Source organism: Siphateles boraxobius, unplaced genomic scaffold (genome assembly GCF_051911475.1).
Source record: "Siphateles boraxobius isolate OS27281-9 unplaced genomic scaffold, OSU_SipBor_1 61, whole genome shotgun sequence".
NCBI classification, from domain to species: domain Eukaryota; kingdom Metazoa; phylum Chordata; class Actinopteri; order Cypriniformes; family Leuciscidae; genus Siphateles; species Siphateles boraxobius.
This window is the reverse complement of record NW_027509188.1, coordinates 6,186,381-6,258,469: the sequence shown is the minus strand read 5'-3', so window position 1 is coordinate 6,258,469 and position 72,089 is coordinate 6,186,381. Positions and strand designations below refer to the sequence as shown.

General features: G+C 42.4%; 1 protein-coding gene across 1 annotated transcript; it reads left to right on the top strand.

The window, feature by feature from the left end:
- Window positions 1-38,879: 38,879 nt before the first annotated feature.
- Window positions 38,880-51,994, top strand: LOC143718439 (membrane-spanning 4-domains subfamily A member 4A-like). Its single transcript, XM_077209500.1, has 6 exons — window positions 38,880-38,998; window positions 42,093-42,292; window positions 42,944-43,054; window positions 43,152-43,220; window positions 51,432-51,584; window positions 51,926-51,994. Exons 2-6 carry the CDS (start codon window positions 42,107-42,109, stop codon window positions 51,992-51,994), a joined length of 588 nt encoding a protein of 195 aa, XP_077065615.1. The 5' UTR covers window positions 38,880-38,998; window positions 42,093-42,106.
- Window positions 51,995-72,089: the final 20,095 nt, after the last annotated feature.

The following is a 72,089-nucleotide window of genomic DNA, read 5'->3' as shown; positions in this document are numbered from 1 at the left end:
AGCTAAAAGTAAATCATTTGTAATTTTAACTAGCACAGTTTCTGTGCTATGATGCGGTCTGAATCCTGACTGAAATTTTTCATGGATATCATTTTCTTGCAAGAAAGAGCACAATTGAGCGGACACAACTTTTTCTAGTATTTTAGACATAAATGGAAGATTTGAAATGGGTCTGTAATTTGCTGGTTATTTGGATCTAATTGCGGTTTCTTAATGAGAGGTTGTATTACTGCCAGTTTGAATATTCTTGGAACATGTCCTAAAGATAAAGACGAGTTAATAATATTGAGAAGAGGCTCTTCCACTACAGGTAACACTTCTTTCAGTAGTTTAGTGGGTATTGGATCTAATAAACATGTTGTTGGTTTAGATGCAATGATAAGTTTATTTAGCTCTTCCTGTCCTATAGTTGTAAAGCGGTGTAGTTGTTCTTGAGGGGCGATAATTGAGGCTGAATTATAAGACACCATAAAAGATTGTACATTTACAATTGTGTTTCTGATGCTTTCTATTTTCTCATTGAAGAAATTCATAAAATCATTACTACTATACTGTAACGGAATATTTTGCTCTGGTGATGTCTGTATATTTGTTAGTCTAGCCACGGTGTTGAATAAAAAACCTTGGATTATTTTGGTTAATTTCTATTAGTTTACGGAGATGCTCAGCCCTGGCTGCTTTTAGAGCCTTTTTATAACGTGACATACTGTCTTTCCACGCGATTCTAAAGACCTCTAAATTAGTTTGTTTCCATTTACGCTCTAAGTTACGAGTTTCTCTCTTGATAACATGCGTAGCACTGTTGTACCATGGTGCTTTAGTTTTCTCTCTAACCTTTTTTAATCTAATTGGTGCAACAATTTCTAGTGTACTAAAGAAAATGGTGCTCAAACTGCTAGTCATTTCCTCTAGTTCATCTGTTTGTTTGGGTTCACTGAGCCTCTGAGATAGATCAGGTAAGCTATTTGAGAATCTATCTATAGTGGTTGGAAGGATTGTTCTGCCTGGTCGATAACGTGGCGCAACATGACAAATTTCAGCAGTACGTATTATGCAAGTTATCATGTAATGATCAGTGACATCATCACTTTGCGGAACAATATCTATATCGGTTGGATTGGTTCCATATGATATAATTAAATCTAGTGTATGATTTAGACGATGAGTGGGACCACTGACGTTTTGCTTGACCCCAAAGGAGTTTAATAAATCTGTAAACGCAGCCCCTAACGAATCATTTGTATTATCTACGTGTATGTTAAAATCTCCAACAATTATTGCTTTATCGACATTGACCAATAGATCTGAGAGAAAGTCTGCAAACTCTTTTAGGAAATCAGCATAGGGCCCTGGAGGTCTATATACAGTAGCCAAGGCTAGAGATAATAGGGATTTCTTTCTTACATCTAAGAGTGTAACATTTAGCACAAGTACTTCAAACGAATTAAACCTGTGACCTGTTTTCTGAGTAACATTTAGAATATCTCTATAGATTGTTGCAACACCGCCGCCACGACCGATCAGACGGGGCTCATGCTTATAACAGTATCCTGGTGGAGTAGACTCATTTAGACCAAAATACTCATTTGGTTTAAGTCAGGTTTCAGTAAGGCAGAATACATCGAAACTATTATCTGTGACCATTTCATTTACAATAACCGCCTTAGGTGTGAGCGATCTAATGTTTAGAAGACCTAGCTTTAGAAATTGTTTTTGTTCACTGATATTGAGATTTTCTGGTTTAATTACAATAAGATTTTTCCTAGATCCTACAGTAGATTTATTGTTTGGCCTCACTAAACGAGGAATAGACACAGTTTCTATATAATGTTCTACACTACTTATATCAATTAAGTTGGGACAGCAAAGACTGTGATTTGGACTTTGACTTACTAGTCATATGGTGTGTAACGTCTTGGAGATGTTGTCTGACAGAACAGCCGCTCCGATTCTGCTGGGGTGCAGGCCATCAGCACGGTAGAGCCTAGGTCGCTTCCAGAACAGATTCCAATTATTTACAAAGAGCAGTTTCTGTTCATTACACAATGACATTAACCATTAATTTAGTGCAAATAATCTACTGAACCTTTCCTGTCCTTGTCGGTACGTGGGAAGCGGTCCTGACAGATCTGGACAGACTGATCCCATTTATATTTCCAATTTCCTTCCAAAATATTTGTTTATAGCAGGAAGAAAACGTCTCAGGTTACTATTGTAACCATAGTTCCCTGAGAACAGGGAACGAGACGATGCGTCCATCGACGCCACGGGAACGCCCCCAGCGTGACTGCGTCTGAAGCATCTATGTCAACTAGTCCAATGGAAAGAATGAGCGTCACGGGCGGGTGACGTCATGACCAGGAATTGATAAAAGCACATCCGGTGCAAACCGGCATTAGCTTCGAAAATTGCCGAAGCAAGCCGATCACAGGGATGCAGGAAGTATGGCAGTGTGACGCATCGTCTCGTTCCCTGTTCTCAGGGAACTATGGTTACAATAGTAACCTGAGACGTTCCCTTACGAAGGGAACTCAACGATGCGTCCATCGACGCCATGGGAACGAGAATACCCAAAGCGCCAGAATTCCAAGTACCTGAGTGTCAGTCTGTTGTAACTAAGCACTAAGCACCTGAGAACCTGGGGCAGCATCCAGGTCCAAACTGTAAAACCTGACGAATGTGAGCGGTGAGGACCAGCCTGCCGCATCACAAACGTCTTGGAGGGAAACCCCAAATAACAAGGCTTTAGAGGCCGCCATACCCCTCGTTGAGTGAGCTCTGACCACCAAGGGACACGGATGGTCAGAGTACTCGTATGCAAGTGAAATAGCCTCGACTATCCACTTGCTAACCGTCTGTTTAGAAGCAGGAAGACCCTTCTTAGGTGATCCAAAGCAAATAAATAACTGGTCGGACTTCCTCATAGAAGATGTCCGATGAACATAAGTATCCAGTGCTCGCACTGGACACAAGAGGTTCAGCCTTTCCTGGTCCGCAGATGTAAAAGGAGGAGGACAGAAAGCCTGCAGCACGATAGGCCTCGGAATCAAGGTCGGCACCTTAGGGACGTATCCCTGTTTTGGATATAAGAATGCCTTGACCATCCCCGGTGCAAACTCAAGGCAAGTGGGGGAAACCGAAAGGGCCTGAAGGTCTCCAACTCTCTTAAGGGACGAAATAGCTAGCAGAAAGATAGTCTTAAGGGTAAGAAATTTCTCTGAAACCGAATCTAAGGGCTCGAATGGAGCCCTAGACAGGCCTTCTAGTACTAATGCCAAATCCCAAGCTGGCATCCTAGTGCGAGTTGCAGGCCTCAGCCTCAGTGTGTCACGAAGGAAACGTGTAATCAGGGGGTCTCGACCCAACGATGTACCCCCAACCAGGGCGTGGTAAGCCGCAATGGCCGCCACGTAAACCTTAAGTGTGGAAGGACATAAACCTGACGTAAAGCGCTCCTGCAAGAACTCGAGTACTGTGTTCACAGAACAGTTAACCGGATCCCACTGATGTCGGTGACACCATACAGAAAAAACTTTCCATTTCAGCGCATATAGTTTCCTAGTAGCTGGAGCTCTGGAGCTTAGGATGGTCTCAGCAGCCTCAGCTGAGAGACCACTCTCTATGAGTTGGGCCCCCTCAGAGGCCAAACCCACAGGTTCCAAATCTCTGGCCGAGGGTGAAATATTGTGCCCCCGGCCTGAGACAGAAGGTCTCTCCTGATCGGGATCTCCAAGGGAGGACAGTCTAAGAGATGGATCAGGTCCGCAAACCAGATCCGACTCGGCCAGCGTGGTGCTACAAGCAGTAGGCTTATTCCGTACTGGCGGACTCGTTCCAGAACTCCTGGGAGCAGAGCAACAGGGGGAAATGCGTACAGACGTAGCCTCGGCCACGTCTGCACCATAGCATCCAGCCCCAGGGGGCTGGGTGAGTAAGGGAGAACCAAAGTGGACAGTGCGTCGTGTGCTGAGACGCAAACAGATCCACCTCTGCTTGGCCGTAAAACTCCCAAATTTTCTCCACCGCCTCGGGGTGGAGTCTCCAATCCCCTGGCCTCAGCTCCTGCCTCGACAGGATGTCTGCCCCCACATTCTGGTCCCCAGGAATATACACTGCCCTCAGGGAGAGTACCTTCCCCAGAGACCACAGGAGGATCTGGTGCGCCAGTTTGCAGAGCGGACGCGACCGCAGACCCCCCTGACGGTTCAGATAAGAGACCACTGATGTGTTGTCTGTTCGTACAAGCACATGATGGCCCCTCAGGTCTGGGAGAAACTGTCTCAACGCATTGAAGACAGCCATCATCTCCAGGCAATTGATGTGCCACGAAAGATGATGACTTTTCCACAGACCCTGAACCGAGCGGCCTTCCATTACCGCTCCCCAGCCGGTGAGGGAAGCATCTGTCGAGATCGTAACACGATGGCAAAGAGCTCCCAATACCGGACCCTGGGTTAAGAACCAATGTTTCCTCCATATAATTAAGGCACGAAGGCACCGCCGCGTGACCTTGATCATACGAAGTGGGTTTCCCCTCGGGGAGAACCCTCTGGTCCTTAGCCACCACTGTAAAGGTCTCATGTACAGCAGGCCAAAAGGAATCACGTTGGACGCTGCCGCCAAGAGACCCAACAGTCTCTCGAACTGTTTCACAGTGCGTGACTGGCCTAGCTTTAGCTCTTTGGTGGCTGTCAGGATAGCAGCTACACGAACGGGCGATAGAGTGGCCCGCATCGTCACTGAATCCCATACCACACCAAGGAAAGTGGTTCTCTGTACTGGAGAAAGAACACTCTTCTTGGCGTTGAGCCTCAACCCCAACATCTGCATATGAGCGAGAACGACACCTCGGTGCCGAACCGCCGACTGCTCTGATTCCGCCAGAACCAGCCAGTCGTCGATGTAGTTCAGAATACGTATGCCCTGAAGCCTGAGAGGGGCTAGAGCTGCATCCACGCATTTCGTGAACGTGCGGGGTGATAAAGCTAGACCGAAAGGAAGAACCCGATATTGGTATTCTTTGCCCCCGAAAGAAAACCTTAGGAACTTCCTGTGCTGAGGGAGGATGGAGATATGGAAGTAGGCGTCCTTCAGATCTATCGTGACAAACCAGTCCTCGGATCTGATTTGAGTCGCGATCTGTTTGAGTGTCAGCATCTTGAACTTGAGTTTCTGTACTGAACGATTCAACAGACGAAGATCTAAAATGGGACGCAACCCCCCATCCTTTTTTGGAACAATGAAATAACGGCTGTAAAAACCCGACTCTCTGTCGGGTGAGTACACCTGTTCTATAGCTTCCTTTGCTAACAGGGCCTTTACCTCTTGCTCCATTACCAGAGCCTGCTCGGGATGCACCACTGTGGGCAGCACCCCGTTGTAACGAGGAGGACGAGAAGCAAACTGGATTCTGTATCCTTTCTCTACAATCTGCAGGACCCAATGAGAAATATTCGGCAGAAGCTTCCACGCTGCCAGAAAATTTACTAAGGGAACCAGCCTCTCGAGGCTGGTCTCTGGTGTTATCGAGACAGCCAATTCCGGAGCCTGAAACATAATGGCAGGAACTACCTGAACTGGCCGCTCTAAGGCCCCCCTCAGAGGGCGCGAAACCGATGCTGTGCCGCAGCATAGCATCAGCGACTCGCTGGAGACCGCTGCGCCCTGAAGCACCGAGGGTGGCAGGGTTGGCAGAACGGTCTCGTGAGGACCCCGAAATGGAACGGGCACCGTAAAATGAGGTGTACACCGCTCCACTTCGGTCGGGGCTGTCCTCACAGGCCTGATGCGTGAACATCAGGACCTTTTTTTTTGAACCGAAGTCTTCTTCGCCTGAAGAACGGTCCTCAGATCCGGCTTCGACTTAGAAGACTTCGGTTGAGAGGGTTGCGTCTGTCTCCAGTCTCTACGTGGAGGTGCGCGAGATGCAACACTCTCTTTCTGATGCACACGATATGATGAGCTCGACGGCTGGGGCTGCTCACGCCCAGCAGCCCCAGGGGGCTGGACACGGCGAGGGATAAACTTTTTAAAAGCGTCAGCTTGTTTTTTAGACTCCTGAAATCTCTCGACGACCGCGTGGACTGCGTCGCCGAAGAGACCAGAAGGTTCAAGCGGAGCATCTAATAAAAAAGCTCGATCTTTTTCTTTAATCTCTGACAGATTTAACCATAAATGTCTCTCAGTAGCTACCAAGGCTGCCATAGACCGCCCAATTGCTCTGGCGGTCTCCTTAGTAGCCCTGAGAGAAAGATCGGTAGCCCGACGAAGTTCTCGAATATCGTCATGAGAAATTCCCTCACTACCATCCAGATCCCCCAGCAGGTCAGCTTGATAAGCCTGAAGCACTGCCATTGTGTGCAGACATGCTCCAGCTTGACCTGCTGCCGTATAAGCTTTGCCCACTAAAACCGAGGTGGCTTTAAGCGGTCTAGTGGGCAAAGCTGAGGCTTTCAGGGACGATGCGGCACCAGGCGAAAGATAGCTGGCTAAATTCTGTTCCGCCTGGGGCATCGCCTCATAACCATACTCTTTTAGCCCTCTTATTCTCGAATAAGTGTTAATTTGAGGGCTAAAAAGTCGTGAAGAGTAAGGTTTATTCCACGATTTCGATATTTCATTATGAAGATCGGGAAAAAAGGGAAGCCCTCGTGGTGGAGATAATGTCGTGGAAGATAAAAAGCGCTCATCTAATTTACTTTTAGGACGAGCGTCTTTATTCTCAGATGGCCATTCAATATTTAATTTCTCTACAGCCCGTGACATAACATCCACCAGCTCATCATATGCTGGGGAAATAAATTGTGAATCTCTTTCCCCATGTGTGTGCTTTCACTCTCCATACTCAAAACATCGACCTCCTCGGAGGAAGAGCATTGAAGTAATGGAGGGCTCTCTCCCCGGGCGGAAGAAACCGCAGTGCGTGCTTCCGACACCGGGGGGAGAGCGCTGGATCTTCCGGGTAAGGAAGGAGAAAAGGCCCGCGGACCCGTCTCCAACCCCTCCGAAAGATCCTTTTGCGATCCCCAGGAATGCATTCTCCGCGCCGCCTCGGCAGACGCGGGTCCTGATCCCTGAGGATCGCGAGCCTGCCCACTCTTTACATCAAAGAGTGACAGGCGAGAGCGGAGCATGCGGAGCGGTAGCTTTTCACAGTGTTGACACTCAGCCCCCTCGAAGGCTGAGACCGCATGCTCCACTCCCAAACAAATGACACAAAGCTCGTGTGTGTCCCCACCCGTTAAATAACGCGGGCAGGGAGGAACACACTGCTTGTACACTTGTTTCGCCATAACGTTTCCGAATAAATTGCAACAGACAACAATAAATAGACAGAGACAGTATAACACAGATCGCTTGCTGAGGCAACAGAAGCTAATGCCGGTTTGCACCGGATGTGCTTTTATCAATTCCTGGTCATGACGTCACCCGCCCGTGACGCTCATTCTTTCCATTGGACTAGTTGACATAGATGCTTCAGACGCAGTCACGCTGGGGGCGTTCCCGTGGCGTCGATGGACGCATCGTTGAGTTCCCTTCGTAAGGGAACTGATTTGTCTACAACATGATGCTGATTTTCCTCAAAAAGAATCTAGACTTCAGTTTAAAGTGGGAATAAGAGTATAGATAACTGAATGAAAGTGAGGAAAATCTCCAATTAAAGCACTTTAAGAACTGGACTTCATTGATTAAAAGTGTGTCTTGTGATTTTATTTAGTTTTTTTTGGATTGGGGGCACAAAAAAAACATGATCGAAGCATCCATAATAGACATAAAACAGTTTTAACCCTCTTGGGTCTAAGGTGTTTTTGGGGTCCTTGAGATGTTTTGACATGCCCTGACATTTGTACTTTCAGCTGCTTATAAACATATTAATGGCAAAGGTGTAATTACACTCTATTTAGCACAAACAGGGCTACCATTATATGAGAGCAACATGTACATGTTTGTATTTTTGAGAGAAAATTGTTTATGCATGGTTATTGAAAAAACTAAAAATTAAAGTTTCTGAAATAAGGCCACAAAACACATACTAAATATTTGCCCAAAAGGCTTTTGACTAATGTATGTTGTCGCCTAGAGTTTTTGCTTCAAAATGATGTGAAAATCATTCACCTTAAACAATACAATGATTTAAATTTTGCAAGACACTTTTAGTTTGAAAAGGCAATATGCGTGAGGGCGTGATTCACACCTGAGAAGACAATTACCCGCATAATGACCTGCATAATGAGGCTTTCATTCAGGTGTGTAACTGAGCCACAAGAAAGAATGCAAGGACTATATATATATATATATAAATATATATATATATATATGAATACATACTACAAAATTGGTTCACTGTTTGAAACATCTCAATTTTGTTTTCCACTTGTATTTTTGTTTGCAAATTGTATAATATCCAAGGTAAACATTTCTAGTAATTGTGCAGTTAATTGGATATGTATCCTCTCCCCAAATTTGTCACTAATAAAACACAATAAAAATAATTTAAAGAGAAGGCTTATATTGAACTTTTAAGATTTTGTTTACATCTACCTTGTAAATATATTCTTTGCCATTTTATTAAAAAGGTTACAATTACAACAAATAAAATTGTAACAATATTTCAAGTGTAATCTTTCTTTGTAAAAATTGAAGTATACATTTTATTATACGCATTTCAAATGTGGCAATCAGGCGGTCACAAAATAAACCAACTACGCCACCCTGGGGGCTTACTACCAGGGAATCGCCCTAGACAAACTAGGAGCACACAAGGCTCACAGGCTCGTGTCGGTTGGAGTCAGGCACGAGACATGGGTGAGGTATACAACAATAAAATCACTTTTATTGATTACCATGATTCAATCAATCACAAAAGACAACACCACATTCAACAAGGATATTCAAATTAGACACCCCTGGCGGCGGAAACTGGGGTCAGCAGCCGAAGTCCTCAACCCAGAAGGGCTTCTCTATTCTCCTAAAGAGAAAAAAAAAAAAAGAAACAAAGAAAACCACACACACACACGTGCACTCACACCGCACTCGGTCGAACACCTCTGTGTGGCACAGCAAACACTCCAAAATACCACCACCAAGCTGCCGCCCTTATTTTCTTTGCTGCCCAGGCCTACAATAAAGAGCACATACACAGACTCATACACCACAATAAAAAAACTCAAACAATAATGTATACAGAGGAAACCCTAAAAAAAAAGAAAAAGAAAACTACACTAACACAATTGTTAGGCCCAAATGCAGAGGGTTCATCTCAGAACAGTACGATAACAAACATACTCTCATCACGTGTGAGTTTTTGTTGTGTCTTGTATATCACGTGATCTCTTGTTTGTCATGTGATCCTGCAATGTGTCTTGTCTTTTGTTTGTTGTTGCTCAGTGTCCACAGGTGTTCCTCGTCTATGTTTATTAGTCTCCCCAGGTGTTCTCATTAACCACCCCCCCTTGTTATCTTGTTTAGCTTGTTTGTCTGTGTATTTAAACCCCTGTGTTTCAGTTGTTGGCTGTTGGTTGTTGTTTAATGTTACTTCTGTCCTGTTCTGAGTTCCCTGGATTACCTCTTTATGTTATTAAAAAGCTTGCGATTGGATTCATTCTCCGTTTCGTTCCTGACTGGTTGTAACAGAACAACCGACCAATATGAATCCAGCAGCACGGATCTCGTCTGATCTCCCCAGCATGACCCGGGAGTTCGCTGGACATATTGCGGCCTTGGTCCTGAATAGCCAAGATTTGTTCCAGTACACCTGGGGGTTTGCCTCACTTGCTGCCTCCTGCTCCCTGGGGGACGAGGCGATCAAATTGTGTTACCGGCTGGGGGCTAAGGAGGTCAACCCGAGGGAGCTCCCCGATTTATCCGGTCTGGACTGGAGTGAGGCACTCAATTTACCTGTTTTTTTGATTGGCTAACTTTGTTGTAGACCTTACTGAGTTGCTGGTACACAGGGCCTGTCCTGTGATGTCCTAGATCCCCTAAAACCATTTAAACCTTGTAAAGAACTTGACAAAAATGCTATATTAAATAATTAGTTGTCTTAACTCAAAGACTTAAACCAAACCTACCTAGCAAAATTCCAGACCAAAGGGTGGCATTTGGCAGAAAATATTTGGCCAAACTGGAAATGAAAGTTGGTGCATAATAAACGTTGCATTTACCATTAAGGTCTAGCAATGCACCATTTATTGTTCCCCGGAAATGAGTCATGAGGGGTGTGGTACAGACATCATGCTGAAAAGCAATATTCATATGTCAGAAAAATGTCAAATGTTTATATCAGAATGCATTATTAATAATTTATTCTGTTTAACACCAATCTCACTCAGCTCTGCCTGTCTGACCTGAATTGAGATGCATGATATGTCCTGGAGAGGTGTTGAGTTTAGTTTATCGATAGTTCATATTATACAGAAATCAAACTTTAACCCTTTTGTCCACTCTGCTGCAGCCATAAGATTTTTCAGCCAGAAGGTTCACTGCACTAACCAATAATACCAAGCAGGTCTGGTTGGTTTTTATTATACGGTATACTAAATTATTTACAAATGTGAGGCCATGTGCTGATTTATTTCTAATATTAACATTTAATACCTTGTAGTCAGCAATGATGTTTTCCTCATCCAGATCAAATGTCTGCCTTTGCTGCAAAAGCAACTGCAGATGTTTGTAATGCTTTGCAACATTTGGTCCATTGCAGGGACTGCAAAAGAGGACTGCTGAACTATGAAGCAGCTCATCCATCTCTCTCAGCGTTGTACAACATGCAAGAAGGCCAAATATATGCATTGCCAGCTTGTAGTGTTGGGGACTTCTACAAAGAAAGCAATCAAAAACAAAGATTACTATAATCATACATTTAAATTCAAACTGAATATAAAGTAATCATACTAAAAAATATATATATGTACTGTTTCTAGCAAAGATCCTTGGCATTCTTCATTATGTGACTTAAACATCTATGAGGAATGGGGAGGTCAAATGTGTCTGCAGGATATTGCCCACTGATGAGCAGAAAGTACTTTTGCAACAGATCCTCCAGACCTGTTCTGCAGAATGCAATGGAAATGGACTGCATGAGCACAAGGGAGCCATCACATGTGATCATAGCCGGCCTTTTGTTTGCCCATATTTCCATACATTCTGACAAGATCTGTCTGAAAAGCCTGCAGGAAGTAGGTCACAGATGATTTTGTGTGGTCACATGTGACATAGGTGGCCACGGGTAAAGGTGATGCACCCTTGCAGGGATTTCTTACCACCAGTTCATACACATAGTGGGGGGGACTTTGTGCTCTTTCTTTTGGAATTATACTCCCTGTGGCGTCCAGGTACACTATGTCCTCCTTGCATCTTTTGTAGAAGACAGAGAGGGTCTTCTTTGACCAGAGCATTATTCCTTTGGGGTGCATCATTACCCTCTGCAACACATCATTGTCTGTGCTATGTTGTTCTTGTGAGCTCATCAGAATGACGTCGGGTTTTTTTCCTTTCCCTCCACGCAATGTTCTTAAGGACTTCTTTGGATGGAGCATCATCCCTGCAGCCTGAATCAATGACCATTGTTGGAATTTTTTGTATTGACTCCAAATAGAAGCTCCGGGGTAACTTGGTTGCAAGGACTTCTGCTGCTGACTGTCGTGCACCTGCACTCACTGGTCTTCTGCGCAGTTCCCTGGTGTTATGGTACACATCACCTCCAGAAAAAACCACTACTGCTTTAAGGGTGTGTTCATCTGCAACTTCCACATGTACAGTGACTGGGCAATCTTTGAATCGACAGTAGGCCATACATGTAAAAACTGGTGCCAGTGTCTGTGACCGCAGGGTTTTCACACTGTGTCTCTTAAAACCAAAGCTGCAGTAGGGATGAACAGACTTGATGCCCTTGGCAATGACATTAGTCCACTGAAGACCTTGAAAACGTCTGCCTTTCTGGTCTTGTCTTAATTTTTGCCACTCTTTTTGTTCAATAAAAAGAAACAAGGCTGACATGGCAAAGAACATGTGAAGTATGCATCTTCCTCACTGCTGTTAGTAGAGCTACGAAGTGATTTGTCTGATCCCTCACAAATCTGTAATACAAATAAATTCATTAAAAAGAGGTTACAAAATGGTAGATATACTTTTAATATATTAAGCTTACTTCTTCACTAGCTTACAAATATGTTCACATGACAAACAACTTAAGTTCATGTGTGGAAATTTATAATCAATTTAGAAAATGAATAAACATTTCACCATGTTAAAAACTCAAAAACATTCCCCTGGGAATCACCAAATAATTATTTTTCTAAAATACCATTTAGCTTTATAATGATTATTACTGTTCTTTAGATATTTTTCATTTAGTAAATTCCTTTTAAAGGGACAGGAACATGAAAGTGAATTGTTTTATATTTCTCACATTACAATTAATCTGCAATGGATAAATAACTTCGATCTGGCATGTCAAAGTATTTATTTAATTACATTTGTCATTGTATAATCGTTTGAATATTAGTTACATTTAATAGAAAAAGTACCATTAACCCTTTCACTTGCGGTAGCACAATTTGATGCCAAGTCACTGTCTGAAGAACTATCAGCCTTAGTCTCCCACAGGTCCTGAAAAGAGTGAGAGGGATTTATTTCTAAAACAATATCTCTGTTAGACAAAATACACAATATGGAAAACAAATTAAAGATAAAAAAGTCACCAGTTCAAGAGATGCACATTCAGCCTCTTCAATATGGTATGGAGGCAAATGATGATTTCCAACATCCTGGGCACCCTACAAATTTTCCCCCCAAAAAAACCTCCAAAACCCTGGACCGCAGGGTGGACCTCAGGGTGGACCGCAGGGTGGGCCTGAGGGTGGGCCTCAGGGTGGGCCTCAGGGTGGACCTCAGGGTGGGCCTCAGGGTGGGCCGTAGGGTGGACCTCAGGGTGGGCCGCAGGGTGGACCGCAGGGTGGACCTCAGGGTGGACCGAGCTCTCTCTTTTCTGTTTAAGAAAAAAAAAATAGTGTGAACTTTTTTTTTTACTAAGAATGACACTCCTACAATTATAATACGAGATCAGACCAAAGAAAAGCAAACTAAAGATAAAAAGTCACCAATTCAAGAGATGCAAGTCTTGTTTTGCCTTTGAGACAAATTTGTTTTGCCTTTGTCTCCAACATCCTGGGCACCCTACATATTTGGGGGCAAAGGATATATATCAATACATCTATCATTTTCAAAAACTGAAAAATGCACAGTCAATACCATTAACAACTGCAAGGTTAAACAATGCTATTAAAACCAAAACTCAAGAGAGGATAAATGAAAATGAATCAACACCAGAGTGTCAGCAAATAAGTATAAGTCAAAAGTTACAATCGGTGTTAGCATGTAAACTTGCACTCTCCCGTCTAACATTTTTTATATTAACCATTATTTTCAAAAGGAAAATTACTTTTTATATTTAATCTGACATTTCCAAAGTAATCACTTTTCATAAATGTAAAAAAAGTAAAATGTCTTTTAAACGAATGGCTAAATATGGATTTGTGGAGTTGGGATCTGATGGCATTCTATTACTTCTGTTTTAATAACAGTATTATAAACTGCACAACTAAAGAAAAGAAAATGGACATAGAAAAGTGTTCTCTCGCCAATAGTGATGCTTCACAAGAACCAATTATAATGCTGAAATGCTCAGCAGGTTGATTCTAGTCAACCTAATGACAAATTACCTTCAGAAGAAGCAGGGATTCCTGAATTTTTTTGCAATTTGCAAGTGTATTTGGCACTTGCAAATCTTTGCATACATTGTCCAAAAAGCCAGCAGCTTTGTGAACACTGTAGTTCTTAATAGTAGTCCCAGGTACTGCAAATTTATCTACGCTTGTTGCAATTTCCTGTAGATTTTTAAAAGTTCTCCTTGCCTTTGAAATCAAACAAAATAATTATTATATGACTCTATGCCTTTAAGCAACAAATGTATGTGTGAAAAACAGTTGATACAATGTTTAAGGGAAAATGCACATTCTGTGTGTGAGTTTACTGTAACACTTGCCTTTCCAAATGTGGTGAAAGTGCAGAATCTGGAATCAAAATATATGCACATTTAAATAAATTATAAATATACTTTCAGTTAGAAAGTTTGCCTCCATGAGATAAAGTTCAGTTTTACCTGTGCTATCCAAAACGAATAGTTTAAATTCACAGTAAACAGCAGAATACGTTAAAGATGTAGGCCAAATAATAATGTATCACGATTAGGTTCTTAATTCTACAATTCTTACATTTTCGAATTGTATCATTCTTTTCTAAACGAAAATTACAGGGAAATTTACAACTTAAAAAAGCCGTAACACGGCGGTTTTGCTTGACTACCATCTGTAAAATGACAATTTATTCATAATAATGAATATCTATAAATAATTATATTTAAATGATTTAACACACACCCATAAAAAATGTGTCAGGTGAGTGAACAGAGAACCCAAACGCAAAGGTGAGCTGATATTCTTTTAATCTCAGTTCAGGAGAAACAACACAGGTGGCCGCTTGGCAAAACTTGAACAGAAGACAGTCCTTGGTAAATGTAACAAAAAGTCTCTCAATTAATGAAACAGAAATTCTTGGCTACAGCCGAAACAGGAATCCCAGATGATAGGGACAGGCTGGGTCCGTAGAGAGGGTGCGGGAACGCCAAACCGAAGACCACTCACGTTTACCGAGGCCTTGGATAAGCAGAGGCGAAGCACAATGTCATCTGAATAATTCTGACAGCAGGCGAGACCAGACAAGACAGGACAGGACAGGATACAAAACCACTGGATCAATGAACAGGTAGATACACATAATTTGGCAATAATCTGACAAAGAACAAAGGAAAAGGAAAGCCTAGAAATAGGGAGTAGAATTAGAGAAAGTGGGAAACAGGTGCGGAGAAGAGGAACAGATGGGATAGTGAGAAACGGCTGGAGATGAATGAGATAATGAGTGTGAATGAGTGTGTGTACGAGGATGCAATAACAAATATGACCAGCAGAGGGAGGTAGAGTAAAGGAGAAGGATACCAGGATCATGACAGTACCCCCCCCTCAAGGAGCGCCCCCTGGCGCAGATGAGGAGGAAGACTGGCGGGAGCGGTAGAAGTCATCAATCAGCGAGCGGTCCAGGACGTCCCGGGATGGAATCCAACTTCTCTCTTCAGGGCCGTAACCCTCCCAATCCACCAGATACTGATGGCCACGACCTCGAGGGCGGACGTCAAGAATCTTGGGAACCCTATAGACGGGAGTACCCTCAACTCGGATAGGAGAAGTGACAGGACGAGGAGGGGCGCGAATAACGGGCTTTATACAGGACACATAGAAGACCGGGTGAATGCGGCGAAGGTTGGCGGATAACTTCAGTTTGACAGAGACAGGACTAAGAATTTCAAGGACACGAAACGGACCGACAAACTTTGGTGCCAGTTTACGCGAAGAGGATTGGAGAGGAAGATTGGTAGAGGACAGCCAAACTCTCTGACCCACAGAATACCGAGGGCTCTTGACTCGACGTCTATTAGCAAACCGTCGGGTACGGGAACGGGACTTGCAAAGAGCAGATCTAACCCCTCTCCAAGTGCGTTTAGCACGCTGAATAAAGGCTTGGACGGATGGTAATTTAGAGCCGGAGTCTTGTGAGGAGAATAGCGGGGGCTGGTAACCAAGGCAACACTGAAACGGGGATAACCCTGTAGCGGAGGACGGTGCGGAATTAAAGGCATACTCAGCCCAGGGAAGCTGTTCAGACCAGGAGGCAGGGTTACGCAACGTGAGGCTGCGGAGAATACGACCGATAGTCTGGTTAGCTCGTTCGGCCTGGCCATTGGTCTGAGGGTGAAAACCGGAGGAGAGACTCGCCGACGCACCAATCAAACGACAAAACTCCTTCCAAAATAAGGAGGCAAATTGGGGACCCCTATCGGAAACAACATCCGTGGGGAAACCATGGATCTTAAAAATCTTGTCGACGACAATTTGGGCCGTCTCCTTTGCAGAGGGGAGTTTGGGTAACGGAACGAAACGAGCGGTCTTAGAAAAACGGTCAACAACAGTAAGTATCACGGTGTTCCCCTCAGAAGGAGGAAGACCCGTGATAAAATCCATAGCGATGTGCGACCACGGGCGAAAGGGCAACGGGAGAGGACGTAGCAGACCGGCTGGAGGAGAATTACGAGACTTAGTCTGAGCGCAGACTGTACACGAGGCAATGAAACGACGAACATCACGCTCATAAGAGGGCCACCAAAACCTCTGGCGAACGGCGGCGACGGTGCCCCGGACGCCGGGATGGGCGAAGAGTTTGGAGTAGTGCCCCCACTGGAGGACAGCTAGACGAGCAGAGGGCGGAACGAATAAAAGTCCCTTGGGACAAAGACGAGGAGTAACGGCGTGGGTAAGAGCGCGCTTAACTAAACGTTCTATTCCCCAGACAGCTGCACCCACCACCATGCCCTGAGGAAGGATCTCCTCCTTACTGGGAACAGCCTCGGGGGAAGAAAACAGTCGTGAGAGAGCATCCGGCTTGAGGTTCTTAGAGCCGGGACGGTATGAGATAGAGAAATTGAAGCGCGTAAAGAAAAGTGCCCAACGGGCCTGACGAGCGCACAGTCTCTTTGCATAGCGAATGTACTCTAAATTTCTATGGTCCGTCCAGACAATGAATGGAACAGCGGTACCCTCAAGCCAGTGACGCCACTCACCGAGAGCTAAACGAATGGCCAATAATTCACGATTGCCCACGTCATAATTTCGTTCGGCGGGTGAGAGACGGTGCGAGAAATACGCGCAGGGGTGAATCTTGCCATCAGAGTGTGAACGTTGGGAGAGGACAGCTCCCACGCCCACCTCAGACGCGTCAACCTCAACTATGAATTGTCTGGAGACATCGGGAGTTCGTAAAATCGGGGCGGACGAAAAAAGCGATTTCAGACGATCAAATGCAGCTTGCGCATCCTCCGTCCAGGAAAACCGGACCTTGGAAGACGTTAGGGCAGAAAGAGGCGCGGCAATCTGGCTAAAGTTGCGGATAAACCAACGATAAAAATTTGCAAAACCTAAAAAGCGCTGTAGGGCGACGCGCGACTCGGGAACTGGCCATTCTGTAACGGCACGTACCTTGTAAACGTCCATATTAATACCCTCAGCAGAAATCACAGATCCGAGAAAAGGAATAGACTGCGCGTGAAATTCACATTTCTCGGCCTTAACGAACAGCCGATTCTCGAGGAGACGTTGGAGAACCTGACGAACGTGTTTAGTGTGCACTTGGAGAGAGGGAGAGAAAATCAAAATATCGTCAAGATAGACAAATACGAAAATGTTTAACATGTCTCTGAGAACATCATTAATCAATGCCTGGAACACGGCAGGAGCGTTGACCAAACCGAAAGGGAGAACCCGGTATTCAAAGTGCCCTAAGGGGGTGTTAAACGCCGTCTTCCCCTCGTCCCCCTCCCTGATGCGGATCAGATGGTACGCATTACGAAGATCTAGTTTAGTAAAGACCTTGGCCCCATGCAAGATCTCGAAGGCAGATGACATGAGCGGCAAGGGATACCGATTCTTGACTGTGATGTCATTTAAACCTCGATAATCTATGCAGGGATGTAATGAACCATCTTTCTTTTTAACGAAAAAAAACCCCGCACCGGCAGGAGAGGAGGAAGGAACAATAGTGCCAGCGTCGAGCGAGTCGGACAGATACTTCTCGAGAGCCTCGCGTTCTGGGACAGAGAGAGAATAGAGTCTCCCGTGAGGGGGAGAAGTGCCAGGAAGGAGGTCGATGCCACAGTCATACGGCCGATGGGGAGGGAGAGAAGTGGCCCTGGAACGACTAAAGACCGCTCGAAGATCATGGTACTCCTCCGGGACCCCTGACAAATCACCTGGCTCCTCCTGAAAAACAGAAACAGAAGAGACAGGAGGAACAGCTGACAGCAAACATTTAACATGACACGACAAACTCCAAGAAAGAATAGAGCCATTAGACCAATTAATCTGAGGATTATGTTCAACTAACCAGGGATGGCCTAAAACAATATGATTAAAAGGTGAATGTAGAACTAGAAAAGAAATTGTCTCTTGATGATTGCCTGAGACGGTGAGACTCACCAGGGCAGTAGAATATCGCACTCGAGAGAGAATACTACCATCGAGGGCGTGGACAGGGGAGGATTCCTTAGGAATAATGAGGGGAATCCCCTGCTCTCGAGCCCAGGTCTCATCAATGAAATTGCCTTCGGCGCCAGAGTCGATTAGGACCAAACATGAGACGGAAACTCCTGGACAGCGGAGACGGGCCGGAAAAGTAGTGCGAGTGCGTAGCGGAGGGTCTAGGGTAGAAGCGCTCACCAGTAACCCTCTCTCTACTGGTGAGCCCTGGCTTTTACCGGGCAGGTGGCGACAAGATGGGAGGTAGATCCACAGTACATACACAGCCCGGCCACAATACGGCGTTGGCGCTCAGCAGCGGAGATACGCAACCCTCCCAGTTGCATGGGCTCGGTCTCGGCAGTGGCGGCGAACCTCAATACGCTTCTCCACTCGAATGGCCATGTCGATCAGGGTGTCCAGTTGAGTAGGGCTTTCGCGGGCTAGGATCTCGTCCTTGACGTCGGCGTTAAGTCCCTCGAGAAAACGGGCTACCAGAGCGGGCTCGTTCCAATCACAGGAAGCAGACAGGGTTCGGAATTCAATAGAAAAATCTGCCGCAGTCCTTCCCCCCTGGCGGAGAGAAGACAAAAGCCGGGAAGCTTCCGTGCCACTAGCAGAGCGGTCAAAGACACGTAACATCTCCTCTTTGAAGAAGGAATATCGGCTGAGACATTCGGCCTCGGAGTTCCAGACAGCTGTACCCCATTCTCGCGCACGGCCAGTCAGCAGGGAGATGATGAAGGCGATGCGAGAGCGATCATTAGCGTACGTGGTAGTCTGTAGTGAAAAGACAACCTCACACTGGGTTAAGAAGGATCGACACTCCTTAGGCTCACCGGAATAACACGACGGATTGTTCACTCTAGGTTCAGAAACATCAGGACTCCTTGCCGGAGATAAATCGACCCGGAGATGATGAAGCTGTTGAGAAATCTCTGACATGCGAGCCGCGAGAGAGTCCATGGCATGACGAGTGACGGCTAGTTCATCCTCATGTCGTCCCAGCATGGCTCCCTGGATCTCGAGTGCCGACTGAAGAGAAGCGTCCTTCGCTGGGTCCATCGTCGTCAGATTATTCTGTCAGGTGAGTGAACAGAGAACCCAAATGCAAAGGTGAGCTGATATTCTTTTAATCTCAGTTCAGGAGAAACAACACAGGTGGCCGCTTGGCAAAACTTGAACAGAAGACAGTCCTTGGTAAATGTAACAAAAAGTCTCTCAATTAATGAAACAAAAATTCTTGGCTACAGCCGAAACAGGAATCCCAGATGATAGAGACAGGCTGGGTCCGTAGAGAGGGTGCGGGAACGCCAAACCGAAGACCACTCACGTTTACCGAGGCCTTGGATAAGCAGAGGCGAAGCACAATGTCATCTGAATAATTCTGACAGCAGGCGAGACAAGACAAGACAGGACAGGATACAAAACCACTGGATCAATGAACAGGTAGATACACAGCATTTGGCAATAATCTGACAAAGAACAAAGGAAAAGGAAAGCCTAGAAATAGGGAGTAGAATTAGAGAAAGTGGGAAACAGGTGCGGAGAAGAGGAACAGATGGGATAGTGAGAAACGGCTGGAGATGAATGAGATAATGAGTGTGAATGAGTGTGTGTACGAGGATGCAATAACAAATATGACCAGCAGAGGGAGGTAGAGTAAAGGAGAAGGATACCAGGATCATGACAAAATGTGTATATAAAATATATAATTATAAAAATGTTTTACTTACAATTATTATACAGTTATTGTTTTAGTATGATAAAATATATATTATAAATACAATCATTCCGATAATTAAAATTCATTGTGTTATGTATAGTCTTATCTTATAGATATAAATTGATAAAACGGTTCAAAAAAAGTGTCTTTTATACCACACATCAGCCAATCATTGTCCGACTTGTACATTGGTTCATCACAGCATTTATAGACTGTTTGGTTGATTGATTGATTGCTGACCTGTGTGCACTCATCCTTGAAAATCAAGTGAAAACTGGAATGGGCCTATCGAAAACAAATCCTGCCAAACAATGAATGAATAAATCAAGACACTAAAAAAACATTAAATGTGTGGAATTGTGTATAAATAATCTACACAACTCCACACACTGCTGCATAAATACAGGTCCTTCTAAAAAAATTAGCATATTGTGATAAAGTTCATTATTTTCCATAATGTAATGATAAAAATTAAACTTTCATATATTTTAGATTCATTGCACACCAACTGAAATATTTCAGGTCTTTTATTGTTTTAATGCTGATGATTTTGGCATACAGCTCATGAAAACCCAAAATTCCTATCTCAAAAAATGAAAAGGTTATCTAAACAAGCTATTAACCTAATCATCTGAATCAACTAATTAACTCTAAACACCTGCAAAAGATTCCTGAGGCTTTTAAAAACTCCCAGCCTGTTTCATTACTCAAAACCGCAATCATGGGTAAGACTGCCGACCTGACTGCTGTCCAGAAGGCCATCATTGACACCCTGAAGCAAGAGGGTAAGACACAGAGAAATTTCTGAACAAATAGGCTGTTCCCAGAGTGCTGTATCAAGGCACCTCAGTGGGAAGTCTGTGGGAAGGAAAAAGTGTGGCAAAAAACGCTGCACAACGAGAAGAGGTGACCGGACCCTGAGGAAGATTGTGGAGAAGGACCGATTCCAGACCTTGGGGGACCTGTGGAAGCAGTGGACTGAGTCTGGAGTAGAAACATCCAGAGCCACCGTGCACAGGCGTGTGCAGGAAATGGGCTACAGGTGCCGCATTCCCCAGGTCAAGCCACTTTTGAACCAGAAACAGCGGCAGAAGCGCCTGACCTGGGTTACAGAGAAGCAGCACTGGACTGTTGCTCAGTGGTCCAAAGTACTTTTTTCGGATGAAAGCAAATTTTGCATGTCATTCCGAAATCAAGGTGCCAGAGTCTGGAGGAAGACTGGGGAGAAGGAAATGCCAAAATGCCTGAAGTCCAGTGTCAAGTACCCACAGTCATTGATGGTCTGGGGTGCCATGTCAGCTGCTGGTGTTGGTCCACTGTGTTTTATCAAGGGCAGGGTCAATGCACCTAGCTATCAGGAGATTTTGGAGCACTTCATGCTTCCATCTGCTGAAAAGCTTTATGGAGATGAAGATTTCATTTTTCAGCACCTGCTCACAGTGCCAAAACCACTGGTAAATGGTTTACTGACCATGGTATTACTGTGCTCAATTGGCCTGCCAACTCTCCTGACCTGAACCCCATAGAGAATCTGTCGGATATTGTGAAGAGAAAGTTGAGAGATGCAAGACCCAACACTCTGGATGAGCTTAAGGCCGCTATCGAAGCATCCTGGGCCTCCATAACACCTCAGCAGTGCCACAGGCTGATTGCCTCCATGCCACGCCGCATTGAAGCAGTCATTTCTGCAAAAGGATTCCCGACCAAGTATTGAGTGCATAACTGAACATAATTATTTGAAGGTTTACTTTTTTTGTATTAAAAACACTTCTTTTATTGGTCGGATGAAATATGCTAATTTTTTGAGATAGTAATTTTGGGTTTTCATGAGCTGTATGCCAAAATCATCAGTATTAAAACAATAAAAGACCTGAAATATTTCAGTTGGTGTGCAATGAATCTAAAATATATGAAAGTAAAAAAAAATATCATTACATTATGGAAAATAATGAACTTTATCACAATATGCTAATTTTTTTAGAGGGACCTGTAATTACTTTTTTTCTCATTTTTTTCTATCAAAAGAACATTCTGTTTTTTTTCTAATCCTTAGCTTAAACTGGATTTAAAACATTGTCTGATCATTGTGAAAGCACTGCAATTGCACATAATCATAAAATTATGAAAGTAGGTAAAGGAGTTAAACTTGCAATTAGGCCTACCAGAGATCCTGAACACAACAAACACTGCTTAAAAAATAGCCTACATTGTGTGCTATTTATAAAGCCTGTTCAGAATGAACTAATTACACTGTAATAGAGCATGTAATTGACAACAGCAATAATTATAGCAATCATCAGTAGCCAATGCCAGAAGTTTTGCCTCAGCTAATGATGATTAATTGTCAGCCCCTCCTTATTTGCATGTTGCCCAACTTTAAGTTATTTCCTTTGCTATATTTGCATTTTCCACAAAATGCTCTCTGAGGAGGGTCGCAGCACGGCCAGTTCGATTGTTTTCCTGCTGGTGGCCACGGAGTGATATATTTAAACAGCAGGTTTCTTCCTCACCAAACTATGTTCCCGAGACTGCTGGGCGGGAGCAGTCTCAGTCTACTAAGCTCCTCGCAGCACAGAGTGCAAAACGAGCATAACCATTTGGGCTCCTCCACAATCGAGAGGGACCTGGGTGGCGGTAGCAGTCTAGCTAGTTAGAGAAATGCAAGATCTGAGGACTGTTTTATCTCTAAAATAGCTTGGACAAAGAGGAAGCCCTGACAGACGTGCTTGCATGTTCTCTTCTAAGGGTTTCTAAGGGTGGTCCCCTCCGGGGAAGGGATGGTTTTGAGAAATCGTTTCTCCTCGCCGCCCTCTGCGGTGCGACTCTCTGAGGAGGGTCGCAGCGCTGCCAGTTCGGTTTTCCTGCCGGTTCGCCGTTCAGGGCACCAAGGTGTCAGTGTCCCCAAACAAACCCCCGAGGAGGGTCGTAGGAACTAAGTTATTTACAGGTAGGCAAGATCTGAGGATTATCGTCATCTCTAATAAAGCTTAGACAGGAAGTCCTGTCGCAAAAAACGAATCTATCAGGCTTCTGAGGGCTCCTCCGGGGGAGGGACGGTTTTGAGAAATCGTTTCTCCTCGGCGCCCTCTGGGGTGCGACTCTCTGAGGAGGGTCGCAGCGCTGCCAGTTCGGTTGTTCCCTGCCGGTTCGCCGTTCAGGGCACCGAGGTGTCAGCGTCCCCATACGATCCTCTGAGGAGGGTCGTAGAACGGTCATTTCAATTGTTCCCTGCCGGTTCGCCGCTTCAGGGCACCGTAGTGACTGTTCAACCAAATCCAGAGGCCAGTCTTGAGAGACTGGTTCCCCTAGTAGAATTTCTGGCAGCGTGGAAACTACTGCCACATATTTTTCAGTGGGTCCTGCACACTATAGGAAAGGGTTCAGAATTCGGTTCTTGTCCGCCCAGATTTCTAGGGGTCCTCCCCACTGTGGTGGACCCCGAGCAGCCTTTGGTTATGGAGCAGGAAGTACTGACACTTCTGCAAAAGGAGCTGTAGAAGGGGTTCCTCCTCCCGGCAGAAAGTCAGGGTTTTACAGCCATTACTTCATTGTTCCGAAAGAGGATGAGGGGTTGCGTCCTACTCTAGACCTGAGTCATTTAAACAGCAGGTTTCAGAATCTTAAGTTCAAAGTATGCTTACGCTAAATATGATTGTGTCACAGACTCAGTCCGAGGACTGGTTTGTCATGGTTCTTCCATTCGGCCTAGGTTATCACCCCGCACCTTTGCAATATGCGTGGATGCAGCTCTGGCTCCTCTGAGATTCCAGGGCATTCGCGTATTAAATTATATCGACGATTTGTTGATTTTAGCTCATTCCAAGCTTTTGGCAGTTCAACATCGAGATGTCGTTCTGTCCCACATAAGGAGGTTGGGGTTGCGGCTCAACACCAAAAAGTGTACTCCTCCCAGCTCAGAGGACCACTTTTCTACATGTAATATGGGATTCGACAACATGCAAGCACGTCTGTCTCCTGCACGTATTTCTGCGTTTCTCAGCCGTAAAGAATGTAAACTAGGTCAGTCATTTACTGCAAAACAGTCTCTGAGACTGTTGGGGCTCATGGTAGTTGCGTCCAACGTAGTTACTTTTGGCCTTCTGTACACGAGCCCCCTGCAGTGGTGGCTCGGGACCAAGTGGTTTTCTCCGAGGGGAAATCCATTTTCGCATGATCAAGGTCACGCGGCTATGCCTTCGTGCCTCGGTCATGTGGAAGAAACCTTGGTTCCTCGCCCAGGGCCCAGTGCTGGGGGCTTCTTGTCGACGCATCACGCTATCGACGGATGCTTCCCTCACAGGATGGGGGGCGGTCATGAGTGGCCACTCAGTGAAAGGTCTTTGGTTGGGGCTCATGGCAGTTGCGTTCAACGTAGTTACTTTTGGCCTTCTGTACATGAGACCCCTGCAGTAGTGGCTCAGGACCAAGGGGTTTTCTCCGAGGGGAAATCTGTTTTCTTATGATCAAGGTCACGCGGCTATGCCTTCGTGCCTCGGTCATGTGGAAGAACCTTGGTTCCTCGCCCAAGCCCAGTGTTGCGGGCTTCTTGTCGACGCATAATGCTTTTTGTGGTTCTCCCTCATGCATCCAGCTCCCCTAGGACTGGACGTGATGTACTAGGTGTGGTTGGTCGCTACACCTGTACGCATTCCCGATATCTTTGCTCCTGGGAGCTCTGGAGTTATGGATACTGTGGGCTCGGCCTCTGAGGGGGCCCAGCTCATAGATTCAGGTCTCTCGACCGAGGTCGTGGAGACCATACTCCAGTCCAGAGCTCCCTCCACAAGAAGACTAAATATGTGGAAACTGTTCTCTGCCTGGTGCAGAGAACGCCTTCTGAATCTTGTTTCTGCCATGTTGGTACAGTACTTGATTTCTGTAATGAATGTTTCTTTGCTGGGTTATCTCTGAGGAGAGATCCTTAATTTCGTCTTCTCCGTGGTACATGAGGCTGAGGCCTGCACGTACTTGGATTTGCACCTGGTTTGGTGGTAGTATTTCTTCACCCCAGGTCGGGTTGTATTTCTTAGTTCCCTACTAAATGTGCGGGTCATTTGTGCTCCAGGCCTTCTGTCCTCCACCTTTAATATCCCAGATCAGGAAAAACTTAATCTGTTATGCCCTTATGTGGTCCTCACCACATACATTTGTCAGATTTTATGACCTAGACCTTTCCACTCCCGGGGCTAGGCTGCTTGCTTCTTAGTGTGCACAAGGACTTCACACAGAACGGGCATTTCTCATAATGGCGTAGTGGGTATAGGGTTCCCACCGCGTCTCAACGTAGCTCGAGTTCCCTTGAAAGGGAACGTCTCAGGTTACGTATGTAACCCTGGTTCCCTGAGAGGGAACGAGACGCTGCGTTCTCCTGCCATACTTCCTGAATTCCCTGATCGACTTGCTTCAGGCTTTTTCAGAAGCTGTCGCGGTCTGTTTTCTGGTGTGCTTTATAGCTTCCTGGTCTATGACGTCACCCACCTATGACGTCTCGCTCTTCCATTGGACTGATTATACACGTGCTTCACGACGCAATCACGCAGAGCATTCCCACCGCGTCTCAACGCAGCGTCTCGTTCCCTCTCAGGGAACCAGGGTTACATACGTAACCTGAGACGTTTTTATTTATAAAAATGATAATTTGTTAACAGAATTTGCCTTTATTTTTCTCTAAAACTCCACAGTGAAACCCTTTTTAAAATTGATGTGGACAGAGTGATGGTCATCCAGAAAAAGAAACCATGGAAAATGGCTCCTCGTCCGCGACAGGCAGGTCTTCTGTCTCGGCTGCAGAAGCCGCCTCCTGCTCCTCCATCAGCCTCAGCTGCTCTTCACTATATTGCGGCTCGTAAAGATAGCCACGAAGATCGGATTCGAGCAGCAGATTTTCAAATTCCTCTTCTTCCATGTCATATTTTGTTTCTTTCCGTCATTGTCGTAACTTCCTATCTCCACAGCGCTTGTTCAGCTTAGCATCCAAACAAGATGGCGGATATTGATTTCTGTATTTGCAAGTGAAGTCCCACCCACTGATCTGTAATAGGTCTGTAGCGTGAGTGGGTCCCACCACCTGGATAAATGAGCTAGTGTTTGTAGTCTTAACCCTTATACAAAGAAATTGAACTTCCAGCTTTTTATGACACAAAATGACGATTTTTACGTCATAAAAAGCAGTGGAACACTTAAATCCTTATTTCTCCCATCTCAGGGGAAAATAAGGGAATGCACCATGTCCATTCAAAAATATGTCTGGGTTTCTAAAGATACAAAGCTTAATGCAAATGTATGAAGCGCTCTTAGATGTAAGAAAGAAATCCCTATTATCTCTAGCCTTGGCTACTGTATATAGACCTCCAGGGCCCTATGCTGATTTCCTAAAAGAGTTTGCAGACTTTCTCTGAGATCTATTGGTCAATGTCGATAAAGCAATAATTGTTAGAGATTTTAACATACACGTAGATAATACAAATGATTCGTTAGGGGCTGCGTTTACAGATTTATTAAACTCCTTTGGGGTCAAGCAAAACGTCAGTGGTCCCACTCATCGTCTAAATCATACACTAGATTTAATCATATCATATGGAACCAATCCAACCGATATAGATATTCTTCCGCAAAGTGATGATGTCACTGATCATTACATGATAACTTGCATAATACGTACTGCTGAAATTTGTCATGTTGCGCCACGTTATCGACCAGGCAGAAAAATCCTTCCAACCACTATAGATAGATTCTCAAATAGCTTACCTGATCTATCTCAGCTGCTCAGTGAACCCAAACAAACAGATGAACTAGAGGAAATGACTAGCAGTTTGAGCACAATTTTCTCTAGTACACTAGAAATTGTTGCACCAATTAGATTAAAAAAGGTTAGAGAGAAAACTAAAGCACCATGGTACAACAGTGCTACGCATGTTATCAAGAGAGAAACTCGTAACTTAGAGCGTAAATGGAAACAAACTAATTTAGAGGTCTTTAGAATCGCGTGGAAAGACAGTATGTCACGTTATAAAAAGGCTCTAAAAGCAGCCAGGGCTGAGCATCTCCGCAAACTAATAGAAATTAACCAAAATAATCCAAGGTTTTTTATTCAACACCGTAGCTAGACTAACAAATAAATTAAAATGTGATTAAAATGTGTCTAACAGGTAAATCATTTGAGTGCATCGATTGTATAACCAGATTATGGGAAAGAGGATTTGAGAAATATCTGAGCAACGAGAATAAATACAAGAAAGTCAGCAGATATAACAGTAGTGCAGGTAAAAGCGGTCCACTGTGCAATGCGGGCATAATTTTTTAAAAAAATTTAAAGTTGAAGATAGCTAGCAGGCACATAGATCGGACAGGTGTTCAGAAAGGAGAAGTTTAAAGGCAACTGGTGATATGAATGTTTCAAGTTTTAGGGGTTTTTTTTTAGCTTTGTGTTTTTGTTTAGCTTAGCTTTGTGGATTTGCTCGTTCACATGACATTTCGCGTCATATTCGCGCCAGCATTACGTCTGTCTCCTGCACGCGAAACAGCAGAAGAGGAGAAGAAAGCTGGTTAATTTCAGTTCAAATTTCAGTTCAACTGTAAGTTCATTCTTTATGTGCGTAGTGGTGTGCGATGTGTATTGTCTATTATGATATTGCAATCATTGTTTTACTTTAACTATGTACGAGGGCGCACTGCGAGCTGACATCGCATTTGTCTCATGCTTGCTTTCACTACGTGATATGTCAGTGCAGTTATAGGTATGTTACCTTATAGACGTATAAAGTTTTTGTATTTTATATATCACATGTTGTTATCATACAATATTACATCAGCAAGAGGGCTGTTTGATGTTTCTGTGTCTCCTCTGCACTGCAAAAATGAATTTTGATTTAATGATTTAATTTAACTGGTAACAGTGGTATTTTGTTATTATTCTATGAATGTTAGAATTTGACATAAAAGGTGATGCATACCTCTAAGTAAAAAAAAAAGTTCATATATGGGTGAAAATGCCCCTGGAACTAAATTTAAGGTTGCAAATATTGCCTCTTTAATAAAGAAAATGTTAATTTCTTTCACTGCTGTGAACTGACCACTGCATAGAATATGAAAAATATGAATATCTTCGTGAGTCAGCTGTCAACAAAAGGCCTAAACCAGCCATGGCACTAGTACACAAACACAATCAGTAAAATATCATCTAATTATCATCAACAAAACTATGAAAATATTGAGACATATTTTTGTCAATATTGCGCACCCCTAATGTAAGGTATTAATTTTGATTTCTTCAGGTCTTAAAAAGCCTTAAATTTGACTTTAAAAAGTGTGCAGATACCCTGGTCACTGCCCCCCGCTCACACACACACTGCCCCGGCGCCGCCCTTCCACTCACGTCACTTTTTTTAAATCCCCTACAGCGCGAAACATGAGTCCCGCAAACGGGGCGCCGAGGAGCTTGTATGTAATCGGAGGACAAATGGCTCCTTAGTTTCGAAATGGTTTGGGTACAAGGTGATCGCGTTGAAAATAAAGGCGCTAGTCTAGCATTAGAAGCTCATTTGAAACATTGCCGCGGCTCATTTAAGAAAATGACAGCTCCATAGAGACGCCGCTTTAGTTTGAGGTAGTGCTAACCATAATAAAGAAAGATGATGGTCATCATCACCTTATCTTTTACCACTGAAATGTAGATGTAATGTATTTCCAAATCTAAGCCCATCTTATGTGGAATGTTGCCTAATAGACTGCAACACGATAAAACCAATGGATAAAACAGGCACCTTCAGAATGCGTAAAAGACGCACCGGCCAAGGCAGGTCTAACTCACTGTGTGCCTTCTAATAACGGACAGAACAAGTCGCGTTTTCAGGTGATACATCATAGATGATGTAGGCCTACTGTATTTAAGCACTGTATCACACAAGTTGCAACTTACATCTGTGTCATTCTTTTTGGTGAAATGGTCCCACACACTACTTTTCTTTGCACGCTTCATCCTGTCGTCTGCCCTGGCTCTAACCTCCAGTGTTTTAGCCTGTAGCCTTTACGTTTCGCAAACCTTGTGAGCGCGCGAACCCAAACGCTGTGACCTCGCGCCAAATGTTTTTATTGGTTTACTAAGTACAAACAGGCGAGTTATGAAAAATTGAGTGTGAGGGATTCCGCGTTCCGCCTGGTTCTGATGTCATGCTGACGTATGTCAAAAATCTCTCACGAGCGCAAGGCACACCTGTCGGATTCTGCAGTCGAGCGCAGTTGCTCTCCACCGACTGCGCGGATCAAAAGCATGATGGGAAACGACTTGCTGACGACACAGCTTAATGCTCATTGGCAGCGAATGTCAGCTGATATTTTTTTCCCTTAATTCCAAGAAGTCCGTTAGCCTACCTATAGCATAATACATTTTTTTTCTATAGTACTTTATTAGTAATTAGGACATGTGCTTTATATACCCTTTTATTTTCTTGGTTTAAAGTTCTGTTTGTTGTCATTTTCTCTTTATTGTATTGCATGCTTGTGTTAATTTTGTACATTGACATTTTTGTACAACATTAATCCATTAAATAAATTAGTCAATCAAACATGCATATCTAATGTGACAGTTTTACGATAAGGCCTCATGTTTGTGTTTTTATCTGAGATCTTTATCTAGGTATGTCTTATTCTAGGAGTGCAGTAAACAAACCACACATGCTCACTAATTTCTTAATTTAGAATGTTTTTTTTTAAATATATTTTTTGAATATTAATTAGTTGTACAGACTTTTATTTGTCATTAAACATGAAATCCAAATTTACATTAAGGTGACACACAATTGTGTAATATATTTATATGGACTATTTTTCATGTAAAAAAAGGGATAATTCACCCAAATATTTTTTTCTTTGGGAAAACTATCCTTTAGGATAGACATCATGTCCCTCATGTCCCACTCTGAAATGTTTAACCCATAATTAGGGATAACAATGTAAATTTAATGCAGCATCTGTTTGCTCATTATTTCTCATTATGGCTTTGATTATAAAAGGCATCCACAAAGTTAACAATTGTAGCAAGATGGAGAATATGTTACTATCACTATCAGACTCCCAGGGAGCAATCACATTAACCGTAAGCAAAGAAATTGCTGAGAGAATAAAGAATGGTAAGTAAAAAAATATATAGAATTGGTTGCTTGATGATGTATAAATATGTATAAAGTTAACTATGTATAAAGTTTATCTCTCAGATTTTAAACTGCTGTTGTCATAGAATTCACACACAGGACCACGCTGCTGCTGCTTGACCTCACACAAATGCATCTGCATTTGTACTACAGAAATAAAATAGCATTTTACAAAAAGCTGGAGCAAGCCTTCAAAGAAAAAGGTTACAACATCACCAATGAAAAATTGCGCAAAAAACTTGGCAACATGATCACTACTTACAAAAGGGCTAAAGACCGGTGTCGATCAACAGGAGAGGGAAACGTTACATGGGAGTATTACAAGGTTGGTGTGCTTTTTGTATTGAAATTACTGAAAATCACTGGGTTTACATAAAAAAATAATTTCTAAAGCATCTCTATTTACATTGTTTTACATGTTTTCTCAAAGGAAATGGAAGACTTATTTGGCAAATCTGGAGTTGGGAGTGCACCATCAGGCACAATCTGCTCAACTCCTCTGTTCAACACAACCTCATCCCAGACCAAGTCCTCAATTGCACAGGCCACAGGCTCCCAAGAACAGCATCTCCCATAAGCACAACAAGGTCCCTCCACTGCTATGCCCTCCAAAGAAATGCACAGAAGGAGACAAACATCCACATTCTGTGAAGTATATGAAGCGCATTCAGAGAGGAGAACAGCTGCTCTTGAGTCACTAGTGCGGCCTGACTTGGAGCGCCGAAGAAGGCATAAAGAGAGGCGGAGAAGGATGTTTGAAAAAAAAATCTCTTACCTGCCTTGGAGAAATCCTTGAACAACTAAAAAAAATCAGTAAATCCCAGGAAATGATAATCGATCTATTAAAAAATAAAGTTTAACTATATAATCCATTTCCATGTGTATCATCATTTTATTGCTTATCACATCATTATTATAGAGAACACAAAACATTCCTCCCTAGACAGGGGACAGTAGTTGACTAGCAGATTATGTCAATCATTTGATAGTAAGTGCTTAAAATAATCCTGTAAAATCCCATCTACCAGTTCACAAAACAGTCAAATCAAAAAGCTTCTTAAGAGAAGTTTAAATAAGTTCTTATGGAGGGAATTGTTGAAGGTGGAACAAGTAAATGTGATGTTCACAGGCGGCCACAGATTGCATCTCTATGATGTGATGCATCATTGTGAATGTGGGCTTCTGGTGGGTATGGGTCATCCTCCATAACATCTGCCTGCTGATCCTCGTCAATTTGGTCATTGGATTTCAGGCAGATGTTATGAAGGATGCAACAGGCTGTGACTGCAGAAGAAATTTTCTTTACTTTTTTCATGTGCAGACATCTGAGTCTCCTAAATTTTGATTTTAAAATTCCAAATGCATGCTCAATAACTACACGCGCAGAATTCAGTTTCCTATTGAAGTGTCTCTGCCTTACAGTCAAGTGGCCATTGTCTCTGTATGGCTTTATAAGCTGAAGCGAGAGAGGGTATGCAGAATCTCCAATTATATGCATGCCCTCAGGAACCTCAGGAATTTGTTAAGTTAACTGAAACTTAACAAATATTCATATGGTAGTTGGCATTTTTTAAAGGGAAATAACATTATAACACATGAATATTTACCGTATGTTCACTGTCATTAGAAAAAAAAATACTTTGAAATAATGTCTTCAAGATGTCATGAGTAGCATATTTTGGTAGACCAACATGCCCTATAAAATACTGCTCCCAGTGCAAATTGTCTTTATTTTACATCACTACTCACTCCATATGCACTGTATGAATATGGAGAGTATGTTGAGATATGTTGTAATTATGTCTTCAAGATGTCAGGAGCAGCATATTCTGTAATAGCATCTTTAATAGACCAACGTGCCCTATCAAATAATGCTCCCAGTTTATTTTACAGAAGCAGAACATCAGGCCAGCCCTGGAAACTAAATAAATGATGAAAGTACTGTACAGTAATCTGGCAAAACAGTACATTTATTTATATATTTATTTTAAAGTCTCACGCCATATCACACTACATGAACATTAGCACATTCTGATTACTTGCGTGACAAGTGCTGCTACCTACTTTGTACACATTTCACACACGCAGGCACTTTTTGCACGTATATGTAGCACAACTATCTTTTTCATATTTGGCACACTGAAAATGTGCCCACCTACTGAACAAATCACACTGCACCTACAAAAAAAAAAAATTCAGCATTAGATACATAAAACTCATTGAGGTACTATATAAACACAATTTTATGTTATACTTTACCATTTCAATCATGCTCTGATCTGCATCTATTTCAAGCAGGGAGCATACAACGCAGTAATCATCTGCATTCCCTAGAAACAGTGAGTTTAGTTTTAGTTTCTCTTTCTGAGTAAATTATTCAAGGTACTCTACAAATGTTTCATTTGTGAGTAAGAAAGAAAATATATTTCACCAAGTATTCACACACATACAGATGGATGACAACTTAAACCAGGGGTTCCCAATTCCAGTCTTTGTGCCACAAGTCACAACTATCATGATTACGCGTTAAATAAGATGGTATTTTAAGGCATGTTACCAAATTACGTTTATTTTCATATGACTCGATCGCTTTATATTATGAACAGATTGAAGTTAGGCTTTTATTCACATATAAGGTGCGTTCACACCGCCGCCGACTTGAGCTTCCAAAGCGGCCGGAAGTCATTCATTTTCAATGGAAGCTGGCTTCTCTCAGCTGCAAGGAGCGTCAAATCCCTCGGCGTCGCGTTTTGGGCGTTTTGAGCGTCAATCAGAAAGTTGAAAGAAGCTCAACTTTATGGTAATGAGCTATGACGCGGTTCAGCGGCAAGCAGCGGCAAAACGCCAGAAACCAACAGAATAAAGACGTCCTTCACTCTGGCTGATTCCGGAGAAACATACGATGTGAACTTTCGTTCCTACCAAAACATTAGTTCCGAGAAAATGGAGGAGAAGCTGATAATCGCTGTTGCTGGGTTTCCCATCATATATGATATGACGTTGTTTGCTTACAGGGACCAGTTACAAAAGAACGAGGCATGGGATAAAATAGCTGGGATAGTTGGTGTCTCCGGTGAGTTGGTGAAGTGCGTGCTGATGATTTATAATATTTTTAACTAGGAGAAAAATAATTGCACAACAATGATCAGTGCACTGTAGCATGCTAGTCTTCCTTGCTTGATGTGAATGGTACGATCTGTTTGCAGATCATTTTATCCTTATTAAATGCGCAAAAGTAATGAAAAGTAGAAGCAGCATTTTAGTGCAATGCATTAACGAGTTGTGTCAAACGGGAGGTTTACGGTTACAACATCTGGCCCGCCAAAAAGTTACCGCCAGTTTCATTCATTCTTTCGGCGTTTGTCATGTCGTCCATTTCGCGGTGCATTTTAGGTTTAAATTGTTTCTGATCGATACTCAAATGTGTCTCTGTCTTGCCAGCAATATAAACTTGCTCTCCCCACAAAATGCATACCAGCAGCATATGATAAAAAACTTGATATATCGATATAGTGCAGTGATTGCTATGGATTTTTAATTTTCTTTAAGTAATTCTGAAAGATAAAGAATGTTAATCATGCTATTTCCTTGATTGATTGATAGCTAGCAGATATTGTCACCCTAGATGACAGTGGACAGTGATAATGCCAGCCTCAAAACATAGAATAGCAACTCTGATAAAGAGCTTACAAGAGAGAAACATAGGTCTTCATAAAAAAGCTGCTCTGTGATGTGATGTTGTTGAATATTCACATTGCTTATGTTTTTTTTTTTTTTTTGTCTGTTCACTAGCTGAGGATTGCAGAAAGAAATGGAAGAGCTTGAGGGACATGTTCAGGAAGGAAAGAAAGAAGGAGAAAGATAGGCGAAGGAGTGGCGCGGGTGCAAGCAGTGCCCGGCCATGGCGGTACAGTGCAGTCATGGGCTTCCTCAATCCGTTCATGGAGGACCGGCCAACGTCAAGTAATATGGGGGGAGGTTAAGCCCTAGATGACAGTGGACAATGGCCTGAGGACAGTGATAATGCCATGGCCGGGCACAGTCAGGCACCAGAGCAGACGCCAGAGCTTCAGGCACAAGATCAGTCACCAGAGCTTCAGGCACAAGAACAGACACCAGAGCTTCAGGCCAGTGCAGAGAGCGACAGACCAGTGCAGAGAGCAAGCCAGCCCGCCCCGAAAAGGAAGAGGCCCTACAACTCTAACTTTGAGGAGAGACTGATTATAGCATTGGAGGCTGTGAGCAACAGACCGGAACCTGTCCCCAGCCCTTCTCCTCCCCTCCTCCTGAGGATAGTGATAGCTATTTTTTTAAAAGCCTGCAGGAAGACTTTAGAACCCTGTCTTTAAGGACAAGGCAGGATCTCAAGTTGGAGATGCACCGCCTGGTGTATGAGGCAAAGTGTCGTGAGGTTGACCCTTGGGCTGAGAGGAACGGGGTGCAGCTGACAACACTGTGAGGGCTGTTAGTAAGCTTGTTACCCTCGCAGTGCTGTCAGCTGCCCCCTGTTCTCTCTCCCTCACATGCATGAACGCACACACACACACACACACACACACACACACACACACACACACACACACACAGTATCATTCACACAGGAAGTGCAGTGAGGAACGGGGTGCAGCTGACAACCCTGTGAGGGCTGTTAGTAAGCTTGTTACCCTCGCAGTGCTGTTAGCTGCCCCCTGTTCTCTCTCCCTCACATGCATGAACACACACACACACACAGACACAGACACACACACAGACACAGACACAGAATCATTCACAAAGGAAGTGCAGTGAGGAACGGGGTGAGAAACCAAAGTTCAGTGAGGAACCAAGTTCACGTCTGTCTGATTAACATGTTGACGTTAAAAGCCCTGTTGGGACCAAGTTTTTGTTTTTGTTGTAAAAAGTTACGTTGTATGAATTGTTTTTTCCAAATAAATATTGTAATAAATTTTAAATACATTTGAATAATTTTAAATAAACACACACAAAAAAATTTAAACGTTCATGGTTGTATGATTCATATTATTTTTAAATCCATGTTATATATAGTTTAAAAGTGTATAAGTGCTTAGCTATGGAAACTTTGCTTTTAGTGTAATTGGTGGCTCTTAAAAGAGCCGTTTTTGTAGCACTAGGCTTATACTCCAGGTTGCCAGCTGACAGCTCCCTCGGTGGAGAAATAGGAGGTATATGTCTCCCGGACACGGATGGCCTCCCGTGCGGAGTTGTTGCTGCCCACTCGGGTTACTGCCTGTAGGCCAGCAACTTCCCTGTCTGCAGCTGGTGGTGGTCCTGCACGTCTTCCAGTTGCCCTGGTTGGCTTCTTGGAGGTCCTTCTCAGGAAATTATGCAGGACACAGGTAGCCTTCACACAGGCGTCCACATTTGCAGGGCTGACCCCAATGACTCCTCTGTACATACGCCATTGAGACGTGAGAATACCAAAGGTATTCTCAACAATCAGCCTAGCATGTGACAGCCTGAAGTTAAATACTCTGCGCCTGCCAGAGTGGTTGGAGCCAGGAAAAGGCCGCATGAGGTTGGGGCGCAGTGGAAAGGCCTCATCAGCAACAAAAACATGTGGCTGCGCTCCTAGATGCTCAGCTCCCGGCAGCAGAGCATCCTGTGGGAGGCCAAGAGTCCCGTCCAGTAGTGCCCGGCCGAAGGTGGAGTTGGCCAGGACACCGCCGTCACTCGTCTTCCCGTAGTTGCCGACATCCACTACCCGAAAGCAGTATTCAGCATCTACCACTGCCAGAAGCACTACAGAATAAGTCCCCTTATAATTAAAAAACATGGACCCTGAATTGTCAGGAGACTTAATCACCACGTGCTTCCCATCTATGGATCCAAGGCAGTTTGGGAAAGACCACCGCTGGTAGAACCCCTTTGCTATGCAGAGCCAATCCTCCGTGGTGGGCACTGGCATGTACTCCTCCACCATGGAGTCCCAAATGGCCCTGCAGACCTGGGGGACAATGTTGGCCACAGTGCTCACTCCCATGTGATAGCTAGCAGCAATAGTGCGATAGGAATCCCCGGTGGACAAGAACCGCAGGCAAATAGCCAGACGCTCTGCAGGACTTATTGCACTGCGGTAATTGGTGCTAGTCATCATAATGAGCGGCCCCACCTTTGACAGCACGCTATCAAACTGCTCCGTGTCCAGCCTGAAGTTCCGCTGGAACCTCTCGTCATCGAGCCGCAGCTGCTGCACCAGCCGGTGATACTCTCCGAATTGTTAACGGTCCTGGAGGGTGTCATGAACCCAAAATCTCCGAGTCCGACGTCTTCTCCGCAAATACAGTAAAGCAGCACCAAACACAACAACTTCGCGATTTTCCATAATGATCCAGTGATACACATTTGAGAATGAGCGCAACTTTTATTTGAAATATTTACGAACGCTCGTTTTAAGCGGGAATGCAATCCATTTGCTCACGGTGACAACGATTTGACCAATTGCACTAATGCAAATAATAGCCTAATGCAATTAATAATAATAGCTAATTATTATTTTTTTCCCCGACCAAATGTGACCAAAACGGTTATAAAAATGCTGTCATTATAAAAGGTTTCTTCAATGTATTGCTTGTTTTTTCTGTTTATTACATTTCATGTTGTGACACTTCTCTTCTCCCTGCTACGTCAGAGCGTCCAAAGCGTCAACGAGCTTCCCCGTGCTTTTTGACAAGCGTCCTTGACAGAGCGGCCAGAGCTTCTTTGACGCTCAAGTCGGCGGCGGTGTGAACGCACAGTGAGATAACTTTTGTGCATTGCATTGAATGAGAACGAGATTGGGTGAATAGAAATTTTTATTTGACAGTCATTTTATTTTAATTTCTACTGCTGCTGTTTTGTTAACCAGATGAGACTTCTGGAACCCGAAAAAGTTTCTGTTTTGAATTTATTTAAATCACAGCTTCATCAAATGTAAGAAGCTTGGTACGGTACGAAGCTTGGTGATTTTTGGCATTTGGAATGTGAACACACAAAAAAATTCAGGGCATGATTCCAGGAGGCTAAGTGGTCGTAAAAAAAATAGTCACACTTGTGGTCTTCGGTCAGAAATGCCCGACCATAGGAAATGAATGGGAAATCGACAAAATCTACAATCTACAAATCGGCCACGATGCAGAAAAAAAAGTCGTCAGCAATGAAGGGGTGAAACTCTAAAAAATCAAGAGTGCAAAACAGACACACCCATTCTCTGTCTCTCTCTCACACACACACACACACACACACACACACACACACACACACACACACACACACACACACACACACACACACACACACACACACACACAAAGATGAACTGGTAGATACAGAATAAATGAGTCAGAAGGCTGAAATAAGAGGTTGGAATGAGATCAGATCCAGATGGATTAAGCTGTTATAAAGCATTCCTGTTCATTTTTGTAAAAATAATTGAATTTTAATGTTATGTGTAACAAAATGCTTTCACAATTGTGACTGTAGTAATAATAATGCAAAAACGTGTACACTTCAAATCAAAACATTTTTTATAAACCTTGACAAAAAGTATTATTAGAGAATTTCTAAAAAATTCATTCAAATCCACATCTTCAAAGTAATTTTGTCCAACATCGACTAGAGAATTCACAAGCCTCTCCATAGAGAGCTATACAGGCGTCTAGTGGTAACACCATGCAGTTACAAGTTTTATTTTCTCTCAACAGATGGCCTAATCTGATTTATAAAAATTTGATTTAAAAGACCGAGTCTTTATATTAATCTGAAATAATGCATTAATTGAAAAAATATTTTAAGAAAAAAATATGTTTTATATTATTTTCAATGGCAAAAATGGACCATAATTATTACATAAATATTAATAAGTACCATCAAATCCTCTATAAATACAAAAGAAAAAATTATTGAACAAAAATATATTGCATTGATGTTACTGGGGGGGAGGAAGTTTCATTTTCAGGTGTCCGGTCACTTTTGACAGCGAAGATAACAAGTCTGACTCCCAAATGAGGAGCACCAGAGGGTTAAGCTGTAGCTTTAATACTTAGATTTTTGCGGTTACCTGAGTGTTCAAATTTCAGACAGCTGCTTGACAAATGGGAGCAAAAAGACTGAAGTCTGTTCAATGAGATGACTGGTTAGTTACCTCCTCGTCCGCTGTGTCATCCTCCGACACCGGCGGCCGCTCTCTCCTCTCCCATACCCCTGGTCTTGAAGTGGGAAGGGTGAAATTGTTCAACTCAAACAATGCTGGAACAGCTCCCCTGATTAATAGCTGTCTCACTAGCTCACAAACATCCTCCTTTTTAAAATGCCGGCTATATACTCAGGTATGGGGACTTACTGTGACGTTGTCCCTCCGGATAACGACAAGCCATTTTCACCTGATTTCTGCGTCAGATAGAAATGTGTGAAAACTAAGTACTTTGTTGTACTTACTCGAGGCTTAACACTGAAGTGCTTTCAGCAGATTACCGCAAACTTCCACACCAACAAATATTCAAATTTAATCTACCTGAGGATAATAACAGCCTGCACACAACCGCGGCACAACAAAACAAACACTAGTCCTGCTATAAGTCATTTAGGTTTTAATGATACACATAACACCACTGCATCATTAGCCAGACAGCTAAAAACACACTTTTGAATGGAAGCACACATGCACCAAGGGGCGGAGCTAGCAATGACACATACCCAGGTAGCATAATCGCAGTCTTTTAATAGACAGAAATCGGGTTCTGATAGGCTGTCAAACTACTATGACTAATATGCCCAGCTTTACCATCCCTCATAATCACCTAATCTCCACCTGCTTCCCCTTTCATTCTGGGAAACAGTATCAGGAGTTACTCTTATGACAGCTTAACTTACATCGTCTTATCTCAGGAGAGTGAACTGAACTACAGAGCAAAGTGCGGTAAATCAACTGAACAGAAGATTTCTTTCCGGTAAAACAACAAATTATATACTTACACTGACTATCTGACTCACGTTATACAAATGCCTATCTTTGCATTCTGCCTGCATTTTATTTATATATGTATTAATTGTATTAATAAATGAATTTCCTCTATATTGGTTGGTAGGGAACTTTTATAAGTGTCTTCGGAAATGAGCGTCTTCTAAATGCCTTAAATGTAAATGATGTGGATTTATTTAAACATGAGCTGTTTATTATATAGTGCATTCTCTGTTATTAAGGTCTAATTCTAGTTGATGACAATAATTTAACCAATGGAAATAACTACTATTGACATAATTTCATTCAAAAGTGTTTCAACAACATGACCACTTTTATAATAGTAAATATTGTAAGGCCCTGCCAAATGGCCCAACAGCAGTTTCCAGTAGAGCAAGTAAAGGATACCTGCGCGTTCGGTCTTTTCAGTGTGGCAAAGTAGTTTAATTCCAATTAAAAAATTTTAATAAAACATTTATCTGACTTGATTATTCAATTCAACTCTTTACTCTTATTGTACTTGTTCACTTGGGTACCAATGTCGCCGTTTAATGTGGAGCCCACGAGGGACACTCCCATGTTTGCTCTCTCTAAAAGTATTTTATATAGACCCCTTAGATCTGTATACACTTCTCTGTATATCTCTAGTTAGAGGTCATGACCACAACTACAGATATAAGCTGACCAACATTACTTTCTCTGATAGTAGCTTTGGTTTGGTCATGTCATGGTTTCCTACATGCACTTAACTAAAGTAACATTACAATAAACAGGGGTAAGACTCAGAGCTAAGACATTTTGTTGTCCTAAACAGAAATTCCCTTTTTAGCTTTTACAGTCTAATTACACTTGAACTAGTGCCAAGTGTTAGTCGGATCTCTAAAATCTCAGTTGGTGTGCCCTATGCTCCACTCAAAACTGGACTTTAGTCTGTTACTAACCGGACGCAGATTTGCGGTAACAATGGATACAATGTAATCTACTAGAGTTAAAGGCAGGGTAGGTAGAATTCCCCAAAAATACTTTTTTCCAAAAATGTTATCTTTATATATCAATGCATAATTAAAATGTAAGTACTCTGGAAAAGAAATTATAAAAATCAGGTGTCTGTAGTCCTCTCAGGACTGCAATAAACACAGCTCATTATTCCATTAACTCCCCCCCCCTTCTCGGCTCCTTCCAAAGCCACGCCCCCAAAACACATGAACGCGCGATCCCGGCCGTTCGCTCAGCTGGAAGAGTCGGACGCGTTTACCAGCGCCGAGCAGAGAGGAGCGTAGTGCATGTAGTGATATCATGTCAGAATCATCAGTATGAATATAAACAATTAACATGGCTGTTAGTACTCACTATCAAGCTCGCATTTCTCACTAAACAATACCTTTCATCCAATTGCTGATTGGTTTTCTCCTGAACGCTGCTATTGTCCAACTCCTCAACTCCAGCTACTGAGAAGTCATCATCTCTGCAATTGACAATATGACAATAAAACAGATAAAAATGTGGATTGTTGTACAAACTGTCACTCATTCACTGAACGACACAACATAAAAGTCTCACCTGTCAGAAAGCGACTCCGCAACAATAGTGGAAACAGGGAGTGGTGGCCTTGTAAATCCACTTTTTGATGGCGTGGACGTTGATATGTCTTTCTCATAACTATAAAAACAAGCAAATCACCATAACAGTTAAATCACCACATTTTTTACATGTATTGTTTACAGATAAACTGAGTAACATACACTCAAACACCTTCTAACACCTGCATTCAGACACAAGATAATATAACACACACACACACAACATATATTGTATAACACATACAGACACAACATAAAGACATAGGTAAACATATGTAGAGCAAATAAAAACAAACCAAACATGAAAAAACGGAGCAGGTAGAGTTCACGGTGAACATAGGAACAAAGTTTAGGCAGAGGGTAAAGCTAGGTATAAAAATAGATCCCCTAAACTTTTTAACCTAAAGTTAGATTTGGCGCAATTACACAAAACAGCTTTCGACTGCAGATAGGCCTATTGCTCATTTATCGTCTCAACCCTGGCTCACTAACAATAACGTTATACCAGTCGACACCAAAGTTACACTGTCATAGCTAAGCCAGTGTAACGTTAGTTATGCTACGTAAGGTTAGGTAGCTATATTAGGTAGCTACGTGTGCTAGTGATACATGCTTCATGAAAAAATAAATGCCATAAAAATGAAAACAGCAAGATTACCTGTCCAGCAGAAATAAAGCCATCATGGAGTCACTTTTCAGCCCCTTGAGATCACTCAGTTGTCGCCACTGCTGGAAAGCCACACCGATATTGACTCTCATATGATTTCTTGACTTATCCAAAGACTTTTTGTTCATAGCCTTTTCAAATACTGTCTTCCTTTTTTTAACTTGTTTGACTTCGCTGCCTCTATATGCAGGTAACGTTACTGAGAATTTTGACTGTTCTTTCTCTGTCATAATTGTTAATTCTAGCTTCCGTGCCTCTTCAAACGGGAGCGCGCATGTGGGCTCCTCCTGTATCAGCAGAGGTGGTATCCATGGTAGCGAGGGAGAGTGACAGTCGCCCCAGCCAATCATTTCTTTTGTCCCGAATGGAATAATGAGCTGTGTTTATAACAGTCCTGAGAGGACTACAGACACTCGATTTTTATAATTTCTTTTCCCGAGTACTTACATTTTAATTATGCATTGATATATATAAAGACAGTTTAAACAAATTTGGAAAAAAGTATTTTGGGGGAATTCTACCCACCCTGCCTTTAATATTTTCAAGTAAGTCAGGTATTAATAGTCAGGTAAATCTATCATGCCAATTACATAATCAATTCAAAGATGGTCAATACAAAACATCGAATGCTCAGAAATACAGAAATACCTGACCTCTGAAAAATATATATAATGTCAGGAGGACACAGCATTACGAGCTGGTCTGAGGTTCTTTTTGCCTTACAATATAATGACTATATATAATATTTTAATAAATAAACTGGAAAGTTTGTTCATAGAAAATCTGTTTTATAATCTAGTCTTGATTTACAATGATTTTGAACAGATCAATTTCAGATTCAGAAAGAAGAATGTCGCACACTGTCATACCCGTGAACTCTTCTACGCTTGTCATCCAGTTTCAACCACCAACACAAACACCAGCAGCTGGAACCGGGACAAATGTTCCTGTGCCTGTTTATGGACAACAGCTAGCAGGAGTTTCACCTCATCATGGACTTCAGACATTTCTGAAAGGCCAACCAAAAGCCCTTGGGGTGAGAAATTGTTCATAGACCCAAATAATTGATTTTTGTGTATATGTGTGAGGTAAGGACATTACATAAATTCTAAAGAGGAGTGGTACACATATGAATAAAGCATTTTTTATTGAAGAATGTGACAATGCCTTGGTAACGTAGGAAAGACGGTAATAGATGACAAGGTTTATCATATCAAAATCGTGAAAAAAAATTGGTAACACTTACAGTACGTGCACTTTCAATGTACTTACAGTGTTCTTACAAAAGTAAAGTGTAGTGTAAGGTAACTACATGGGTTAAGTTAAGGTTTAGGGGTAGGTTCAGGGTTAGTACCTAGTAGTGTCATTACTACAATAAGTACATAGTATGTTCATGCGAAACAGGACAGTAAAACAAAGTGCTACAAAAAAAATTATAGTGTATCAGTCACAGAGAAGAATGTTCTAGGAGTTGCAAACTATCAAAAAATGTGAAGTAATTAAAAGATTTTGCTAGTCCGCAAATCAGTATTTGATTTCATGCAATGAGAGTAGGCTACATAGTTTTTTTGTAGAAAAAGCATAAGTCCATAACTACAGCTGTTATAAATGTATTTTCTACATTTTATATTGTTCCCCCAAATGTAATATCGTTTTACTTTATAAAAGACTCTCTTGTCTTTCACAGACTGTCCAGATAATGATTGGTCTGTTGACTCTCCTGTTGGGAATCGTGTCTACAGTTTATGCAGAATCCATCTTTGTTTTTAGTGGTATTCCTTACTGGGGCTCTCTCATCGTAAGAAACACAATTATACAATTAAATGTTGTGTCTTTTATAACACGTTACATTTTCCAACAGAAGCCTTGACTTTTTTCTTTCTCTCTGCTCTCAGTACATTATCGCAGGCTCACTCTGCATTTCTGCAGAAAACAAACTGAATTCACCCTCCAGTTTGTGTTTGGTATGTACACAACACTTGTTATTTTTAGGGATTTAAGTACCAGAGGTACTGGAACCCTATTGTGTTCATACTAATTTTCTGTACTGATTTCATCTTCCTTCATTTTATGCCAAAAAAGTGCATGGGCATCAGTGACCGTAATTCATAGAGACCCCAAACTTGTCAGTGTCACGATCCTAGTGATGTGCCTTGTGTTTTGTATGTTCTTATGTTAAATTGTATAGTTTGATCCCATTTGTTTCTGTGCAAAAGCCAAAACAGATGAGTAACACATACGACGTGATTGGCAAACAAGACACACCTGGGAACAACCATGAACTAATCAGGGTAATTATGGTAACAAACAAGGCAGGTAAGGCAACAAGGCAAACAGAAACTAAACACAGAAACAAATGGGAACAGACATTTCAACAGAAAAATCCATAAAAAACAAAAGGCACCCCACCAGGATTGTGACGGTCAGGAAGGTTTCAAGTGTGCACATTTACTCAGGTGCACAGACACACATCTGCAACAGCTCTGGTGGACATTCCTGCCAATTGCACGCTCCCTCAAAACTTGCAACATCTGTGGCATTGTGCTGTGTGATAAAACGGCACATTTTAGAGTGGCCTTTTATTGTGGCCAGCCTAAGGCACACCTGTACAATAATCATGTTGTCTAATCAGCATCTTGATATGCCACACCTGTGAGGTGGATGGATAATCTGGGCAAAGAAGTGTTCACTAACACAGATTTAGACAGTTTTTTTAAACAATATTTGAGAGGCCCTTTGTGTACAAAGAAAAAGTCTTAAATCTTTGAGTTCAGCTCATGAAAAATGGGGGCAAAAACAAATGTGTTGCGTTTATAATTTTGTTCAGTGTATACTGTATAAGGCTGCGTTTACACCTGGCATTAACATGTGATCACTGTGATCTGATCAAGCAGATGGGATCATAAGCCAGTCAGGACACGGTGCGTTTACACCTGTCCACATCACGTGGCTTCTGTATCTGGATAACAGATCGGATCTCGCATTCCCGCAAAAAAAAAAAAAAAGGATGGCTCTGGTGCAAAGTCAACCTGAAGTGGTGGGTTTTCTTTTTAAAACCGTTTTCAGCCCGGGGACATTTTACAAATCTCGCAAAATGAGGAGGATGAAGAGGCTGCAAGTACTAATAATATGAATAGATGCCATAATGGAAACGGTACAGAGAAACGTATGGGTCCGAGAACGTTGCCAGCTGTGGTGGGAAAATTGCACGTTCTTTATAGAAAATGAATGGTTCTGCAACTTTCGGGTGCGAAGGCAAACATTTCAGTATATTTGCGATGTAGCCTACATGTACTTCACACTCGACTGTATCGCAAAACCACACAGCTCTCAGTTCCGGAGAGAGGAGGGGGAATAATGACAGTGGGCGGGGTTTTGTGTGACGTACACCTGTGAATGCAGACACGATGGCTGGATTGCATTTACATTACACTGATAACATTACGATCAGAAGCACGTTTACACTTGACTTTTCAATATGTATGTGGACAACATTCGGAAACAGGTCGCATGTTAATGCCAAGTGTAAACGCAGTCAAAGATATGTCAGTGCAAGTTGCTTTCAGTTAAAACGGCTCAAACATGCATTTTAGTCTGGGACTAGACTTAAGCCTGGTCAGTGAAACTGGGCAATAGACTACATGACAATTTGAGAATTCACACCAAACTGTGCCATAGTGGCACAACTGAAATTCTTCTTTATTGTTATTAGGATTAATCCCTGGAGATGTACCATCTCGTTTTCTAGGGGGTCCTAGCAAACAACATCAGAAAATAACAAAAACATAATTACAATTAATTTTCAAACAAAAACAAAAAAATAAACATAAACAATAATGGAAACATTACACCACCTAGTTATCAGAATAGGAAAGAATAAATACACAACAAAATATACTGATCAGAGAATACAATTGAAAAAAAAAATATATATATATACATATACACAAACAAGTGTAAATAAATAAATGTAAGCATAATCAACATAAACAACAGTGACAGTTTCAATGATAGCATAAACAGTCCACCTTAAAGCAGCACTATATCGTTTTTGCGGTTTTTGCTCTCGGGTCCCCCTACAGTTGGGAAACAGTATTGTCTTCTACTACTGTTGTAAAATCTGTCATGGTTACACCAGGCGATACACATACATTTATTGACAAGCCGATACCGTCTTGAGTTCTCACGTCTTGGACAGACTGCCAGTGTTGCGTGTGATATGTCTTCATCCCAGGTACATTGGCATATATTTCAGCATGCCATATGAGTATAATTTCATGGGTTTTATTTTTTTTCAAACGTCAAAAGATCGCGTAGCTCACGTTTACCAGACAGCGTCATTATAGTAGCCTATTGTCTACTGTTTTACATAACGGATATGCTAATTCAATTCGATGTTTGTGTGGTAGGTAATAGCTGTGATGAATCAGACAGGTAAGACAGATCCATTTGCAACAATTTAATGAGCAGTTTCAAGCAAACATAAAGCGTTTAGGTATAAGGATAACACAAGGCAGAAATTCTTGGAAGGGCCGGACTGGAGCCCGGGGCAGTGGCCAAAACTCAGGGTCAGAGACAGGCTTGGTTCGACACGGGTAGCAGACAAATGGATAGTCGGAGACGGGCACGGTTCAGGGCTGGCGGCGAGAATCAGAGTCCAGATACAGGCAACGGTCACTTGGCAGGCTGCAGACAGTCAGAGAGGTTAGTAACAGGCTAGGCTCAGTAACACAGATAATCAGGGAACTAGAGAGCGCTCGGACATGAAACACAGGGTGAAACAATACTTCGCACTGGGTGCTGAGTTAACGAGGCAGATATAGCTCAGGGACCAGAGTTCATACAGAACAGGTGTAATGCAATCAGAGCATAACGATCCCTACTAAGCTGAAGTATGAGACACTTAGTATTCAGGAGAGAGATAGCACGGGACTGAGGGTGCAGGGAATCACCAGGGTCAGAAGTAAGTTTGTAAGTCAAGCCGGGTAAGTTTGTTATCACTGTTTTCAGCGGAATCTGAGGAAAACGGCAAAAAAGACCGCACCTATCTATCATGAATAGTTTTTAAGATAATTACACATTTGTAAAAGTATGCCATGTTGGGCGGTACCGCCCAATCCGTCCCCAGAGGCTTAAGTTTCTGTCTAGAAGCAAAAATCAGAATAAGTGACAATTTTTTTTAGCCAAAAGCCAATTTTGTAACATATTAAAATCAGACTGAAGAGATAGTTAAATTAGTATAAAATCAGAATTTGACGCATATATAACAGTATCATCAGCATAAAGTTTTTTAGAATTAGACTGAAGAGATAGTTAAATTAGTATAGAATCAGAATTTGACGCATATATAACAGTATCATCAGCTTAAAGTTTTTTAGAATTAATGGTAAATTATTAACACAAATAGAAAAAAGAAGTGGTCCCAGGATTGAACCTTGAGGGACATAATGTCATGTAGTTCAACAGAAATATTCTTCTTGATTATAGTAACAAAAGTAAACACAAGAACCTGGATTGGACAGCAGAGGTCAGCGGGCAGACTCTGTAACAGAAGCAGACAGCGGGAGACTGGACGCAGAGTAGGACCAGCCTTCAGCAACAGGGTAACTGGGCAGAACACAGATCAAGCAAATAAAGAGCCATTAATGAGAAAAGGCATCACCAAACGGGGCTCCGGCAGGACTCAGACAGGACTCAGATAGGACTTGAGAAAGTGGGATCTGAGACCTCAGATTGATACAAAATAACCTCACAAGGAAGCAGACAGTGAGAAGGCTAGAAGTAGCAAACAAAATCAATAGGAAAGGGAGGACAGGTGTGAAAAGATCAGCGCAATTGCTGGTAATATAGAGGAACAGGTGAAGTAGAGGAAAAAGGGTGTGAGGAAATGTGTGTAACGCCGGTTTCACACTGCAAGCATTCGCAGAGCGTAAGCAGCGCAGGAGCAGTGCGTACGGTGAACGGAAGCAGGACACGTGCGTTTTGCTTTCACACTGGCAGCGTTTGACAGCTGAACCGCGGCGTGTGTACACAGATATAAGTTGGCATTGGTTTATTTAGTTTTCAAATAAATTTAAGAGAAAAGACTTCAAGAAGCTTATTTTGTTAATTAATATATTATATAACGTTTGGTTCATCTTTGTTTTTGTAGTTTGGGCAACAAGTTTGTTTTTGGACATTTGTTTTCTTTTTAAATTGATGAAGGTCATTTGATTGACTGTTTAAAACACAATAGATATCATCAATGCGATTTTTGGGTAAAACTGCTGTGTATTTTGGCCATGATCAATGCATTGTCACTTTAATTCAGCGTAAGCGGCGCGGCAAAAATAGACTAGGCGCCGAAACTATCGTGGCACTGCTGCTCCTGCTACGCGCTGACGCGCCGCCTCTGTGTGCTTTGTGAATGCTCTAATCTGTTAACATGGGCGCCGAAAAAAATACGCGCTGCTTACGCTCTGCTAACGCGTGCAGTGTGAAACCAGCATAACCCCTTATTTACACTGCACACGTCTGCGGTGCATTACGGCTGCGACACGGCTACCGGAGCTGATCGCGGCCACTCTAGTCAATGCTTGCGTTTACACCAGCCGCGACGCGGCGCGTTTCAGAAGTGTCCCAGAAGCGGCTCTCCGCACTGCTTCGCTAAAGATAGGCGCCTAGTCTATTTTCGACGGACGCCGCGTCCAAGCCGCACCGTAAATACAAAATAAAAGTAAAAAAACACTGTCAATTTCAAAATAAACACCCTGTGCAGACTCCCAATTGTATTGCACACCAATATATCCTTGATAGAGGCCATAGACTGTAAGGTAGAAGCCCAAAAATCAAGAAAAACCACGTCGGACAGGCAAATCACGTGGTCTCGCGCATCCAGTCGCTTGCTTCGCTTCTGAAATGCTCCTGGTGTGAGTTGGCACAGAGTGGAGGACGGAATAAAACCTTGTCGGATCCGTAATGCGCCGCTGACGTGTGCAGTGTAAATAAGGGGTAAGTGTGTGTGTGAGAGACTAATTAGGAGAGAGAGGAAAAAGAAGAGGAGAGAAACCTGGTTCATGACACATAATTGAAGATAACTAGCCTGGGAAAACCCAGATGAACTTCCGGCAAATTTAGATTTGCTCTGCAAGTTAGTCTGGCGAAGAGCCCATTCAAGCTCATTTCCAATCTTTCTAAATCAAGGGACCAATCACAAACATTGAGGCGGGCTTTACAAGATGACAATCAATCTGATTTTAAGGTCTATCTAATTGCGTACAGAGGCATTTGAGCAGATTCAAAATTGTGACTAATGTGTAAAATGGGAATATCACATAAATCATTTGCAAATAAAACACAGTTTCCATTCAGTGAGCCGAAGAGAACAAAATCATCACTTCCTGATAAACTGGCACTAAATATAAAAAAAATGGAAGTTGCTGCAGTAGGGGAAGCCACTGTATATAATAATGTTCATATCTTATAAATTACTAGCAACTCAGAGTACAGATGAAACGCAGTCGTGTAAAAGTTCTGGCAGGTAATTATACCAAACCACTTTAACAACAGACTTTGCTTAGGCGTTTCAGAACGACCAAAACAGCATTTAAGATGCTTTGCAATGAGATCGGTCCACTGTTTAGTCCAGATTTGCTGTCCCATCACAAAGTCACATGAATTTTTTGATGCGCATCGAGGAATTTATTCAGTAAATGTGTTTCCATTGTAATTTATGCCCATGTTTTCTTACTGGATAAAAAAAATTTATCCGACTCAATTGAGCGCATATGTTTTTATACACATTTTTAGAATTTATGCGCATCTTGGCATTTCCATCTGGTGTTTTTTTATGTGATATTCCAAAATGCGTATAATACTAGGAACCATAGATAATGAAGATTGACTGGACTTTGCTGTAAAAAACACATTATTTCTTAAATAATATATTTCAATCATATCCCTTAATCATCCATATGAGACATTGGTGCTTGGACCACTGATCTATATAGAATGACTGGATAGCTCATGACGTTCTAAACTGCCATCAGGCAGTGAAGCCACCGGAAGTGTGTTCGAGCGGCCATCTTACTATTCCCTACAAGCAGAGGGCTCCAACGGCCGTTATACAGATTTTGGTTGCTTCGACGGTACTTTTAAGATGACACGCTGTACAGCATACAAGTGTAAAACAACGTTCACAAAAGGATGTAGAAAAACTGCCCACAGGTTGTAATTCAAGCCCTATAAGTAGTAATTTATATGTACAATTGTCGCTATTCCTGTGTTGTTTCTCCGGAGGCAGGAGTAACTTAATTCTTCTAGTGTTGTCAAAAGAACCGGTAATGTTACTTCGGTAAGTTACCAAGTCGGTACTGAAATTTTGAAAATGGGACGATACCAGCATTTCTGCAGTACCGGGTAACTTATATTCTCGGTACCCACTAATAGCTGCTTTCAATCGCTTCTGTGTTTATCTAAGCGCGATCGAGGCTCCAGACTAACGTTTTTACTAGGAGCACTTTAGCCAATGTAGCCTATACCACGATGTACAGGTCATTCTCAAAAATTAGCATATTGTGATAATTCATTATTTTCCATAATGTAATGATACAAATTGAACTTTCATATATTTTAGATTTATTGCACACCAACTGAAATATTTCAGGTCTTTTATTGTTTTAATACTGATGATTTTGTCATACAGCTCATGAAAACCCCAAATTCCTATCTCCAAAAATTAGCATATTTCATCCGACCAATAAAATAAGTGTTTTTAATACAAAAAAAGTCTACCTTCAAATAATTATGTTCAGTTATGCACTCAATACTTGGTCGGGAATCCTTTTGCAGAAATGACTGCTTCAATGCGGCGTGGCATGGAGCCAATCAGCCTGTGGCACTGCTGAGGTGTTATGGAGGCCCAGGATGCTTCGATAGCGGCCTTAAGCTCATCCAGTTGGGTCTTGTGTCTCTCAACTTTCTCTTCACAATATCCCACAGATTCTCTATGGGGTTCAGGTCAGGAGAGTTGGCAGGCCAATTGAGCACAGTAATACCATGGTCAGTAAACCATTTACCAGTGGTTTTGGCACTGTGAGCAGGTGCCAGGTCGTGCTGAAAAATGAAATCAAATGGAAGCATGAAGTGCTCCAAAATCTCCTGATAGCTAGCTGCATTGACCCTGCCCTTGATAACACACAGTAGACCAACACCAGCAGCTGACATGGCACCCCAGACCATCACTGACTGTGGGTACTTGACACTGGACTTCAGGCATTTTGGCATTTCCTTCTCCCCAGTCTTCCTCCAGACTCTGGCACCTTGATTTCCGAATGACATGCAAAATTTGCTTTCATCCGAAAAAAGTACTTTGGACCACTGAGCAACAGTCCAGTGCTGCTTCTCTGTAACCCAGGTCAGGCGCTTCTGCCGCTGTTTCTGGTTCAAAAGTGGCTTGACCTGGGGAATGCGGCACCTGTAGCCCATTTCCTGCACACTCCTGTGCACGGTGGCTCTGGATGTTTCTACTCCAGACTCAGTCCACTGCTTCCGCAGGGGGTCCCCGAGGGTCTGGAATCGGTCCTTCTCCACAATCTTCCTCTTCTTGTTGTGCAGCGTTTCTTGCCACACTTTTTCCTTCCCACAGACTTCCCACTGAGGTGCCTTGATACAGCACTCTGGGAACAGCCTATTTGTACAGAAATTTCTTTCTGTGTTTTACCCTCTTGCTTGAGGGTGTCAATGATGGCCTTCTGGACAGCAGTCAGGTCGGCAGTCTTACCCATGATTGCGGTTTTGAGTAATAAAACAGGCTGGGAGTTTTTAAAAGCCTCAGGAATCTTTTGCAGGTGTTTAGAGTTAATTAGTTGATTCAGATGATTAGGTTAATAGCTCGTTTAGAGACCCTTTTCATGATATGCTATTTTTTTGAGACAGGAATTTTGGGTTTTCATGAGCTGTATGCCAAAATCATCAGTATTAAAACAATAAAAGACCTGAAATATTTCAGTTGGTGTGCAATGAATCTAAAATATATGAAAGTTTAATTTTTATCATTACATTATGGAAAATAATGAACTTTATCACAATATGCTAATTTTTTGAGAAGGACTGTATACCTTTCCATCTACGCTAACAAGTTAAAGCTTTAGTTCATTTATTAATCTATTTTATGTGTTTTCTTTTTCTACTTATAGGTGAAAGGTTCACTTGGAATGAACATTTTCAGTGCTATAATTGCAGGCACTTCCTTTATCATCATTTCAATGGATTTTTTTATAGGGACATTCAACATGTACACTTACTGCAACAATTATTATGATTGTTATGAAATTGAAGACAAGTATAAGGTATGTTACCAACTTTTATATTCACTTTTATTTAGTAATTACAATAAAATCACTGTGGTCAGTAGAGTTGTCAAAAGTCAAGCCTTAATCTTAATACATTTATTTTAAACTCTGTCTAGTTTGACCTATATAAATATGTTGAATTATTATATGAACCTCAAGGAGGATAGATTCTGAACTTCTGAACAGCCTGTGTACTGATGTGAGTGCTAATCATCAATTATTTTGTCATCATTATTTGTGCTAATGTTGAATTCTCTCTCAGACTCTCTATTGGGGAATCAGTAGTGTATCACTGATATTCGCCTTCCTTCAGTTTATCATCTCCATCTCTCTGTCAGCATTTGCCTGTAAAGCCTCCTGCTGCTGTTCTCCACAGGTTAGTGATGCGTCAAGTTTTTCAGTTGTGAAATTACTTTAAGATATCCAAATCAAAGCATAAAGAAGTCTTTTGCTTGTTTCTACTCCATTTGAAGTACATTAATGTCTATAAACCTGTAATACTGAAACTGTCTGTCAGTGTCATTGCATGTGTGGCATTTCACAGTAAGAAGACATAAAACTCTACATGTGTATTTTTCCAAAGGTGCCGTTTGTTCCACAAGTTTTAACTCAACATCCCTGTTGTTTTGGGCACAATCACCTCCATGATCTTAACAACTCAGAGGTAAGAAAAGCTTGTAACCCTAGTTTAATTAGACTTTGAGTAAAACTGTACTAGCCTATAAAAAAAATAACAGTTCCACAAAACAATGTATTATTTGAATTTAGTGTCACTATATATGATCTTGAAGTGTGTAAAAAACTGAGTAATGGGTGCATTAATTGTTTAATATCATCAATAAATAAGTCATCTGTAAGCAAGGAAGCTGATCATATAGCTCTTTTTTTTTTCTTCTTTCTTTTAGATATCTTTGGTCAGCAACCCTGCCATGCATCACCTTCCTGCAGAAAATCCTCCACAATACAGTGATTTTAAAATATAAATATTAAAACACAGTCGACAGATTTGAGGTGGGACACAAGGGTTTTTCCAGTGATTTCCTGTCCATTATCTCTAATGTCTTTTATTAAAAAGAGAACATTTCAGAAAAAATGATAATAATTACAGATTTTATAAGTCACAAATGTGTAAACAATAGGGGTATCACGTACACAGAAGTCACGGTTCGGTACGTACCTCGATTTTAGGGTCACGGTTCAGTAGGATTTCGGTACAATAGGAAAAATGGTCACACTTTAGTTTTAGGGTCCAATTCTCACTATTAACTAACTATTGCTTTGTAAACAACATTGCATTGCCGCACACATACCCCCTTCTGAATTGGAGTGTGGATCATCTATGACTGACTGTATTTGTCACCTGACTGTATGCACCTAACTGACTGTTCGGGATGAATACATGTACCGTTACACCAAATGGCTTATTCGTGTCTTTTTGTGTGTGTGTTCCCTTTCACCTTTATTTAACCAGGCAAAAAGACTTAAGAAAGAATTCTTATTTAAAACAACAGCCTGGCAGGAGAATATCAATATCCTGGAGGAAACACAGACATATTTATCATTAAAACTTGATTAAAACAAGGGTGATGGACTTTGTCATTCACTCTTCAAAATAGCCTTCCTTTTTTCTTTAAAAATTGTAAACAGATATAAATATAGATATTAGGGATGTCCCATGCCGATATTAAATTATCATGGCCGATCAAGGTATTTTTTAACTGTTCGTATCAGCTCTATCAAGCCTGATCCTGTATTTTACGTCAGCCATCGTGCAAGTGGCAGGAATACGCGGATAAATGTTTGCAGTGTGGAATAATTTTCACTTGGAATATGAAAGCAGTGCAACAGCCACTTGCAATATCAATGCGAACAGTTTCAACAATGCTGCGTTCAGTTTGATACGGCACCTCAAAATAGCAAAAACTCAACGGAATACAGCACACTTGGGAAATAGACAAGCAATGTGTCCTTGTCATTTTGCGGGACAATGCAAGAAATGTGAAAAAAAGCAATGGATGGTATGGTGGTACCAAACATCATTGCACTTCATCGCGCACATTATTTCAGCTCATATATGAGAGTCTGCTTTATCATTGTCGCATCACAGAAACACTGGTTATTGCAAGAAGATTTTAGGGCATTTTAAAGATTCACCTCAGGCCTACACACATCTAGAAGACATCAAGATGGAAATGAAAAAGCCAGCCAAGCGCCTACAGAAAGATGTGCAAGTTAGATCGAACAGCAGTCACTACATGATGCAGAACCTTCTAGGACAACAGTGTCCACAACCTTCCAGCTACTGTTGTGGCAAATTCAAAGTCCTCAAATCGGGTCTCTAAGAAATCTCTCAAGAATCGAAGTTCCAGATTTCAGAAGAATTAACGTTATTGACAAGCAATAAAGTGAGATGCAGCTGTTCATCTGACTTATAGTTATAGTCCCGTTATAGGTGCACTCTTATTGGAGGGTTAAGATTCATTTGGAAAGAAGAGGTAAATCAGTGAAGGAAAACGGTCAAGCAAGCTTTTTCCTCCAGTGAATACTTATTTGTAAAATTGCTATCTTGTTTAAATGCTTGGTGTTTTTAGCAAGAATTCACTCTATGAGTGTTTAAATGTTTTTTTGAGTATTTTAAGTTAATTTGTTGCGCTTACTATCATGTGGAGATGACACTTGCTGAGTTTTGTGTATGTTCGAACTGAAAGTTCATTAATGAGGTTAAAGCGATGAACCAGCAAGAGTTACAAGGAGTGGGAGGATTCATCTGAGGCAGTGTTGCCAGACATATGACAATTATTGTATTTGTACGATAATTTTGACCTCTGTACTATCAATAATGAAAGAAATCCCATAATGTACGATAATTTCCGAATTTTGTGACACTTCAAATGATGGTCGCTGTAATCATAGGGCTTCTATACTCATTGATCTAGCTTTGGATTCTACGTCAATGTCATGATTGTGAGGACAACGTGGTGTTATGCATGTTTTCCATCTCATCTCACGTTATGTCTTATCGGCCAATCATTGTGGAGAATGACTTTCATGAGCAGTTAACGTTCCTTTTGTATATTGTATACAAAGTTGTATATCATAAACATGTCATCTCTGTATGTTTTGCAAGAAAAAAAGGTTAAAAAAAACATTTACGTTCCTACTGCGGCGTTAAGGTCAGTGTTTCCAAATATAAATTGAGGTCAATAGTTTAGCAATAAAGTTATTTGCAGGTCGTGTCAAAAAGTAGTTGGTCTAGATGCTGCAGAGTCTGTTGCTGGACAGAGCAAATGGCAGATTGGAAGTCAACTGCTGTGTTAAAGCATTCTGCCCTGGAATTCACCACTCCGTCAAATTATTTTATACATATTCACATTATGTGCCATTTTTGGATTATTTGTTCTTTCCTCCCTCCATCCTATGTTGTATCATCTCTAGATAAATAGCTGTATCTGTGTCTTTGGAGGAGAGTCTCAGAAAGCGCTCAGATCTCCTCGTGATTCATCCTGGTGTAACAGGTCCTACTCAGCCCTCTCCGAGCAGGATTCGAAGCAGGGGTCTCCGTCATGGGAGGCTGGCGCACTAACAAGGACGTTAAAAACTGTAGCCGCTAGTGTCAGTCGTTAGTGAATGTCTTGGGATCAGGGGAGTTTTACACGCACAGCTTTTACTGGCCTACAACAGTAAGACTGGCATCGAAGGGAAAGCATTGGAGCGAGCGAGGACCCGAGCGGGACACTTATCACACTTACAACCTTAATGACAACGGGATTAAAGGGTTAGTTCACGCAAAAATGAAAATTCTGTCAGTATTTACTCACCTTTATGTTGTTCCAACCCCGTAAGACCTTTGTTCATCTACGGAACACCAATTAAGATATTTTTGATGAAATCTGAGAGCTGGATCATTCCTCCATACTAGTCCATAGGCTTCTTCAGGGATTGAATTTGCCGGCCTCAAAGTTATTAAAGACATCGTTAAAATAATCCAAGTGACTACAGTGGCTCAATCTTAAGTTTATCAAACGACAAGAACACTTTTTGTGCGAAAAAAAACTAAAATAACGACTTTATTTCAACTATTAATTTCCTTCTCTCTGGGCCTCGTGTCAGGTTACTAGTTAAACAGCGTAAGCTTCTGTTGTTGTACGTCACACGCATCACACACGACCAGCGTCGGCCAATAGTGAGCCTACGTGTGACGTAGCTCTACGCAATTACACTAGTTTAACTGACTAGAGGCCCAAAGAGAAGGAAATGAATAGTTGAAATAAAGTCGTTATTAATGTTTGTTTTAGCGCACAAAAAGTATTCTCGTCGCTTGATAAACTTAAGATTGAGCCACTGTAGTCACTTGGACTATGTAGGGTCTGGACCAATCAGACACACACTAATTATTCATATTCACTATATTTAATGAATATAAAGGTCTATGAAACTCTCCCCCAAAACTAACCTCACAAATGAAGTTACTTTGTCAGCCGGGTGTCCGGTTACAGAACACTTTAAGACTGATAACAGACTTTACGACCTCAAAGGAATGTGGCCACATGCGCCACATGCTTAAGAGAGAGAGACCATTTTTAATTAAATAAACTTTGCGGTGTTACTCTGATCTATGAAGGAACATGCCTCACAGAAACTGTGATGATTTACTGTCTTGTGTACTATTAGGTATAACAACATGGTATGTTTGATTGGGGTGTATGTGTCATGGATACCCAAATAGAGAACAGGAAGCAAATGCGAGTAACAACTTTTATTATAATAATAAGTGCACAGTCACGGGACAAATGGTGGAAACAGTACAAGCCGATGGTGGTGGGTGACGCAGGGACTTCAATGGTCAGGTCCGTGAAGAAGTGCAGAGACGAGAAGACAGTGAGACGACAATAATCCACAAGACGATGAGTAATCCACAGAACAACGGGCAACAGGAACACGAGGCAGGAACACGAGGCAGGAACACGAAGACTGGGTCACCAACACCGACAACATCAAACAACGATCTGACAAGGATGAGAAAACAGCGGTGAGCATTAGAGTTGAGCCGGATACTCGGCTGAAACGAGTATCCGGTACGGATAAAGCACTTTTGCAGAGTACGAGTATAATACGAGTAATACGAGTCAATATCTGTGCTCGGATTGAATAAAAATCCTCATTGGGTAGCTGACTGTGTCTGCGTTCTGTGATAGACTAGTCACAACGCCCCTCCCCTACACGCATACAGATTTGATTTATTGTGCTGCTGTGTCCCGCTCTGCTCACTCACACACAGAACACTCTCTCCCTCTGTCTCTCCCTCAGTCACTCAGGTTCGCGGGTCTTTTTTCCGTTAACGTTTAGGGTTTCTTCAGCTTCAGGTTTGTTTTTTACTTCGGTTTGTAGTACACTTACTTATTAACCAGTAGAGTTCTGGTAAACGTGGGGTTTGTTCAGACGTGGTGCTTGGTAGAATGCGACTCGCGTTGCGTCTCTGCCAGTCGGAGTTTTTTTTTTTTTTTAAACCGTTTGTTTTACTTCATGCACTGAGTGTCTGACACTTTTTGCTGGATTTCATTAAAAAAAAATAAAGGAAGTAGTGGTATAAAACTATATTACAAATGAATTAGCTAGCAACACACACACACACACTCTCTCTCTCTCTCTCTGCCGGTCATCTGAGTTTTTTTTTTAAACCGTCTGCTGGCTCTAACCAGTTTTTTTTTACTTCACGCACTGAGTGACACTTTCTTGCTGTATTTTATAAATAAAATAAAGGTAGTTGTGTTATAAATAATATTACAAATTAAGCTGCTACACTCACAAAAACACAAACACCCCCCCCCCCCTCTCATGATCAGTGATACAGAATAATGAGTAAATAGTTTTCTAATCAGCAATAAATAACAATTTCTGAACAACCCATATCAATTGCATGCTTAAAATACCATACCGGTTAAAGCCCCGCCCATTTCAAGACAACCTGACCCACTTCCGGGTTAAATCCCGCCCACTTCCGGGTTAGGCCCCGCCCAGTCCGAGTACAGATACAGATACAGATAATTCATATGGTTAACAGATACAGATACAGATACAGATAATGCTGTACTCGCTCACCCCTAGTGAGCATATAAAGCGTGGTGAGATAGTCTGCAGCTGGTGATGTGATGATGATCAGCTGGAGCGGATTAGGTAATGACATACATTCACGCCCACTACACACGTGCACTCATACAACAACATAAACACGAGACTAGAAGGGACAGTGAATGTGTCTACCGTGACAGTACCCCTCCTCCTAAGAACGCCTCCTGGCGTTCCCAGGCTCCCCTACCTGTCGATTGTAATCATCGATAAGGGAGTGATCCAGGATGTCTCTGGCAGGCACCCAACTTCTCTCCTCCGGACCGTAACCTTCCCAGTCCACCAAGTACTGAAATCCGCGTCCCCTCCGCCTAGAGTCCAGAATGCGGTTAACCGAATATGTGGTCTCCCCATCTACGAGTCGCGGCGGGGGAGGAACCGGGGTAGGCGGATTAATGTGAGAATGAAACACGGGTTTGATCTTTGAAACATGAAAAACGGAATGGACCCTCCTGTACGCAGGGGGTAACTTGAGGCGGACTGCCACCGGACTAATGATCTTGGTGACAGGAAATGGGCCGATAAATTTGGGTGCAAGTTTATTAGAGACGGTGCGAAGAGGAATGTTCCTGGTTGAAAGCCACACTTTTTGACCAACGACGTATACGGGAGGCCTTGACCTGTGGCGATCGGCCTTGGCCTTGGTGCGCGCCCCCACCTGGAGTAGAGTCTCACGGGCTCTAGTCCAAGTGCGGTGACACCTCTGGACGAAGGCGTGAGCGGAGGGGACCGCAACCTCGGATTCCAGACTGGGAAAAATAGGTGGCTGGTAACCTACACTACATTCAAACGGGGATAGGCCCATGGCCGACACCGGTAACGTGTTGTGTGCGTACTCCACCATAGACAGTTGTTGGCTCCAAGAGGAAGGGTTCTTGGAGACCAAACATCGTAACATCCTCTCCAAATCTTGGTTGGCTCTTTCGGTCTGGCCATTGCTCTGGGGATGGAACCCTGAGGACAGACTAACCGTCGCCCCCAGTAACCTACAAAACTCTCGCCAAAATTTGGACACAAACTGGGGTCCCCTGTCGGAGACCACGTCTCTAGGGAGGCCATGTAACCGAAAGACGTGGTCCACGATCGTCACCGCTGTCTCCTTGGCTGAGGATAATTTGGGCAAGGGAATAAAATGGGCTGCCTTCGAGAATCGGTCCACCACAGTCAAAACTACTGTGTTACCCTGGGAGGGTGGGAGGGCGGTGATAAAATCTAGAGCGATATGGGACCAGGGTCTCGAAGGAACCGGCAGCGGCTGAAGTAACCCGTCTGGAGGTCGATTGGAAGTCTTACCAGTGGCACAGACCGAACAAGCCAAAACAAAATCGTGAATGTCGCGAGCCATAAGTGGCCACCAGAACCGTTGCTTGACTAAAAAGCTAGTGCGATTGACTCCTGGATGGCAAGCCACGTTGGAGCTATGACCCCACTGGATGACGTCCGACCGTAATCCCTCCGGCACAAATAAACGATTCGGTGGGCAACCGGGCGGAGGCGTTACCCCTTCTAAGGCCTTCTCGACTCTCGATTCGACCTCCCATGTGAGTGTGGAAACAAATAGGGTTTCGGGTAAAATGCACTCGGGAGTGGACGGGCGTTCGGAAAAATCAAATATACGAGATAAAGCGTCGGGCTTGATGTTCTTGGAACCCGGACGGTATGAGAGGGAAAAATCAAAACGACCGAAAAAAAGTGCCCACCGAGCCTGCCTGGAGTTCAATCTTTTGGCGGTCCTAATGTATTCTAGGTTCTTGTGATCGGTCCAGACGATAAAAGGTACCCCCGACCCTTCTAACCAGTGGCGCCATTCCTCCAACGCTAACTTGACTGCCAACAACTCCCTGTTACCAATGTCGTAATTACGTTCAGCTGGGGATAGACGATGGGACAAAAACGCGCAGGGATGCATCTTGTCGTCTGTGGAAGAGCGTTGGGATAACACTGCACCTACTCCCACCTCTGACGCATCGACCTCCACCACGAACTGACGTGAAGAGTCAGGGGCGACAAGGATGGGGGCCGAAACGAAGCGGCCTTTAAGTTTGGCAAACACAGCCTCGGCTGTGTCTGACCACCTGAACGTAGTTCTGGGGGAGGTCAAGGCAGTCAGAGGTGCGACTAGTTGGCTGAAGTTGCGAATAAAACGCCGGTAGAAATTGGCGAACCCCAGAAACCTCTGCAGGGCCTTGCGGGAGTCTGGGCTTGGCCAATCCACCACAGCCTTAATCTTCTCAGGATCCATCCGCATTCCCTCAGACGAGACGATGTACCCTAGGAAAGGAACAGACTGTGCATGAAAATCGCATTTCTCCGCCTTGACAAAAAGCCCATTCTCTAGCAACCTCTGAAGCACTCGTCGGACGTGTTGCATATGTTCCTGGAGAGAAGAGGAAAAAATCAATATGTCATCCAGGTAGACATATATGAACTGATCGATCATATCTCGCAACACCAGAAACCTCTGCAGGGCTTTGCGGGAGTCTGGGCTTGGCCAATCCACCACAGCCTTAATCTTCTCAGGATCCATCCGCATTCCCTCAGACGAGACGATGTACCCTAGGAAAGGAACAGACTGTGCATGAAAATCGCATTTCTCCGCCTTGACAAAAAGCCCATTCTCTAGCAACCTCTGAAGCACTCGTCGGACGTGTTGCACATGTTCCTGGAGAGAAGAGGAAAAAATCAATATGTCATCCAGGTAGACATATATGAACTGATCGATCATATCTCGCAACACGTCATTGACCAGTGCCTGGAAAACTGCTGGGGAGTTGGACAGCCAAAACGGCATGACCAAGTATTCAAAGTGCCCCCTAGGGGTGTTAAACGCAGTTTTCCACTCATCCCCCTCCCTGATGCGGACCAAATGATAAGCATTACGCAAATCCAGTTTTGTGAAGATGGATGCTCCCTGTAACCTCTCGAAAGCTGAAGACATCAACGGCAAAGGATAAGTATTCTTTACCGTGATGTTATTCAGCCCTCGGTAATCAATGCAAGGTCGCAGAGAACCATCCTTCTTCCCCACAAAAAAGAACCCAGCCCCCGCCGGAGAAGAGGAAGGGCGAATGAACTTGGTTGCTAGAGAATCAGAAATATATTTCTCCATAGCCTCCCTCTCAGGAATAGAGAGTGAATATAACTTGCCTTTGGGCGGAGACTTACCTGGCAGTAAATCTATCGCACAGTCATAGGGACGATGCGGAGGGAGAGAAGCAGCCCGAGACTTACTGAACACCTCCTTCAGGTCCAGATACTCCGCGGGCACGTTAGACAAATCCCCGTCTCCTCCTGAAACACAGAAACAGGCACGGACGAACAAGCAGAAACAAGACAAGACTTATCACATTCCTTGCTCCACTCCAGCACAGCTCTATGATGCCAGTCCACTCGGGGGTTGTGTTGGATGAGCCAAGGGTGACCAAGGACGACGGGTGCCAGGGGTGAGTCCAGTATATAGAATGAAATAGTTTCTGAGTGGTTGCCGGATGTGATGAGGGTGATATCTTCAGTGGAAAAGGAAATGGTGGGGAGTTCTTGGCCATTTAGTGCGTGAACAGCGATTCTGTGTGTGAGGGGTTTGAAGGGAATCATGAATTTCTGTGCAAACGTGTGGTCCATAAAATTACCTTCCGCCCCCGAGTCCAGAAGTGCTTGACAGTCGTGCTGGTGGACTGACCATCTTAGTCTTACCGGAAGGAGGGTGGAGGTAGATGTAGACGTAGGTGAGGGCTTCCTGGCGGAGATCCCACCCGATAGTAGCCTCAGATTTACTATCGGGCTTGGCCTTTTACTGGGCAGTTATATGCATAGTGTCCAGCTCCTCCGCAGTACAGGCAAAGGCCCTGGGATCTCCGCCTCTCCCTCTCCTCCCGGGAAAGCCGAGCTCGACCAACCTGCATGGGTTCATGATCGAAAACTGGGCTGACCACGTCCCTGCCGCTGGATCGTGGATCGTTGAATCCTGTGAGCGTGCGGGTGGACGGAGCTCGACGCTCGATCCTTGACAACCGAGCGTCTACCCGCAGCGCGAGATCGATAAGTCCGTTCAGTGTGGTGGGAAGATCCAGGGCGTAGATCTCCTTTTGGACGCGGTCAGCCAACCCATGCAGGAACATGTCCCACTGCGCCTCCTCGTTCCATCCACACTCCGCCGCCAGGGTCCGGAACTCAATTGAGAAATCGGAAACGGATTTCTCACCTTGGCGTAACTCCGCCAACGCCCTGGCAGCTTCTCGTCCTGATACGGCCCGGTCGAAGACCTGTTTCATCTCGGCGGAGAGTGTCCGGAACGAGTTACAGCACGCGTGCTGGCTCTCCCACACCGCCGTTCCCCATAGTGCCGCCTTCCCAGTCAGCAAAGTCAACACGAAGGCTACCTTGGCTGGTTCTGTGTTGAAAGTGCGAGGTTGCAGTGCGAAGTGCATGTCGCAGCGGGCCAAAAACGCTCTGCAGTGAGCCGGCTCCCCAGAGTAGGCTTCTGGGATGGGTAGGCGAGGTTCTGACTGGGAGGGGTTCTCTGGTGGTGTGGGGGGAACGGCTGGTGCGGGTGGCGCAGCGGGACCACGTAGGCGTTGGATCTGCTGGGTGAGCTCGGACACCTGCGTCACCAGGGCTTGTACTGCGCGACCCGTGTCGCCGATCTCTCTTTCTTGTGAGTCCATTCTCCGAATGCTGTGGTGAATGAACTCCTCCAGGGTCGATGAAGACGCGCTCGCTGCTTCCATTCCACGGTCAGATCGTTCTGTCATGGATACCCAAATAGAGAACAGGAAGCAAATGCGAGTAACAACTTTTATTATAATAATAAGTGCACAGTCACGGGACAAATGGTGGAAACAGTACAAGCCGATGGTGGTGGGTGACGCAGGGACTTCAATGGTCAGGTCCGTGAAGAAGTGCAGAGACGAGAAGACAGTGAGACGACAATAATCCACAAGACGATGAGTAATCCACAGAACAACGGGCAACAGGAACACGAGGCAGGAACACGAGGCAGGAACACGAAGACTGGGTCACCAACACCGACAACATCAAACAACGATCTGACAAGGATGAGAAAACAGCGGTGAGCATATAAAGCGTGGTGAGATAGTCTGCAGCTGGTGATGTGATGATGATCAGCTGGAGCGGATTAGGTAATGACATACATTCACGCCCACTACACACGTGCACTCATACAACAACATAAACACGAGACTAGAAGGGACAGTGAATGTGTCTACCGTGACAGTATGTGGTTGAACGACCACCCAACGGTCAATATAACCTCACCTGTATCATGCTTCCTAGCAAATTAATCCTCATTTAATGACACACACTTCGATGTACATCACCTTCTCTTAGAATGCAATGTGAATTTGTTATGTCTATTTGAGCTTGAATGAACAGTCTAAGCATGCTGGGGACAAAGACCATAAATCAACTAAGAGCCGCTTCCCCTCTCGGACATGTCACCTTACTCATAGGTCCATTCAAAGAATTTTAGGGGTTGGTTCTTTCTCAGGGTATATCAGAGGCAGGCAACAGTGACCGCCCTCTCTTAGTTTTTTCATCCAGCCGCAACACTGTTCTGGTGAGACTGGGGAGCCCCCTCCCCCTCCACGGGGGCCCCAGGGCCCAGCAGGCCTCGATTCCAACCAGATCCGGCCTCATGGAAAAGAGAAAAGACTCTCTCACAAAGAACCAAGGACAATCTCAGGAGTTTTGGAACAAAGACTCCAACCAACAACGACTCCAATCACCCATCCTTCCGACTTCCTCACTTCTCCTGGGTGCTCGGCGTGGCCTCAACAGAGTCCCAGGCCTTCACCAAACCAGTCATGCGTTCCTGGAGAAAGAGAACGCTCAACCAACTTCCACTTGACACTGCCGGAACCATCAACGACTCCAATTTTCAACAACTTCAAGAATTGTTCCCATTACAAATGCAAGTATTCAATTCAATGAAATGTGAAAATGAAATTCTGATGGTTCTTCTCATAGACCCTCTTCCGGTTTCCAATTTCATCCTATCACTAACCTATTTATGTATTCATGTGTGTATGTTGTTTAGTTTATTTATATTCATATAAATATCTATATTTAGTTAATAAAACTTGTACATAATATGTATTTGGTTCTGTTTTGTTTGCAATACAAGTCACTTTACGATCACGGTTTTTGCTACTGGCTCAAAGTACTGTACAGGCGAAGAAATAATTATTCTTCGGTGGCCATGGAAGATACCCTTTATTAGAATAAATTAATAATCAAAATAGTTCGTTGGAAGAACTGATTAATTGATTGTAATATTAATTCAGCCACATCAAGTTAATCCAATTAACTGACCCAAATATTTATAATTAATAATAACAAGATATTATTGATTATTAATATTTCCAAAAAGCTGAGTTCCTTACAACTATTTTAACAATGTCTTTAATAACTTTTCGAGGCCGGCAAGTTTCAATCCCTGAAGAAGCCTATGGACTAGTATGGAGGAGTGATTCAGCTCTCAGATTTCATCAAAAATAGATTAATTCGTGTTCTGAAGATGAACGAAGGTCTTACGGGGTTGAAACAACATGAGGGATAGTAAATACTGACAGAATTTTCATTTTTGGGTGAACTAACCCTTTAAGGTACCTCGAGTTGTTTTGTTTTGCTTGTTAGAGTAAATAGGCCAGTTTGTGTTTTATTCGGCCACTACTCACCCTAGCAACAAATCAGGCCTGCAAAAGTGGAGCTGAAATGTGTGTATGAGTGTGTTTGGGCCCACAATCATCTATTTTTGTTCTTGTTTTATGTCTGAATGTGTTTTTAATTCGTTTCACAGCTTTATGGTGCTTTTGAAATTTCTACATAAAACCAAAGCTGCCAACTCTCACGCAATTGATACTTTCAACAAAGAGGACACCGACAGACAAGACAGAGCAGGTTACTTTTGATATGAAACAAGTTCTCAGCTCTCAGATTCTGTCAATTTTATTACGAAATTCAAACAATAAATAGGCTACCGTTTTGGCGCTTTTAAATGTGACAGATCGCTGTAGCGCCTCAGTTCAAGCAGAGCGTGAACTGATCATCTCTCTTTAATAGCCTACTAGTTAATAGTAAATAAACAAGAATGATCAATAGGTATGTTGAAAGATACAGTACAACTTACCAAAATGTATATGCCTCATACATAATATCGACCAATCAGTGTTTTTCAACCGTGGAAAGAGGTCAATAAAATAGCTGGAGTATAGCCTAGAAATCTAGACACACCCTAACGGCAGCAAAAATTATTTTGCAGCCAGTGTGGTCTAGCAACTCTCGTTGACTTTAGAGCTGGAAAAACCCAAAACTGGTCAGGCCAATCAGATCGTGTATATAGTCGGCGGGCGGGCTTAACATAATGACGACAGAGTTGCGACGGTTCACTGCTACTTGAAAACAAAGAATGGCTGCTGCTGCTGGCGAACAGCGGTCTTTCGATTCGGCTTTGGAGGATTTGAAGTTAAACTTTTCTTTGAAACAAGAACAAAGAAGCTCTGACTCTGACTCCGTCGCTCTGACTACGTCACCTTCTTCATTGCTCTGGTTGGTTGTAGCGCTATCCTATTGTGTGCAGAGGGAATTTGAAAGACAACCGTTTATCCCGCCCCTCAGATTGAGGCATGCCAATGGAGAGTTCCCAGACCTAACATCTTGATGTAGGTCTGGTATGCCAGGCTAGCTGGAGTAGGCTACATGTCACATTACTGTACATTTACCTCAGGAAAGCCATTTAATGACCATAGCACGTAAGTTGGCTAGAAAAATTTGTATTTTATAATATATTAAGTATTAGTAGCCTACAAATGAGTATTTTGCTAAATATGTGCACTAGCCAATATTACATATTAATTAGATTTTTTACTTATATCATTAAAATATTATAAAGTTGTTATTGTAATAAAAACCGCATTAGGCTTATATTTAATTTTGAGTTGTTATTTTTAACCTTAAATTATACCAGCTGACAGGGCTCTCTGAAAGCACTGTAGCGTATGCATCTGGATGAATCATGAGTCGTGTTATCTGAATCATCGTTGTTTAGGAACACATTATTTCTGAAATCCCAGTCTGCAATAGATGGTTCTGGTGACAACTTTTATGGCCCCCCGAGTGTTAACAGAAACCACGACAACGGATCTTCCCCTGACTCTACGAGCTTCAAAAAGATCTTTTCTCCTTAACACCTCCTTTCTGCGGAGAAAGGAATGCCAGGGCGGCCGAAAGAAAGCTCCTTCCTCGACACACACACACACACACACACACACACACACACACAAACACACACACACACACACACACACACACACACACACACACACACACACACACACACACACACACACACACACCTTTTATTAATTTCCTCATATAAAGACTTTACCCAGATATATTTGATATGTTTTATGTGTGTCTGCATGCCCAAGTCAGATTGGAATACATATATTTGTATCATAGTTCTAAATGAACTATAAGTGCTTGTAATTATGCATTAAGATGTATCTCTGTATTTCTACGCCCTTTTTGTGCAGTTCTTGATACCTACAGAATCCTCTGGGGCTGACCAAGCCATATATGTATGTGAACATATCGTAAAATGTATATTACTATGTTGTACCATCTTTTGGAGTGATTCTTACCAAATTCTAACACTGTCATAAACCATGCAAATGAGCGCCCTGACAAGACAAAGGAACTTTCCTGCTCAAGGTTTGCTGAATGATTATTGGCCAGCTCACTCCCAGAGAGGTGTGGACTGAGTTTCCTTAAAGTAACATTTTGTAGTTTTTCAACCTTCATAATATTACATAATATTACACTCTATTTAGCACAAGCAGGGCTACCATAATATGTGAGCAACATGTATGTACATGTTTGTATTTTTGAGGGAATATTGTTTATGCATGGTTATTGAAAAAAATAAAAAATAAAGTTTCTGAAATAAGGCCACAAAACACATACTAAATATGTGTCAATAAGACTTTTGACTAATGGATGTCGTTGCCTAGAGTTTTTACTTCAAAATGATGTGAAAATCATCCTGCCTAATCATTCACATAAAACAATACATTGATTTAAATTTTGTAAGACACTTTTTGTTTGGAAAGGCAATATGCGCAAGGGGCGTCAATGATTTCAACACCATCCTGCATATTTAGTGGTTCACACCTGAGGAGACAATGAGGCCCGCATACTTAACGAGCCATTCATTCAGGTGTGTCACTGAGCCACAAGAAAGAATGCAAGAGCAATATATATGTGTGTGTGTATATATATATATATATATATATATATATATATATATTCTACCAAATTGGTTCACAGTTGGAAGCATCTCATTTTTTAAATATTTTTCCATGTCTAGTAATTGTGCAGTAAATTCTCATACTGTATTTTCAGTTTTGCAATATGTATCCTCTCCCCAAATTTGTCACTAATAAAACTCAATAAAAATTATTTAAAGAAAAGGCTTATATTTACCTTTTAATAGTTTGTTTACATCTACCTTGTAAATATATTTTTTTATTAAAAAGGTTACATAGGTCTTTCGTTTATATAAGAAATATAAATGTTAATTTGCAGTTTAATACATTGCTTATACAAATACATTTTATTTCAACATATTTCAGTCGATTTTTACTCATCTCAGTATAGCAATATAGTTTGCTAAAAGCGGATCATTCATTCACACACAGAAACGCGATTCAAATTTAAACTGTCTTTTTGCAAGTTGTGGTAAACAGCGCATCTCTGCCGTTCATTCATTCACACACAGAAACGCGATTCACTTGAGAATGAAAAAAACTTACTACAGTATTCCTCAGCTCAGCTGAATCTGTTGCTCCTCGAAATACCAGCACTTCTGAGGTAAAGTTGAAAAGAACAGTATTTATCTGAAATAGAATCTTTTGTAACACTACCGTTCAAAACTTTGGGGTCAGTAAGTATTTTTATTTTATTTTTGGGGGGAAATAAATAAAATAAATCAATACTTTTATTCATTAAGAAGGAATTAAATTGATCAAAAGTGACAGTAAAGACATTTATAATGTTTCAAAAGATTATATTTTAAATAAATGCTGTTGTGTTTAACTTTCTGTTCATCAAAGAATCGTAAAAAAAAATGGTACACAACTGTTTTCAACATTGATCATGATCATAAATGTTTCCTGAGCATCAAATCCTCATATTAGAATGATTTCTGAAGGATCATGTCAATGAAGACTGGAGTAATGATGCTGAAAATTCAGCTTTGATCACAGGAATAAATAATATTTTAAAATATATTAAAATCGAAAACAGTTACTTTAAATTGTAATAATATTTCACTATGTTGCTTTTTTGTTGTTGTATTTTTAATGAAATAAATACAGCATTGGTGAGCATAAGTGACTTCTTTTAAAAACATTAAAAATCGTACCGACCCCAAACTTTTGAACGGCAGTGTATATATATAATCCAAATATAAATGAAAGTCAAAAGCACATTTTTAGTACATAGTCATTCCTGGAGACAAATCCTGTTCAAATGGGCCATTCAACAGGATTTGTTCAAAGTTATGGTGCGTTCACACCGGACGCGAATAGAGCGTCTAGCGGGAGTGATTTCAATGTTAAGTCAATGCAAAGACACGTTACGCGTGTAAAAAATTCCTGCGGCGCGAATGAGGCGTAGAGCAGAAGTGCTAAAGCTAAACCTCCAAGGCAAAGGGCACAGAGGAGAGGGGGCACAAGACCCAAGGACCTAGAACCTGATGTCCAGAGCAGGCTGAAACGGATACACAAAGGTTTGTTTGTGATCAGGCAACATTAACCCTCTGACGTCGACGCGATAGTCTCGCTTTTTTTCTTATCAGTGCAAAAGAAACTCAAAATACTCTGTTAATTTTGATCTTACATTTATAAGTGTTGTACATCATTAGAGCCTGATAAGTGTCTATTTTTTTTTGTGGATACTCACAATAAAAACAAAGTGTTGTGCTTTTCGCCAAATAAAGAAAAACAAACATGATGCCCGTTCTGCCTTCTATCTGTCAGTTAAGTCCATTCTGAAACGCGTCCGAAAATTAACTGTAATTCCGCGAATACTTGTCACACAGGCACAAGTGTTTTTCCATAATGAAGCTTGAACTCTCTTCTTTTAAATGAATTAATTTATATAAAAAACAAATATTCTCAGTTTATTTAATCTGTATGAAAAGATAGGGATGTCAGTCTTTTTCTTTCCAGCTCATTATACCTGATTACGCGTTAATGTGCCACGCCCACGGAGAGCGCGCGATATTCAAACGCAAATGATCTAAGGCAAGCCATTCAAACAGGCCAACGCCCACCAGCTGGATTCTAAAACACATCGTGTTTAGTAAGTATCTTACCACAGCTGTGTACACAGCATTTCCCTAGGCTGTAAGGAATAATACTATCTAATGGAATCTACCCTGTAAAATGTACCAGAAGTGCTGGTAGTTTCATTTCGAGGAGCAACGGATCCAGCTGATGTAGTAAGTCATTTATTCTTAAGTGCTTTGTTCTAATCGCGATATTGAATAGTGTCTGACTGTAAACCGCAAAAGACTGTTTAAATATGAATTGCGTGTCTGTGTGTAGGCTAAATGATGAATGAACGGCACAGGCACACACGCTTTGTTTACTACAGTTATACAGCGCGTGTCTCACTCTCGCACCTACATTAGTAAAGGTTATGTTTACATGAACACATCCAAACTATATTGCTATAGCCTACTAAGATGAGTAAAAATAGACTGAAATATGTTGAAATAAAAGCAGAAGCCTATAAGCAACAAACTGCAAATTCACATGTATATGCTAATATATCATACACAATATGTTACAGACTAAATATGAATGTTTAGACAAGATTTTGTGATTAGTTTTGGATAGATTATAAAGTTTTGACTGTAAAAAAGACTACTGTCCCATTAAATAGGTATGCTTTTGTTCACCAATTTCTGCTCATAGTTAAATATACTATAGTATGATGTTTTGTCAAAAATAAAGTAGGTATATTGAATTATCAACTAAGATGTTATTATACAGTAGTGTTTGTTCCAATATTCAAACTAATGAATCCTTACCTTTTTTAATACGTATGATAAAATGTATACTTTTTACAAAGAAATTCACTTGAAATATTGTTAAAATTGTAATTGTTGTTGTAATTGTAACCTATTTGTAATTGGTTACAATTTCTAATTGTAAAATATGTATATATAGATAATTTCTTTTGTCCTTGCGTTCTTTGGGACCCTGTGACACACAAGGCTCATCAATATGCAGCTCATTACATAATGAGCTGCATATTAATGAGCCTTGTGTGTCCCATACATATGTGGCACATTATCCAGCCTTTGTCTTCTCAGGTGTGAACACGCCTCCACGCATATTGCCTTTCCAAACAAAAGGTGTCTTATAAAATTTAAATCAATGTATTGTGTTGTGTGAATGAAGGCAGGATGATTTTCAGATCATTTTGAAGCAAAAATTCTAGGCAACAACGCCCATTAGTCAAAAGTCTTGTGGACACATATTTATTATGTGTTTTGTGGCCTTATTTCCTACACTTTAAGTTTTAGTTTTTTCAATAATCACGCATAAACATTATTCTCTAAAAAATACAAACATGTACATACATGTTGCTCACATATTACGGTAGCCCCGTTTGTGCTATATAGAGTGAATTTACACCTTTGCCATTAACATGTTTATAAATAACTGAAAAAAGCACAAATGTCAGAGCATGCCAGAACACCTCAAGGACCCCAAAAACCCCTTAGACCTCAGAGGGTTAATCTTAGTGTTAATTTTTGGCTGAAGATATATGTATCTAATAAAAAAAAATAATGTGTTGTTGGAGAAAATTAATTTCCTGAACCCTGGCCAGAAGGACGTACTCCTTGAGAAAGTACTCACAAGACTACCTGGGTTGATGTTTGTCATCTTATCTCTAATGGTGCGTTCACACCGGACGCGAATAGCGTGTCAGACGCGAGTGATTTCAATGTTAAGTCAATGCAAAGACGCGTTACGCACGTAAAAAAATACTGCGACGTGAATACGCCTCATTCGCGCGTCAAGTTCGCGCGAATGGCGCGAAATGACTGTATGGCGCGTTAAGCGCGTTACACGCGAATGATTTAGTTAGTGCTATTTGTGCATTCACGCGTTTGACGCGAATTCGCGTCTGCCGCCCGAGTTGAAAAATCTGAACTTCTGCGTCAATTCGCGCCGCGTTAACCAATCAGGAGCCTAGCTGCTTGCTGCTGTCACGTGGTGAAGTATCTGGATGCTTCAATAAATTATTTTGTAATATGACTGTGGTTCTAATGCACAACAAAGCAAATATTTTATCACATAAAACTTGATTTCAATATATGAGACATATTCATTTTGTATTGAATGCTATTTATTCCATATCTAGATTATATGAAATATTATTATAATGTAAAGACAACCAACATACTGCACAAGTTCGTGTCTGGACAGTATTGTGTGAGAGAGAGAGAAAAATCACAGGACAGATTAATCACTTTTGGAGGCTGGCTCCATTTATCATCAAAACAAAAATAAATGAGAGATTAGGTGGCTGAGGGCGAGGGTGATCCTCGCTCCGATGCGGGACAACAGGTCATCAAGCTGGGCGCGGGACAGGCGGAAGTACCGCTGAAAGCCGCCGTCATCCAGGCGCAGCTCCTGGAGCGAGCCAATGGTGAAACTCGCCACACTGGGTTCGCCTTCGAAGGGTCCGGTGGACACAAATACGGCGACGATTACCCCTACGCCGCCGTTCTGCTCTCCAGAGTAAATACAGAGCGGTGACTCTCTCGATGAATGCTCGATCAACATAAAAAAGATGGCCGCCAACGGGTTTCGATTCTGACGCGCGTCACGCTTCAAACTTTTGTTTTTACGCACGTCAGTTTCACTCTTGACACGCAAATTAACACAAAGTGGTCAAGCGTCAAACTAGACGCGGTAGACGTGAATTTGACGCGCTATTCGCGTCCGGTGTGAACGCACAGTAATGGAGACACAACCACCGTCTGCTGACCCAGGACTTCACTGGTGCGTGTGTGGCCATTGTCGTGATATGACAACAGACATCAAGAAGATCTGCTGTCGCCATTTTGAGCATTGTATCAGTAACATGGCATACATGGCGTACTATGTATTAGACGAGGGGGTGTTGCGACTGGCCCGTGGAGCTTGGAATGACATTTTTGCAATAAATGATCACCAGGAGCCAGGGGAGGAGCAGCGACAGTATCGACATTCAGCCTATGCCAGTTTGTGCTGTGGCAGCATGGCCGCCTTGGAATAGGGAACAGGGTGGTCATCC

Coding starts and splice junctions, on each gene's coding strand:
- LOC143718439 (XM_077209500.1), top strand. CDS start 42,107: ATGTCGCACACTGTCATACCCGTGAACTCTTCTACGCTTGTCATCCAG. Junction 42,293..42,943: donor GCCAACCAAAAGCCCTTGGG/GTGAGAAATTGT, acceptor TGTCTTTCACAG/ACTGTCCAGATAATGATTGG. Junction 51,585..51,925: donor AAATTGAAGACAAGTATAAG/GTATGTTACCAA, acceptor TCTCTCTGTCAG/CATTTGCCTGTAAAGCCTCC.